General features: G+C 40.6%; 2 protein-coding genes and 2 long non-coding RNA genes across 6 annotated transcripts in view; 2 read left to right on the forward strand and 2 right to left on the reverse strand.

Annotated features, from left to right (window-relative positions):
* Positions 1 to 7092: 7092 nt before the first annotated feature.
* LOC135175093 (uncharacterized) lies at positions 7093 to 18408 on the reverse strand. The gene is made up of 2 exons (XR_010302230.1): positions 18351 to 18408; positions 7093 to 8100 (listed from the first exon to the last, which is right to left on the reverse strand). It is a non-coding gene; the product is annotated as an uncharacterized LOC135175093 (long non-coding RNA).
* A 1922-nt stretch (positions 18409 to 20330) lies between these two features.
* On the forward strand, positions 20331 to 35386 carry LOC135175094 (uncharacterized). 2 transcript variants are annotated; one of them, XR_010302231.1, is made up of 3 exons: positions 20331 to 20415; positions 33447 to 34101; positions 34936 to 35386. It is a non-coding gene; the product is annotated as an uncharacterized LOC135175094 (long non-coding RNA). The 2 variants fall into 2 exon arrangements; XR_010302232.1 differs by lacking the exon at positions 20331 to 20415 and adding an exon at positions 32724 to 32778.
* A 16903-nt stretch (positions 35387 to 52289) lies between these two features.
* Positions 52290 to 71116, reverse strand: RPAP3 (RNA polymerase II associated protein 3). Of its 2 annotated transcripts, none has more exons than XM_064142233.1 (17): positions 70973 to 71116; positions 69503 to 69661; positions 68776 to 68916; positions 67911 to 68033; positions 66651 to 66778; positions 65958 to 66079; positions 65558 to 65628; positions 64516 to 64647; positions 63057 to 63184; positions 61455 to 61576; positions 60736 to 60806; positions 60471 to 60587; positions 58185 to 58396; positions 57469 to 57664; positions 56375 to 56472; positions 53812 to 53912; positions 52290 to 52780 (listed from the first exon to the last, which is right to left on the reverse strand). In XM_064142233.1, exons 2-17 carry the CDS (start codon positions 69653 to 69655, stop codon positions 52686 to 52688), a joined length of 2010 nt encoding a protein of 669 aa, XP_063998303.1. In that variant the 5' UTR covers positions 69656 to 69661; positions 70973 to 71116; the 3' UTR covers positions 52290 to 52685. The 2 variants fall into 2 exon arrangements, with proteins under 2 accessions (XP_063998303.1, XP_063998304.1); XM_064142234.1 differs by having other exon boundaries at positions 70929 to 71116.
* A 63-nt stretch (positions 71117 to 71179) lies between these two features.
* Positions 71180 to 71844, forward strand: part of ATP23 (ATP23 metallopeptidase and ATP synthase assembly factor homolog) — a 6181-nt gene continuing 5516 nt past the window's right edge. Inside the window, exon 1 of the mRNA XM_064142236.1 lies at positions 71180 to 71438. Within this exon, the coding sequence (XP_063998306.1) occupies positions 71258 to 71438 (181 nt within the window). The 5' untranslated portion in view covers positions 71180 to 71257. The remainder of the gene's footprint in view (positions 71439 to 71844) is intronic.

Here is a 71844-nt window from a genome sequence, read left to right on the forward strand (position 1 = left end):
TCAGAAATGTTCACAAATAACCTTTGAGAAGGTGATTTAGGTGTTATTCCTCAGCAGGTATTGTTCTGGACTGCCATACTGTAGCACTGCTAGATATAAGCAAGCTGATGTCCATTTGTAATCACATCAGTTCTCCAGCGGTGGAGACTTGCAATTAAACTGTAACAAACCCTGAAGTCTTCTGAGTAGGTGTCACCAGCTTATTTCAGTAGTATATCTAAGCACGAGTTTAAACATTGAAGCCACTTTTGTTTAATGAACCCCAAGATCTTTTTGCAAGACATATCTGTCTTTTATATATTTTGGTTGGATTACACATTTTAAGTGCATGCTAGGTTGTAACATAATTAATGAACATCAGTGGTAGCACTGATGTCACTTAGCATCACCTGTCATTTGTTTTTTGATAGTCTTTCTGCAAAGATACCACTTTTTTTCATTCTGTAGTCACTGTTATCATGGCAGTCTTTGAACACTACAGATTGTTGATCTGAAAGTAATGAAAAGTTAAATGTCTTTGGTTTCTGTGAGACTATTTTTGGTGAAACACTACCTGGCAGTTAGAAGAACATCTTATTCTCCTCTTGCATAGCTGCAAAGTGCTATCTTGCTGGAATGATGCCATAACACTGACAGACAAAAATCAACAAAGAAAAAATAATAAATTTTAAAAAGCAACTCAGCAATTTGTTTGTGGTTGGGTTTATTTTTTGACTTTTTTTCTTTTCCTTGGCTATGGCTGACTACATCCTAATCTGTTAAATATTCTCTTACATCATATGAAATAAATATTTATTGCTTCCTCAAATTTACAACCTGGCAGTGACTGGTTTTAAAGAGAAATGAGACATCTTGAAGCATGAACAATTTGAAGCATTAAACAACTCAATACAAGCAAGCAGTGTGCCCAGGTGGCAAAGAAGGCCAATGGCATCCTGGCTTGCATTAGAAATGCTGTGTCCAGCAGGGATAAGGAAGTGATTGTCTCTTGTACTCAGCTCTGGTGAGAACACACCTCGAGTGTTGTGGTCAGTTTTGGGCACCTCATTACAGGTGCTGGAGTGAGTGCAGAGGGCAATGAAGCTGGTGAAGGGCCTAGAAAATAAGAGTGACTAAATGAGCTGGGGCTGCTTAGCTTGAAAAACAGGAGACTGAGGGGAGACCTCATCCCTGTCTACAGCTACCTGAAAGGATACTGCAGAGAGGCTGCTGCTGGTCTCTTCTCACAGGTAAATAGTGATAGAACAAGAGGGAATGGCCTCAAGCTGTGACTGGATGGGCTTAGACTGGACATTAGGAAACATTTTTTCACAGAAAGAGTGATCAGACATTGGAATGAGCTGCCCAGAGAGGTTGTTGGGTCACCAACCCTGGATATTTTTAAAGGTCATTTGGATGTGATGCTTGAGGATAGAGTTTAACAGTGAATTTTGTAGAGTAGGGATAATGGTTGGACTAGATGATCCTGGGAGTCTTTCACAACCAGAATGATTCTCTGATGATGCTCATTGAAAAGAAGTGCATTTGGGGTTACCATGGAATTTTTATTATCTTCCTTCTGCACTATGCATCATGATTTCCATGTTTGCAAATCTTTTCATTAATAATAAAATCATCAGAACTTCTTTTACACAACACATTCCTATTAATCCATATATTTTCTTATGTCTTAAACTCTCAGTAGAATTTACAACTGAATCTAACCATATAAAATTATATTTACTCCCACTGATTCTTGCTGTGTGAGTTTTAATGTGTTATGCAGCCTCCTTTCTAGGAGGATTTTGCCAATAGACATGCTAGAAGTAGAAAGATGCATGACTCAGTGCTTGCTGTACTCCTTTTTGACAGACGACCATGTTAAGGAAGTCTGACACTCCTCTCTTGATTATTGAGTACAGGAGAAAACTCTGAAGGACCTTTCAGAAAGTTTTCTGATTGTTCAGTGGCACAAAACTTTCCATGCCACTTGCTGTGTCCGAAGGCAATCAGTATTTAGTTATTTGTACTAAATGCTAGTGCTAGAGAACAGGCACTATAGAACTAGATGGACAAACTGATTTGCACTTGTGAAACTACAACTGAGGTACATTAAAACTGTTGTAAAACCATGGAATTAAACTAAGGCTGATATCAGTTATTTTGCCTCCTTATGGGATTCCATTAGAAAGACAATTTTTTTTGTTAAATTTGAAGGTATAGCTCAAAACCTATTTTCTGATGTAAAGCTATAGAGAGTATTTTCATAATCTTCAGTGACAAATGAAACACACATTCCAGCTCGATGCAGGCATGTTACTGTACAAACATCACAACATATTATGCTTTATGATTGCTTGTCTGGATAAACCACGTATTCAAAGATAACCACTATATAATGAGAATGTGATCTTTTATCACTTAAGATATAAGTGGAAAGCATGAAGTTTTGGGTTGTTGTGTAATCTTTTTTGTAATTACTAATAAAGTGTTGAAGGTTTGCTGGGTTTGGGTTTTTTTTTTGTTGTTCTTTTGTCCTGTTCAGATGTCTGTATTTTCTTGACATAACATACACATGCATAATGCATATGTAGCATACATTCTAATATGTATTTGAGTGGTAGAAATGTCATTATATTAAGATATCTCTTTGCATAAGAAGCTTTTCAATGTATTCTGTGCATAACCAGGCACCTGTTTAATCTGCTGTTGATGTGAAGAGTAATTTAAAAACTTGCCAGTCAGGAGGGTTCCCATCTGCCTCAAATATTTTACCTATCCATGTAGCCAAGCAACAAAGGAAAAGGAATATCTTGTACCACTCCTTGTGTCTCAGCTGTGTCATGGGGTGAGACAGATGGAATGGGACCATTCTTTCTCTACTTGTAAAAAACATCTGGACAGATTTGTGAGACCTCACCTGGAATAATGCATCATGCTCTGGGCTCCTCAATTAAGGAGGGTCAAGGATCTACCTGAGAGCATCCAACAGAGAGCTACAAGGATAGTTAAGGGACTGGACCACTGCCTTATGAAGAAAGGCTGACAGACCTGGAGCTGTTTAGCCTGGGGAGAAGACTGAGAGGGGATTTGATAAATGTATACGAAGAGATGGTGGCTGGGTGTCAAGAATGAAGGGACAGGCTCTGCTCACTTACACCCTTTGATAGGTCAAGGGGCAATGGATGTAAACCACAGCACAAGAAGTTCCACCTCAACGTGAGGAAGTGCTTCTTTACTGTAAGGACAACAGAGCACTGGAAGAGCTTCCCCAGGGAGGCTGTGAAGTCTCCTTCTCTGGACACTATCTGGATGCATCCCTGTGTGATCTGCACTAGATTATATGGTCCTGCTCTAGCAGAGGAGCTGGACTTGTTGATCTCCAGAGATCTCTTCCAACCCCTAACATCCTGCGATCAGGCCAAGAGAGCCATGATCTTGATAGTGCTCTTGAATGGATTACAGTAGCAGGCAATACAAAAATGTTTACATTCCTACCCTTCATCTTTTATTGATAGAGAGATGGTTCATAGCTCTCAAAACTATTCACATGTTGAGGCTTGCAATTCCAGTTAGAAAGGATTAACTATTTTGTTTCTACATTCAGATAATTCCCTAAATCTTGATGGGTTGTGGCTTGCACAAAACTTGTGAACACCAGTCTAAATAATTTGTTTTCAAATATATCTAACTGCACTCTGCCAACCTGAATTTTGCACTGCCCCTCCAACGTGAAGTCACCAGCCCTGTCATCTCTGCAGTCAGCTGTTCTTGCAAAGATCATGAGCCATTTGTGTGCATTAGCAGGTCAAGAACACACATGGACACGGCACACCACTGAGGCATTGCCTCCAGTTTTGCTTGGTCAGATTATGTCATAGTAGTTATACCAGAAGACAATAGCAGTTTCTGCTTCAGAATTCAGAGGATCAGCACATGGCTGGATGAAATTTCTGCCCTGGACACCCACATGCTGATGCGTACCTAAGCATGTCAATGTTTTTTGGTTTGTTTCTTCTTAGTGTGTATTAATCATCATTAAAAAATATTATGAATAAGTGATTTGTCTTTAAACAGAGATCTGACATTTAGGAGCACTGGGAAGCAAATGTACTGGGTGGAAAATGCTTCTGTATATTTTTGATAATTCATATTAATTTGACCTCTAAAACGTTCTTATATTAATAAATACAGCAAAATACATTTGTTTCATGTCAGTGCTTTCACAATGATTGTTTTGCTGAGCATGTTGTTCAGCTTGCACACTAGACCTTTGCTTGCTATTGCGTTCCTTGTCTGTTTTATTATCTAATGTTGAGCTCCATAGACAAATGTGTCCCTTCCTCCAGATAAAAGGAGCTCTAAGAACTTGAATAACAAGCCAAGGTCTGCTTTGAATGTGATTCTTTCCTCATGCTTCATCTTGAATACAGATGTGCAAGGTATAGATTCAGCTCTGGATTGCCCTTGGAATCCCAGTGTGGGTCTAAGTGTCTATTCACGGAGCAGATCATTATAATCAGTTTACAAATGGGGCAAAGCATGCACAGATTTATTCTGGACCATTTATCCCGTGCTAGGGTTTTCCTAAGCCAAATACATCAACTTTTCAGCTGAAAATAAGTCCAAGCAAACAGTATTTAAGCAGTAATAGCTGATGGAAAATATTTGGAAGACAGTGGTCCACTCTCATGCTGCCTTTTTTTTTTTTTTTTTGTACAGATACATCCAATTTATGGGTGTGGTCAGTCCTTCAAAACATGTTTGAGTGCAGAGCTCTTTAGATTCCACATCCCTCCCTCTGTTGTGACAGAGGCAAAGTAGTTTTTGTTTGTCAGTCCTTAGACTCAGAGGTCGACTACCATTCTTCATAAAGCACCCCAAGGTTGAATCATCTGCTTAGAAAGCTCTCATGAGGATTTCACTGACCCCACTGAAAGTAAATAACCCATGAGGATTGTTAAATTAGCCTTTCCTATTAAAAAGATATATGCCGGGGGTGGGGGTGGGGGGGTGTCCGCACCAGTAGTGTTACACTAAGGCTGTTTCTGAGAGGGTGATTATGTAGGTTAGAATAGTGAATCTCACATTCAATGAACATCAGTAATCCAACTGTCTATTGTAGTATGCAAAGCTGGCAAACATTACACCTGTCCCATTATGCAAACATAATAAATAAACTTTGTTTTTTGAAAGATGAAAAGCAAGTCATGATTAATGCCCTTCAAAACGAGCTGCTGAGAAGCTGTCATGACAAAAAGTAGCCTGCCCTTTTTCTCCCAATTATTTTAGCAAGGGGAAAGGCTATGGTTAATGATGTGGAAAGTAGTTTTTAGTATCTCAGCATCATTGCTCTGGCTGTCAAAATAACTACTCATTTCCGTGGCTTGAAACGAACTCTGTACAGCTATTCAATTAAAGCTCTTTGAAAGTCAAGTATTGTTGCCCTGTGAGTTTGTAGAGCTCACATGCTAGTTTCTAAGAAGAATCATGTGAATTTGAACTGCACAAAGTCCTAACAATAGTGAACACTATGATTGACGCAATTCCTGATGGTCTTCTAAAGAAAAATGGACATTGCATACATTATTGTACAACAAAGTCATATGGCTACTTCTATTATTGAAGCATTTATCTGCAATGGAGTGGCTTTTCCTTTATGATACACTACAGCTGGCAATTTGAATGTGTTTGAGTGTACCAATCTTTATAACTGTCATACAGTACTTTGTGGTCCTGTAATAAACCTGCATGGTGCTGGAAGTGAATAGTGACAAAGGAATATCATGGAAACTCAGGGGCCCACCTATGGTATGCTAAATCCTGCTTCTAGGGAAATCAATGGCAGCATTTCCAATTACATCAGTATTTTGCCTGTCTGCGTGGCAAAAGAAATCAAAGGCAAAGGAGGAAGGAGCTGCATGAATTAGATACAAATTAGGTTTCCAGTGTTTGATTTTAATAAAAGGCTGCTGGAAAGAGGAAAGAAAAGAAAGATTAGAAATGTAATTGAACCTTGAATAACTGTTTTTGTCAATATAATTTCATCATGTGAACTTCCTTTTGTAATAAAACAATAGAAACAGTAATGGTTGTCCTATCTGAGGTCCCCCTTCCTCTCCCTCTGGCATGTCTGACTTATCATCTTACTGACTGTGGGCTGTAGTGTCTGGCTTTGTGAGAAGCTACCAAGTACATCTTATGTTCATTGACACTCTTGTGCATGTTGTACGGGCAAACAGATTCCACCCCATCCTGACAAACATTGTCACCTGTCTGTAGTAGCTCCACCTGCAGTCCTCATTATCAAAAATCTGTCTGTTCTGCCTGGCACATGCCCTTTCCTCTTCAAAATAATTCCCTTCACTTCTCTCTCTACAGACTCTCCCTTCAGACTTGCAAATCCAGGTAGTCTTTCACACAGACAATTAATTTCTGTTTTCATAATTCAGTTTGTATCCTGCTGTCTGCTTTTGCCACCTACCTCCCATCTGGACAGACTGTCATTTTTAATGGAGCATCTCTCAGAAATACAGAAGAGCTCCTATGGTACTGAGGGGCTCTTCACACACATCTCCACTCTCCCCTCCACCCCATATGATAAGATGTTTTGGTGTCTGGACAGATATAAGTAAGAGTGAGAAAATGGAGGAACTAGAAAACAGACATTGTGGAGCATTAAACGACACTGGCAGTTTAGAGGACACAGTAAAGCAGATGGGCAGCATGCAGGGTCAGTGGGCTGAGAAGGTTTGGAGAACTAGAAATGGGGGGAAGGGTCTACCTCTGACAGCTCACCTAGGACAGGGAAATATGCAGGAGGCCCCCACAGTAGTGAATGAAGTGGGGGAGCTACTCCAGGCACCTCTGGGAGAGAGAGTATGCATGTTTTACCAAAATGGAAGAAATGGTGAAGGTATTAGAAGACAAGGCTATCAAAGATATCAAAATACCCAGTCCAGACAGAAAGTGAAATTCAAAACAGGCCCATAGTTCTCATCCTGACTGAAGGTTGTGAACAAGTGGTACTTGGCTGTCTTCTGTTGTGAGAGGAAAAAACAAGTGAGGCCAAAGGTGCAATCTGAGATCAACAGAGGCAGATGAGACTTCAGCTCTTTCATACAAGTTACCTTTATTCCAGTGTTGCATCTGAACATAAAACACAACCAAAATTCAAAGTAAGCAGAGTCTCACAAGCCTGCAAGGCTAATCCCATGTTTTGACAAGGCTCAGAGCAAATCCCTCTTGGATGATTCACATGTGTTGCCTTGCTGTCTTCGTGACATGATGGGTTCAGCAGGATCTCCTCTGCTCCAGAATCAAATCTAAACAGCGCAAAGATCATTCCTTCATCCCCTTCAAGAACAAGAGGAATTGGCTGATGTTTACATGCCTTTGAAGCAAGAGTCACAGAAAACTACACCGTGGACAAGTGAAAGTAACCTGCAATGATGCAGCAATACAGCTGACTGTGGCTCTATGAAACAAAATGCAGGCCATCTCCTGACACACTGTGATGAAATCCCAGTACTGTCCACAACAGATGTTTCAAATGTCATAATGCTCTCATGCTTTGCTGATATAGCACTGCCATATAGATGTCCTCTGGCAAGATGCCACATCTGCATCTTTCCTCTCTCCCATGAATACAGCTATCAAGGCACACTTCTTGCATTAACTTTCCCTTTCTACTTTATTATAGTACAACTGTAAAATAATAGAGAGCGTATTCTGTCACTGACAAGTACTTTTCAGCCTTCAATTGGCAAAGGAAAACTTGACATTTATTTCCCATAAAAAGCATTCACAACAGGTGTAGGTAGACTGGGAAATCATGGTTAGCAATTTTTCTTTCAAAGTGCCACGATTTCTGTTGAGACTAGCGGTAGAACTGTAGTATTTCTGAAGCAGAGACCATGTAACACGAGGTATGATGTCTCACACTTACTCTCGTGCGCTGCCGCAGTGCTTTCATGTGGATCAATTTCAGGTGATGGGTAAAAGTGGGTGGCAGCCAGGAGCTTCTGCTTGCTTGGAGTGCTCAGTCTTCAGCTGGTGAGGGAACACTTGTGCATGCAAGGGGAGGTTACAGTGCCTTTTGGTACGTGACTACACTGACAACTGTAATTTAAAGAGAAATATCTAAGTTAGGGTTGCAATTTGAGTTAAATGTTAGACTGTGCAGCTTGCATATCAAGACCTTCATCAGTTAGAGTTCTTTGTGCATGGCACAGACTGTGTAAACCAGTTTAACTGCTCAGCTACAGCATCCTAACACGGCAGCTCTGTTACTTCCAGATCTAAAATAAGTCACAATTGTCTGGCTGTTATTTCTCTGTGCCAGATTTTGGGAAATAACAATCTGACTAAAGATCTTAAAGATTTTTTTATTCCAGATCTTGAAAAACCTGGTATAAAATATATTCTGCAAAGAAAGATTGAGCTAAGATCAGAAAATACCTTGAGGCAACTCACCTACAAACTACACAGAGTTTTTATAATGTTTTGTGAAGAAAGTGTGTGGATTCATTTTTTAGGCCTCTGGTTTTTAGTGCAATAGCTCAGGGAGCCTAGGAACCTCATTTCATGCTCTTCATCCAAAACTTTTCTAGCATCAATTTAATATTCTTTGATTTGCACATGCACACTTTTAATAAATTAGTGATATCACAATAAGCACTATATACTAATAGTACTGCAGCTGATAGGAACTAATTTTCTTCATTTGCTACTCTCTCTTTACCTCCAAGTTAAAGCTGAAAGAATTCCTCCTGCCTTCTTAATATCTAGACTATTTTCTGTAAGGTATGGCTGGGGTAAAAAAAAAAGTTTCCTCTGAGAACAGCACTAATGCAAGAGTTTGATAAGAGTCTTAATGACCTAAATTGACTGAAGTTGCTTCCTGATGAGACATCTCTGCAAACCATTTTATCTTCAGTTTGCAGGAGCTAATTAAACTAATTTCAAGAGAGAGAAGACAGCTCCAAAATGCAAAGACAGACATGATTGTTCCCAGAGGATAAAAGATAACATTCACTATATCTTCAGCCAAATTTTGGTAATATTCAGAGCTAGACTGATTCAAACCCACCTAGAAATAACTAATGTATTACCAGAATATCTCTGCTTGAATACTAATGAAGATGCCACATTGCAAAGAGTGTAACACATTTCATTTAATTGCTTAACAATTGATTAGAACTGTAGAAACTGTACACAGTAACAATTGATTCACAGAAGGGTAAATTCCTTTATTGCTTGTTACTTCCTCTGATCAAATGTTCCAGTTGTGTGGGCCATGTCAGGCTAACAACATCAATTTTCTGAACATTGTACCTTTTATTTACCATAATTGATGCACAAGTAATTGATTTCTGCTAAGAACAGCTGTCATCTTCATAAATACTCTGGTTGTCATTGGTAGCCGTTACCTGAAAGCAGTCATTAGCTTGGTAATATTGATGCTTTCTATTCATGCCCAGAAACTCTGCATCACACCCCTTTATGAGCGATGAACACCATGGATACTATATCAGCTTTTACGTTTCCACAGAACAGTTTTATGGGTTAAGTTGTTCATTGTTAACTGCTTGACAGAGCCCAGAACAGAGCCACAAGAACGATTAAGGGAGTGGAACATCTTTATGATAAGAGACTGAGCTGAGGCTCTTTAGTTTGGAGAAAAAGAGACTGAGGGGTGACCCCATTCATGTTGATCAATATGTAAAGGGTGAGTGCCAAGAGGATTGAGTCAGACGTTGCTCAGTGATTCCAAATAACAGGGCAAGGGGCAATGGGTGGAACTTGAGGCATAGGAAGTTCCAGGGAAACATGAGGGAAAAAAAATACCTTTTCACCGTGAGGGTGACAGAACAGTGGAACAGGCTGCCCAGAGGGGTTGTGGAGTCTCTCTTTCTGGAGGTATTCAAGACCCTCCTGGGTGCATTCCTGTATGATCTGCTATAGGTGGTCCTAGTCTGGCAGGGGGGTTGAACTGGATGATATTTTGAGATCCCTTCCAGCTCCTAACATTTTGTGGTGCTTTCAAGGACATTACCCCATCACAGACGCTCTAGAGCCTCTCTTTTCAACATATATGTGATACCACATGTAACGGCAGCAAGAAATTCCTTTGCTTTCTGTGCTTGTTAAAGATACCAGAAACATTTAAATACTAACTTCATACCAATTTATTTTGTACTCACATGCACAGCGCAGTAAATTTACATGCTGAGTCTTCCACGACTGACAAAGTGCTGTAGTTAGACTCTGAAGGAGAAAACAAGTGTCACCCTCAGTACCTGTATGGTTACAAAACAAGCAGCCACTCTGTATCCAGGGTGACCTGTTTTCCCCTTGAAGATTTCAACAATGCCTTTTAACATTGCCCCTGCAAAAGTGGTCACATGAAAGGGTTATAATGTCAGTTTGGAACAAAAAGACCAACAAAATGTATTAGGAACTGGAAAATGGGGAACCAGTGAAGATCACAGCGCAACTGTGAGATGCTTTCCTAACTTCCAGAGTCAGAGTGATAGCAGAATTGCCTTTATCAAGTTAACTGCTGTTTAGTCTGGCCCAAACTGCACTATAATTTTTATAAGTAAATGTTTACTCTCAGTAACACTCACAACAAATTCAGAGCACAGACATTCTTCCTGTAAGTCATCTTCTAATAAAGCAAGAGATCTTATTCTGTAAAGGAAGACCTTCTGAGTTCTCCATGAGCTTGACACGCTGGAAGAGAAAATTAACCTGCTTGCCTTGTGACTGTCTCCACTGTGATTTTCATCTGTCTCACTATGGCCCAGGCCAATTTCAGAAATGTATAAAGTTGTTTCAGACTTAGAATCATAGAATCAGGTTGGAAGGAACCACAAGAATCATCTAGTTCCAAGCCCCCTGCCATGAGCAGGGACACCCTAGCCTAGATCAGGCCGGTAGTTAAGCTTTAGTGAAGGCCATAGAAAATCTGCAGAGAAAAGCATGCAAAGTGAGAAAGGTAAAACTGCAGATAGAGATAGGGGAGATGCTTTTTGTTGGTAGCTAACATATTCAAAAGGAAAAATACCAACACAAGAAGGAACAAAACCCTGAAGGAAAAAAGGTGGAGTCAGTAAATGACAATTCACCAGCACGAAGGATTCAGTGCAGGGCCAGAGACCAGCTCCTGTACAGAGTTCTAAAGTTAAAACCCACCAATACTAATCCAATCAGTATTGCTTATGGAAAAATTACTTGCATACTACAAAAAATCCAACCTAGAATAAATATTTTCATGTGGCAAATGAGCTGGAAATCAATAAAAAAATAATTGCCTGTAAAACATGCCACAGAAACAGTATTTACAGCATAGAGGAGTAATTAAAAAACAAACAATCTTTCACATGGCTCCCACTAATGGCAATGGTTCATTGTAATCAGCAAGTCAAACATTTATTTAGCATCACTGCTGCTGACAATTAGCCTTTTGTCTTTTTCACATCTGGTGCTTTCAGCAGGATTCATTTAATCAAGAAGTTTATCCAGATACTGGTTTATTTACTGATACCCCTGTGGTTTATTTTGTAACTTCCATTCATTACGAGAACTCTTTCCCTTTTGAGAAACTCTAGTTCTAACTGTATGATTTTAAAAATCAAATGCACAGATATAGTGAATGCATATATAAACAAAATGTAAAATGTTGTTTAGGCTCACTTTAAAATATGTGATATTAGGAATATACTCCAGGATGTGTTTTTCAATTATTTTTGTCACACATCAGAACAAAACACAATCGAGATTTGCAGGAACAATACAAAGTACATCTTTGGTAAAGAACCAGATGTTGCTCTCCAAAATATGAGTGATACACTTAGGCTCATAGAATCAACCAGGTTGGAAGAGACCTCCAAGATCCTCCAGTCCAACCTATCCCCCAGCGCTATCCAGTCATCTAGACCATGGCACTAAATGTCTCATCCAGTCTTTTCTTGAACACCTCCAGGGATGATGACTGCACCATCTCCCTGGGCAGCGCATTCCAATGGCAAATCACTCTCTCTGGGAAGAACTTCCTCCTAAGTTCCAGCCTATATTTCCCCTGATACAACTTGAAACTGTCCCTTCATTCTGTTGCTGGTTGCCTGAGAGAAGAGACCAATCCTGACCTGGCTACAGCCTTCCTTCTGCATTAGTGCTAGTACTGTGATTTTTTTTAATAAATAACAAAACAGGAAAAAAAGATAATCTGAGATTTATTCCTCCCCCCCCTTTTTTTTTTCTTATAGAAACGTCTTATCTCTTTTCCCTGTTTCCTGGAAAATAATGATTAGGTTTAAAGTAAACTGTCCACAGTGAAATAATCGAAATATATTTTGATTTTTTTATATCTGCATTTAACTAAAGAGGCTGAGAGGAGACCTTATTGCCCTCTACAACTACCTAAAAACTGGTAGTAGTGAGGCTGGAGCTGGTCTCTTATCCCAAATTACTAATGATTGGACAAGAGGAAATGGCCTCAAGTTGCCTCAGGGGAGGTTTTGGTTCAGAGGTAGTTATTTTCTGAGCAAGTGATCAGGCTCCAGAACAGCCTGCCCAGGGAGGTGGTGGAGTCACCATCCTTGGAGATGGTCAAAAGAGTGGATGTGGTGTTTGAGGCTATGGTTTAGTGACGAAAGATGCTAGGGTGAGGGTTGGACTGCATGATCCTGGCGGTCCTTTCCAACCATAGCAATTCATAGTGATTAGATGTAGTGCTGAGGGATTTGGTTTAGTCAAGGCCTTGTCAGTGTGAAACTAATGATTGGACTCAATCTTGAAAGTCTTTTCTAATCTAAGAAATTCTGTGATTCTGTAATTAAACAGCTTTTTAAATGAAGCATCAAAAATATTGATTAAAACATTTTGACTTGAGTATTTTTCCCTATCCATGAATAGAATGCAACTCAAATCAGTGGAATTTTGCTATAGTCTATAGTACCAAGAAAGATGTTTTTCTGATGCATACTGCCAGTTCATAATCTGCCACACTTGTCAAAACACCTACTTATCATGTTTGTCAGCCTCTTAACAGTACCCCGTCAGAACATCATGCAACTTTCCCTCACCAGTAAGCATGTAGAAACATTTCTGCACTTACCCAGGTTTGGAAATGCTGTACTTTATAAACTCCCTGGACATGCAGGAAAGTAGATAGAAGATAGGTTTCTTTCCATTTGAGTGGTGCAAGTCCCTAATGGGAACTCTAACAACAGAAATATTATTGAAAAGCCAGCTCATACAACAGCTGCTATTTGTAAGGGTCCAAAAAGCAAAAGAGAGTAGTTAGACTTGTCTCTTCTCTTAAAGGAAAGACAGTGCAATAATGTTAGCTTTGCACTAACTTGCATCTGTCAACACAAGGGCAGCTTTCAGTTGGTGACTAAGTCTTTTGAAACAGTAATGCAGCAATTATTTTGAGGTCTGTAAGTTTACAAGTAGTGTTTTGTGGCATTCATTTCTCGGGTATACTGCTCTTGTCAAAGAGGAAACACCTGTTGTATTTTGTGGCTGCATAAGTGTGCACTATTTCTTAGTCAGGTTTCAACTAGACGCATTAAAAATTTTATTCCACTGGCACAAACAGAATGTGGGTTGTCATGGGTTAAGTTGAATATTTACTGCTGTTCTTCAAAACCATGCTGCCTCACACCACCTTCAAATAGGAAGTGCTGGGTGGAGCAAAGTGCTGAGGAGCTTGAGGTTCGGATTCTAACATGAGAGGCTTTCTGTTCCAATTGCTACTTTAGGGTTCTGGGGTTTTTTGGTTGTTTGCTTTCTTCTGATGAGATGCCAGTGGGACAGGGAGGAATGGGGAAGCAACTCCTCTCTTGGGCTTTTAGCTGGTTTGCTTATGCTTGTTGCTGCTTTCTGCTGTGCTTTTCCTGCAAATAGGATAATAATAATATGAACAATTACCTTATCTCATTCATCCAGTAAGCTCTTATCTTATTTCACCTTTTCATCTCAACCCAGAGGTTTTTTTTGTGTGTTACTTCCTCCTCACTTTGGTGTTGTAAGGGAAAAGGCTATGTAAACTAGCACGGCAGGAAATAAATGCTGGGTACTACAAAGAGATACTCCTACCAAGGTGGTTCTCTTAAGAAGATGGCAGATCTTACATGAGACAGAAGAGTGTATGAAATAGCTCCTTTTCTTGGTTCTTTAGGTTTTTAAAAACCATGCCTTGGTATCCACATGCTTCATGAATAAAGACAAATAAGCTGTAAATTAGGAAAGTTTCAGAGAAGCATCTCTGTTAAGTTAAAGATTTCAGTGTAGTGTAATCAATCTGCTTTCTTCACAGTAAACAGAACTTGTAAATTGCACCCTCAGAAGTGGCCTGTAAAAGCTAGAGGAAGAATTTAAAAGTCACATAGAAAAGTAGTGTCTATATTGTGGCATCTTAAATTGTATAAAAGCAATAACACATTTACAGTTATTTAGGTAATGTCAGCTTGTTAGGGGAAAACTGCCATTCTCTTTATCACATCTTCACTTGCTTCAGAAGTGTTAAGAAGCTTGTTTAATATTGACACAAAACAGTAAAATTAAATCACAGCAGAAGAGATGAACCTATCTGTGGCTGAACAAGGCTGGAATTTTGAATGAAGACACATCTTGTAGAGCAGCTGCACATAACGGGAGTACAAGAACAAATAATCCAATCCTTTTTAGGACAAATATCTTTCATTAGATTAATCTCTATTAAATAATGACTCTCCACTGATTTTTTTTCCCCCATCTGGAAGCTTGTGTTACAATCTTAGAACTGTCAGGGTTGGAAGGGACCCTATGGATCTTCTAGTTCTCAATGCCCTGCCATATGCAGTAACACTGTCCACTAGATCAGGTTGTCCACAGCCACATCCTGCCTGGACTTAAAAACATACTGGGATGGGGCTTTCACTACCCCTTGGGCAACCTGTTTCAGAGTCTGACCACACTTATAGCAAAGAACTTCTTCCTAAGATGTATTATAGAATCAACCAGGTTAGAAGAAACCTCCAAGATCATCCAGTTCGACCTATCCCCCAGCCCTGTCCAATCAACTAGACCATGGCACCAAGTGCCTCATCCAGGCTTTTCTTGAACACCTCCAGGGACGGTGACTCCACCACCTCCCTGGGCAGCCCATTCCAATGGCAAATCATTTTCTCTGGGAAGAACTTCCTCCGAACATCCAACCTATACCTCCTCAGAACAGCTTGAGACTGTGTCCCCTTGTTCTGTTGCCTGGGAGAAGAGACCAACCTCCACCTGGCTACAACCTCCCTTCAGGTAGTTGTAGACAGCAATGAGATCATCCCTGAGCCTCTTCTCCCATCTGAATGGAAGTAGTTTGGTGTCACATATAAAGTTTTCTGCTCCAATTTCTCACATTTTACAGGAGCAATATCCAAATATATTTTGTGTTGACACAGCTACATATTACTTGAGAGCAAACCAATTCCCCTAAGACCATTACAAGTTCTGAAATGCAGGGAATAGCTCAGAATTGACATTTACTCCTTCAGCAACATGTTAAAGAAATCACAAGGAGAACAAAAATAACTTTTACAAAGTCAAAGAAACGGCTACAGCTCAGTGGTTTCTGGCCAATGTTGCAGATCATGTCTAGAAAACAGAATATTTTAAAAGCCTTGCAGATAGCTTGAGAAGTTATATAACAAGACTTCATTTTCCACTCAGAATAATTTCTGTAAGGTTCCCCTTGCAACTTATGTTCACAAGAATTAATTTTGCGTTGAAAAGATTATACAGAGGAGGTGTCTCTGATATGTTTTGTGAGCTGTTTATCCCACTGTGCAATGTGAAAACTGCTCATGAAGTGATCTTGATATCATTGCACATCACAGTAATGCAAAAACACTTAAAATGGGTAAACATGACTGGTGAAGGAGAAGAGATAAGAATCAGACTTCATAACAGATAAGAGCTTAATCTCTTTTTTTTCTGATCTGCCTTTTTTTATATGCCATTTATTTCTTCACATGTGTCTGCTATTCCAAGGTATGTTAGTTTAATTAAGTAGAGCTATTCTGCCAGCAAGGAGAGAGTTTTCAGCCTCTCACAAACATCAGACCTAAAATAGTTGAAAATAGTCTAAGGATGTTATATTTTGTTTGTTTTTTAGAATCGTCTCCTTCAACCTGCTGACTGCCAGAAGCGGGAGGCTGGGGAGAGGTGAGATCCGGGGTACTGATGAGTCGACTCCACAGCTTGCTATGCAGCAGTACACTTTATGAGGGCAGAGCAGCATCTTAAATAATGCTCAGAGAAGGTGTGGACAATCAGTTTGGGGCTGGCACAAGTGGATAGTATAGATTGGCTCAGAGTCACGTGCAAGGTGCAGATAGGTCACCCTGTGTCGAAACAACCCTTGGTGTCCACCCCCCTGCAGGTGTGCGTGGGTTGCTCACTGTCCACAGCTCAGCTTCCAGCTCAAGGACACTTCCCAGCATGAGTTCTCATGTTTACCAGCTCACATCCTGCTGTGGGAGAATTCTCCCACAGCTGGCCACACTTCTTGTGATGCAACCCAGGATAGGATTGGCTTTCTGGGCTGTAAGTGCACACTGGTGGCTCATCTTGAGCTTCCCACCTACTGACACCCCCAATTCCCTTTCCCCAGGGCTGCTCTCATACCACTCACTGCTCAGGATTGCCCTGACCCAGGTGCAAGACTTTGGACTTGGTCTTATTGAATGTTCTGAGGTTGGCTTAGGCCCACCTCTCCACTATCAAGGTCCCCAGTATCAATCCCTTCCATCCAGTGTGTCAGCTGAACCATACAGTTTGGTGTCTCCAGCAGCTTTGCTGAGGGTTCACTCAATGCCACTGTCCATGTCACTAAGGAAGATGTTGACTAAGATTGGTCTCAGTACTGATCCTTGAGAAACTCCACTCATCACTGGCCTCCACCTGGATATGTACTTATTGACAGACACTTTTTGGATGCAGCTGTTAAGCCAGCTTTTGATCCACTGAGCTGTCCAACTGAACCCATGTTTTACCAGCTTGGAGATGTCACATACAACAGCATAAAAGGCTTTGTTTAGGTCTAGGAAGATAATAGACCAGGGACAAGCAACTGACATTAATATTGTGACACTTTCACAGAGAGCTGCCAGTTTGTCAGGAACAATTTACCCTTGGTGAAGCTATATTGGTTATACCAAATCAACTCCTTGTTATTCCTCTCTCTCAGCTGTGCTTCCAGAAAGATCTGCTGCTGATCTTACCAAGTGCAGAGATAAAAGAGTAAGAAAGAACACCGAGGTACCTATAGACCAGTCAGCCTCAGCTCCAACCCCAGAAAAGTGGTGGAGCAGCTTATCCTCAGCACTGTTCTTAAGCATATCTAGGACAAAAGGTTATTCGGAGCAGCCAACATGGTAGAGATTGTTTCACGAAGCATATAAATGCAACTGTAAGCAAGCAAGTTTTTTTTTTCCTATCTATTAATTTGTTACCTTCAAAAAAAAATACAAAAAACATGCCACAGTCCTTACCTTATGTGATGGTTTGGGTGTTTCCCCCCCCACCCCAACTTTAGAAATCACCCAGACTAGACTCAGCCAGCTCTGGAAATATGAATGAAGCTTATATTTACAGCTAGCACAATATACAAGCAGATATTTACAGTATATACAGTTATAGACAGCAATATACAAGGTAAAACAGAAACACAACTCCCCTCCCAGAAACCTCAGTCCCCAGAAGGGGCTCTCAACCACCCATTCACCTTCCCCCTGCCCCTCTCAACCTTACCCTAGTCCCAAGGAAGAATAGAGGTTCGGCCAAGAGATTATGAAGCAAAGTGGGTTAGGCCAAATGGAAGGTGAGGTTAGGGAGTAAGATGTTGCTCAGTCAACAGCCCAAGTGCAAGCGAGAGAAAATGGTGAGAGTGTTATCTAATGTTTTTGTTTCTTCTTCAGCAAACTCCTCAGCAAGACTTCTGAGAGAAGTACTCATCACCATTGTTTTCCTTTCACAGCCTATAATCTAGCTCTTCTTACCAAAACATTCTGCTGTGCTTCAAACTGGCACATCTTACACTTCATTATACATTGCTCAACACAGCAAAGGAATTACTCCAGACTTCACTGAACACCAGGCTAGAAGGAACTCCAAGGATCATCTGGTCCTTACAGTTTTATAGATGAGCAGAAACAAGCAGTTCAACAGAGAGGCACTCAGCCTAAATAAAGAGACCCAGCCAGTGCCTGTGGGTGATGTTAGAGCAATTGTCAAACCTAACCCTACATAGCCGGGGGGCCAACCAGGCCCCCCGGCCTTTAGAAATCCCTTCACCATTCACCCAGTGCAGCACCATGGGTACTCACCAGTGAGGAGATGAGGAGGATCCCTCTGCCCAAATGGGCAAGCTTAGGGCTTCTGCCTTTCCTGGGGCTGATTATAAAGGGGAGTGAGCAGGGAGGGCAAAGTGGTCCCACCTGGGATGGGAGGAGACTGCAACAGAACCCAGGTGCTCTGGGATTTGGGGAAAAAAGAGACAGTGTAGTCTGGGTGATTGGGTAGTGAGGTGTATGTGAACCTCCTTCCTGCCCTTCTTGTAGATGGGTGTCACACTAGCAAGTTTCCAGTCATCTGGGACTTCCCCCATTAACCAGAACTGCTGATAGATGATGGAGGACAGTCTGGACAATTTCTCTGCCAGCTTCCTCAGAACTCTTGTGTGGATCCCGTCTGACCCCATAAACTAATAGGTGTCCAATTCCCTTAGCAAGTCCTTTGCTTCTATTTCCTGGATTATAAGGGGATTACTTTGATCTTCAACCTCATCTTTCAGCTCAGGGATCTGAATACCATGAATATGGCTGGTTTGGCTACCAAGGACTGAGGCATTGCCCTCTGTGTTTTGGGTGGTGTGGCTCAACTGGTTATCAGTAAAGACTGAAGCAAAAAAATCATTGAGTGTTTCTGCCTTCCCCATATCCCCAGTAACCAGGTCACCTGGATCCCTCTGGAGGGCTCCCACATTCTCCCTAGTTCTTCCTCTTCCTCTAATGTACCTGTAAAAACTTTTTTTTTTGTTATCTTTGAGGTGTCTAGCCAGATTTATTTCCATCAAGGTTTTAGTCTTTCTAACTTTGTCCCTGGTTTCCTGAGCAATTTCCTTGAAATCATCCCAGGCCATCTGACCCTGCTTCCACTCCCTGTTGAGTCTCCTTTTGTGCTTGATTTTGGCCAGGAGTTCTTTGGTCATCCATGCAGGCCTGCTGGTGTTTTTACCTGATTTCTTCCTTTTAGGAATGCAGAGACTTTGAGCCTGGAGATGATCCTTGAAAGTCAGCTAGCTGTCCTGGACTCTCAGTCCCTCCATGGCCTTGTCCCATGGTATCCAACCAAGGAGATCCCCAAGGAGGCCAGAGTCAGCTCTTGTGAAGTTGAGGTTTCAAGCTTGCTGAGCACCACCTTCTTCTCTGTTCTTAGGATCTCAAACTACACCATCTCATGGTCACTGCAGCCAAGGCTGCCCATGAGCTTAGCATTCTACACCAATCTATCTGTTGGTGAAAACAAGGTCCAGCATGGCACCACTTCTTGTTGGCTCCTCTATCACTTGGAGGAGGAAGTTATCATTGATTCATTCCAGTAGTCTCCTGGATTGCCTATGGCCTGCTGCATTATTTTTCTAACAGATGTTGGGGTGGTTAAAGTCCCCCAAGAATGAAGTCCTCCTCAAGAATGGCTGAGGGAACTTATAAATAAGTAAAGGGTGAGTGCCGAGAGGATAGAGTCAGGTTCTGCTTGGCAATGCCCAGCAACAGCACAAGGGGCAATGGGTGGAAGTTGAGGCATAGGAAGTTCTGTGTAAATGCAAGAAAATATTTCGTTGTGAGGGTGACAGAACAGTGGAACAGGCTGCCCAAGGGGGTTGTGGAGTCTGCCTCTCTGGAGGTATTCAGGACCTGCCTGGATGTGATCCAGTGTGATGTGCTATAGGTGATCCTTCTCTGCAACGAGTGTTTGCCTAGATGATCTTTTAAGGTCTCTTCCACCCCCAAATATTCTATGATTCTGTGAATCCTCTGCATCTCCTATTTCCCCCCATCTTCAACCTTTTCTTTTCATCTACTTCCTTTCCCCCCATCTTCCCCTTTCTACCTTATTTACTTCCACTCCATCTCCCTCCTTTCAGCACCACTTCCCCTTTCCCACCATATTTCCCCCTTTTTTTTTCCCCCAAATCTCAGAGGACCTGGGTTCTGTTGCAGTCTCCTCCCATCCCAGGTGTGACCACTTGGGTTCTGTTGCAGTCTCCTCCCATCCCAGGTGGGACCACTTTGCCCTCCCTGCCCACTGCCCTATTTAATCGGCCCCAGGAAAGGCAGAAGCCCTAAGCTTGCCCATTTGGGCAGAGGGATCCTCCTCATCTCCTCACTGGTGAGTACCCATGGTGCTGCACTGGGTGAATGGTGAAGGGATTTCTAAAGGCCGGGGGGCCTGGTTGGCCCCCCGGCTATGTAGGGTTAGGTTTGACAATTGCTCTAACATCACCCACAGGCACTGGCTGGGTCTCTTTATTTAGGCTGAGTGCCTCTCTGTTGAACTGCTTCTTTCTGCTCACTTGTGAAACTGTAGAAATTACAGGAATAAACCTGTGAAATGTTCTGAGAAGCATTGAATTAGCATGGAGGAAATGTCTAAGAATCCCTAACAAGGAAAATGGAATCAACCTCAAAACTCATTGACACTCTTTTATGTCAGAGTGGCTAAAACCCTGTCTTCTTTTGTAGCTAAGTTAAAACTAGCTTTATTCAGTGGGAGGTGAAATCCTGACTCCGTTAGGCCAGGTCAGGGCACTAGAAGACTATGATGGGGGTCCAGGATTCTACTTGATTGAACTGCTTGGCAGCCAGAAGTTTTTACAAATTCTTACCTGAGCTCATGTATGTTTCTGCTTCAAACTGTACTCATTTGCACTTGAGCTAAGCTCTTTTTATGCTATTATGACTGAAAGCTGCAGTTCTTCAGTTGCTCGGAAAATATATTGATTTGTTCCCAAGTGAATAAAGGTGTAAAGCTACTACACAGGTCATACTCCTAAGTCTGTTTTTCACTTCTCATATGCACCTTAACATTCAGAGGTTTATAACTTAAAATTCCAAAGGAGTAACAGCAACTCAAGTTAGGTGCCTAATGAAGACAGCTGGACAAGATCTTCTCTTGGCTGTATCCTGGGTAAAGCCTGTTGTGTAAATTCAGGTTGGCATATGAAATGCCTTGCTCCTTTTCTACAGGGTGAGGCTTGTTCTGAGAGGCCTGGTAACATCAATTTGAATTTCTGTAGGGGATCTTCTGGTGGTTCATTCAACTGTCTTCAAATCAGCATTTTTGCAGTGAAAATGTCATGTTGCCGGTAGACAAATCCAGTTTAGTTTGCAACTGATGTGTTCACCACACACTGTCCCAGACACCATGTGTCCAGGGAGATCAATCCATGAAGGGAACCCAGCCTGTAAAAGAACATAATAAACTTGCTGCCATCTTCAAACACTTTGAAAGTAGCTGCTATGTTGGCTATGGTGAAATATCAGATTTGGAGCACCTAGAGTGGAGAAAGTTAATAGTAAAAGGAAGAATTAATAGATATGCATGTGACTTTTATAAAGTTCCACCAAGTTTAGCCTCCTCTCATTGGGCAATAATACTTTATTTGAAACTGGAATCTGCAAAGCAAGGTAATTCTTGCCTTAGGTTGCTCTGAAAACCTTAAGACAGCTGCTGGGAGTAATTGCACCTGAAATTGTGTCTAACACAATACAGCTGTAATTTCCAGCTAGACTGAAGGGTCCCGGTGATGAAAGGGAGAATTTAAGAATGGTGGTTTTAATGGGTTTGCTAAGATAATCTAGCATGCTGTTAAATGGCAAAATATAGGATGTAATATGTTTTGGTTTGGATTTTTTCTTTTTGGTGGATTTTTTTGTGGGGTTTTTTTCAGTATTACAAACCCAAGGTATTATCCTGGGTGGTTATATCAACATTTAACCGTGAAAATACACTTTATCCTGACATCTCAGTTTTCCTAGAGCACAATTTGATACTTTGTGCTGTGGTGGTTTGTATGTTGCACCCCTTCCCCCTCTACACACACACTTTGGAAATCACCCAAACTAGACTCAGCTTTATATTTACAGCTTAGCACACTATACAAGCAGGTATTTACAGTGTATATATATGTGTATGCAGAAATATACAAGTTAAAAGGTAATACAGAAACCTGAGTCCCCAGGACGTGCTCACAACTGCCCTTCCACCTTTTCACAACCCTCTCTACCCTACTACAGACATTGCCTTGTGGCCAAGGAAGATTGGAGGGCTGGTCGGGGGGGTTAGAAAGCAGGTAGATGAGTCACAAAGACAATAGGTTAGGTTAGAGAGAGAAGTTCAGCCCAAACACCAGGCAGTGACTTTGTTATCTATATTTACATTCTTGTCCTTATACATCTCAGTAAGCCTATAATGAAGTAGACATTGCCATTGTTTCCTTTTTCACAGCATGTAATCTAATTCTTCTCACCAAAACGTTCTAGACAGCTTCAAACTAGCACATGTACAAAAAACAACTTATTTGTTTCCTAAGGAAGTTCATGTTTATTAAGGAATAGAAGTATAGCAGGGAGGAAAAAAGTCTAAATTTAATGGTGGTATTTGTGCAGATTAAGAAACTGGGAAATATTCCTGAGGCATCCTTATTTCTTGGTTTAGATCTAGCCAGTGTTGATTTGAGAAGGGAAATGACAAGAACTTACAAGATGAAAATTGTTCCCTTGTAATTACACAATTTCCATTTCAAATTGAAGAAACTCAAGGGTGTATCACTTCATTATCTAAATTACTCTCCAATTCCAAAGCCAGAGAATTCACAAAGGATACACCCAATGTACATTCAGGGACTATTTTTACTGAAGGATTGATACACCTAAATATCTGAGAGTCCTCCAGCATCTCAGACAAATTTCTAATAGATGAGCTTATTATTAGTAATACTAACAATTCAGGAAGAAACTATAGTAAGACAAGCAATGGAGTCAGACTGTATGTCAAGAAGAAGAAAAGGGAGGCAGATTTGACTAATAAATATTTATTGAGGAGATTGATTTTCATAAATCATATTTCAGAGCAATCTCTGTATTTGCAAAGCCTGTTCTTTAGATAATGTAGGGGCACAAACTTCACTTGGGGAAGATGACTCCACCCTGTGAATTGATACTTGGAACCTAGTCAGTCCTTTTTTTATTTTGATTGCCATTATTTCTTTCCATTGGAACTGGATTAAAATCAGGAGGAACAATATGGCAGGGATGCTCTCAAATATCCTGAACAGAATTGTTTCTACAGATCTAAGTTCTGTCTCACTGCCTCTTCACAGAGAGCACACACACAAATACGTTTCTGACTGAAGAGCAAGAGAGGGACATCATCATCCAAAGGCCTGAACATTGCTAAAGGGAAACTAACACTGCACATCTGCAGCAGATACCTAAGCCTAAAACTATAGTCCTCTGACTGGGGAACAGAAAACTTAGCATTCATCTTGTGTCTAATAGCTCTCCACCAGAACCCTTACCCTTCTCCATCCTGGTTTATTTTACTTCCAATGGATTCCATGACCATAAGGGCAGGCCCATGGGAACCCAGGAGCCCAGCGACACTCACATGTTGCTGTTCCATGGTAGTGCTGAATTTGCGATGTAGTTTGAGGTGAAGAAGACAGATAAAAGGGACTAAATGAAAGAGCAAGGTTAGCTTTGTTTATGAGAAACAGTTGAGTGTTTCATACCAAAGCACAGATAGTGCAAGATTCATTTTTCAAGCTTATGATCTCCAGAAATCTCCACTGAAGCCTTTCAGTTTCCTGATGGCAATTTCCCATCACAACAGGGTCTCCTGGTTTGCAGAACTGTTGTCATGATAATAAGCTCTATTTCAACGAGCAGCAGTTCTGTTCAGGTACAAAATAGTTCTTACAAAACACAAACCCCACCAGTAAGGATATTCTCAAAATACTTTCCAAATATATGAAAATCTCTCTAAAGAAAATACTTTCCAGTACCACAGACAGCTGAAGGCAACATTTTTAAAGGGACTCTTAGAAGCATTTTTAGAAGGAGTTTTTGTATTAAAGGCATTTTCCTAAGAGCAAAATGTATTTTTTTCTTTATAAAAGCCAAATATCAGAGTTCAGATTTTTTTGAGGAAGAGGCAAGAAGTCCATCCTGAGCTGCCAATTAAAGTTACTCAGTTTCATAAGACTCTGAGATGTTCCATCAGACATCTCTTAATGATCTCACCAGGCACCACATATAATTACCTTTGTCTGTCATTTTTGGACGACTGTACCAAACACTCCTCTATTTCTCCTCAAAGCTTCTGTGCTGGCTGCAGATATGTGAGGCAGGAACGAGCAAAGAAGGCTGGAGAGAAGCTGCTCCTGCTTCTGGCTCATTGTGGCATGGGTAGTGTCCAGAGGCTGATGCTCTGGTAATGCTGAAAGAAAGAAGTTTCCTCCATGTCCTCCACAGTGGAAATGATGCTTTTATCTCAGTACTTTGCAGATGGTCTATTAACATCATTTCTGAGTTCAGCAAAGCATCTGGGCATAGCCCCTGCTTAAATTTGTAAGGGAACTGAAGTGATCAGAGGGCTGGAGCCTCTCCAGACAAAAGAGGCTGAGGGAGTGGAGGTTATTCAGTCTGGAGAAGAGAAGGCTCTGGAGAGATCTTACAGAGACCTTGCAACACCTGAAGGGCACCTCCAAGAAAGCTGGGGAGGGACTGTTGGCAAGGGCATGCAGCACTTGGACAAGGGGCAATGAGTTTACACTGGAGAAGGGTAGGTTCAGAGCAGAAATTCTGTAGCCATATTGATGTCACTCATGCAGACAGCTGCTATTGTTTCATGTGGAATGCTATTCCCTAGCTCCTCTGTCATCTGGTTACAGAGGCTTTTTAAAAGTTTATGAGCTAGTAGAAGGAAAACAGATGATAAAATGAAGTCCTCTAAGGCCTCTAAACTGTTATGCATCATCCATTTATCTTTAACAAAAGGGTACCCATCTAAATTATGCACACAGATAAGGTTTAGATTAATGCTTATCTTCTGGCTTTGGGGTTTTGGTTTCTCTGTTCTTATGAGCACTGCAAACACAAACCATGGCTCTTTTTAAGCCAGAATATTGCCACTAACTTCATTTGGGCTACTGTGACAAAAACAGGCGCAAGTGAAGATGGGAACTGAGCATGAAATTGCTTTAGAGAAATGGAAGCCTGTTTAGGCCTGATTGAGAACCGTTCCATACAATGTTGGTGGAAAATTCTGATGATGCATCTAAGATGAAATGTTCCTGTCCAAGATTCTCAGTCTGAAGCAAAGGAAGACTTCCACGTGGAGACAAGGATATCATTGGAGAGAAGTTCACCCCTGAACCATCAGAGCATGTATCTGAGCCACAGGAGATGAATATTTACATCTCTTTTCTTCCCAATTTAAACTAAGGGGCACTTGCTGGACCCACTCCCTCACTGGATCTTGTGAGAGATTTTTATAGACTCACAAACTTACCTACATTTATTCCTACACCTAACCTTTGTTCACAAATACTGTAATGGATTCCAGGCTACTTGTGCTCACTGATGGTTATGTATATCAGTAGTTTCAGGATAAAGTATTGTAGGTTGAAATCAGTTTCTTTAGCCAAGAAAGCTAATGGCACAGTGCAAGTCAGAGCTTAATCATTTCACAGCTTACCTCTCTCGATCCTGCAGCAAAAGTGTTTTGTCTATGGCAGCCCTTCTTTTCCTGTCTTGCTCAGCAAGTGTTCCCACTACTATAATTTCCTGAGATTTGCACTTACTCTGTCAAAATAACACATGACATGCCACTCTGAACCCTTTTCCATCAGCACGGTTGCCTCTGTTCTCCCTCCTGAGGAACTTTTGTAGTAGGATGCAAAACAATCTCTTGGTAAAATACCACAAACTCTGGTTTAGCATTAGCTTTCCAGCCTTTCTCTTGAAGCTGCAGGCTGACAGAGGGGGAATATACGCTCCTTGATGTCCAAAGAGAACTAAACAAAGAGTTGATTTTTCTTCCTCTGCTCAGATCAGCTGAAGCACAAGACCCTGAATGGAAGTACATCAGATTCAAGACCAACATGAAATGAAAACAGTAAAAAACATAGGGTTTGGGTTTTGTTGTTATTTTCTCCTCAGGATAATCTACATATTTTCCACTCAAAGCATAGAAGCAATAAGAATCTACTTCTCCCAACTGTTTGTTTTAAGTATTAAAGCTTTTCCTTCCCTTTTCAGGAATCACAAACTGTTTCTGCATGGAAGCACAAAATCAGTACTCAAGAGATGGTGAAGGAAAGAGGAGGGGAAGCAGTGTCCCCTCAGGTCAAACCAGGCTAAATATGGTCATAAGGCAATTTTTCTGTAGTTACAGCTAAGGGCAGTGCATAGGTGCTTTTAATTTCCTGGGCAAGAGGTGGGATGAGAAGGTAGGAGATACAAAAGATGGGATATGTAGTGACTTCTCTATTGTTCCCTAAATTTAAAAGCTAAGCTCACTTCTTTCAGTTGCAGCACCTTTCTGAAAGACAAAGGTCCTGGATAGAAAACCTAATTAAGGAGAAAGGCCTGAGTATGAAATAGAGTTTACAGTATCTTTTTATTTCCTTTTTTAATAAGTAAAGCCTTAAAGACATTTGTCTGCCTAAAATTAATTTTCCAAACTCAAGAGAGTCACAAAGACCATTTGTCTTTTTATATGTCCTTCATGTGTCATTTATTTTTATGTGCTGTCTGCAACTACCTGAAGGGAGGTTGTAGCCAGGTGGGGATTGGTCTCTTCTTCCAGACAACCAGCATCAGAACAAGGAGACACAGTCTCAAGCTCTGCTAGGGGTGATATAGTCTGGATGTTAGGAGGAAGTTCTTCCCAGAGAGTGATTTGCCACTGGAATGGGCTGCCCAGGGAGGTGGTGGAGGCACCATCCCTGGAGGTGTTCAAGAAAAGCCTGGCTGAGGCACTTAGTGCCATGGTCTAGTTGACTGGCTAGGGCTGGGTGCTAGGTTGGACTGGATGCTCTTGGAGGTCTCTTCTGACCTGGTTGATTCTATATCTTAAAAATATTGCAGTATTTCCATGAATGGAATTATTAAAAAATACAAAAGCAATGAAACTACTTTGTTTGCTTGTCAAAACAGAAAATGGAGGGAATCACAATGGGAGAGAGTCCTGCTGTGTCCCAGGTTTGGAGTTCGAGGGTTAAAAAATCCTCTAGGCACTAGAAAACTGTCATTCAATCCCATAATTCTGCTATCTCTCCATAAACTCTCATCAAAGCTAGCTCATTCTCCTCTCCTTCTCCTCCATCCCTGTGTTGGGTGAGAACTGCTCTTTTAAGGACAAATATGTAAGCAGCAGGCCTGTTCTGGGGCCTCCAGGGGCTCATGTTTAGGCCTATGAATGGCAGAGGCATTGAGGGGGGAGGATCTGAGCACTGGGGATTATAGATTTAGTTTTGGGTTGGGGAGAGTTCAAAGGGGTCACTATGGATTTTTTTATGTGCTTTGTAATTCCTTTCTGTGTCTCTTTGTAGATGTAGTTCTGTTTTCTCTCCAATTCATTTGAGAGCTTTGTTCTGATGGCCCTCTGGAAAAAACATGACGTAGTGTTTAAATAGCAGGAAAATTTTCACTTCTTGCTTCTAGTTTTGGATCATGAAGGAATAGATTATTGAACATAGGCAGAAGCTCCTAGGAAGTTTATTTCCAAGGAGAATAGAGATAGGAGTGGGTAAGGCTTATCTTTAGTTTGTTCCTGTAGTTAACTATCATCTAATTAATAAACTGCTTAGGAATATGGGGATTATTTTCTTCACTGCATTAAATAAGACTAAATATGATCAAAATCTGGCCCTTAGTGTGTAACTTCTTTGAGAATTCTATGACTCTATGTTCCTTGATAATCTAATGTACTCTGCATTCATATCTGGTGAAGGTATAGTTAACATCTGACTGGAGGAATGCTACAAGGTTTGGAACTAAATAAAAACAAGTTTTATCTTTTCTGTTATTATTGAATAGCTCTCTAATGAGAGGAGTCACCCAGCACACAATCTCAAGACTATTCCCTCTTTTCTCTGCAGAAATTCTCGCTTGACCACCCTGATCAATCAGGCAGAGAAAGATTCATGTTTTCTTCTATTCACTACATCCCATTTCAAATAGACTAACTGAAGCTTTTATACATAAGAAAGCAGATCAGTTACACAACAGCTAGGGAATAACAAGAAATATGAAGTAAAACTTTCAATCTCTGTCTCTGAGGTCAAAGAAAAGATTTGAACTCCTGTACTTCTTGTCAAGTTGCTCCCAGCATTAAAATATTGTGTGTTTGCCTTTAGTGTGACTTACAGGAGAACTATAGGTCTGAAAGAGGCTCAGGGTCATGAACCCAAATCTTCAGTTGTAAGGGAAGGGTTCATAAGAGAAGCTTTTCTTGGTCTTTGCTGAGGTTCATAAGACTCCCTACCAACCCTGTCTGTCCCATCAATCTTTTTTCCAGGCACTGCACAATAAGGCCTGATTAGAAATAGGTTTTTTTCTGATGCTAGCACCAGTGAAGTGCTATCTTTTTCTGAGTTGCTTCATGGTATCTGAATATTATTTAATTGATAGAGAATGGTGTATGCCTTTCTGGTACTACTTTCAAAAAGAGAGGCTGAAGGCAAAACTGCCACTTGCTATACTGCTTGTTTTAAGATAAGGTTACTAGAAATGTGCTGGCAGCATTCAGTTTTGTCTCGCTGAGTTTCCAAAAGGATAAGGGCATTGCCAAGAAGGAACAACCATATGTAAATGCAACTTGCAGTGCTTGTAAGATAGAGAAGCCAAGGAAGACAATGGATTGCATTTCCACTTGTCAAGAGCACTTCAAATGGAGCTCTTGACTGAGCACAGCTGCTCTTTATTGGACCATCTCCTAAAACAAACCCAGAAAGACCCTAGCCAGCACTAGTCTAGGCTCAACACATTCACATCCATGTGGCACTGTGCAGTCAGATTTCAGCTGGAAAGCTGTGTCTGTTCCAGCTGGCCATTCTTGCCAGTGAAGATGATGGTTCAGGATGCAGTTAGTGCTACATAGCTTTATGGTTTGCTTAGTCTTGGCTAATACAAGGCTACACTAATGTGTATGTTGTCTAGACAGAAAGGCATATAAAGGGCGACATTCATGCCAGTTCTGAGGCTTTTAATACTGAACTCAAAGGTGCTTTAAACTTTACACTTTACTTTGATTCTTATCTATTGTTTATGCTTGGATTTGATAATCTTAAAGATCTTTTCCAATTTAAATGATTCTATGTTCCTTGATAATTAAATCTATATGTTTGTGGTGGTTTGACCCATTCACATTTTTAGATGGACAGGAGAGAGGGGGAAATACAACAGAAGGCTGGTAATAAGATATAAGTAGTAATGTGAAGCAAAGCAAAGACCATGCATGGAAGTGGAAACAAAGAGGTTCTCTACTTCACATCAGCACACAGTGGCTCATCTCTTATGGGAAACAGAGTTCTGCATTTAGTGGTTGCTCTGGAAGACAGACACCATGAATGAATATCGCCACACTTTCTTCATTCACTTAATATATATGTATGAGCTGATGTCATATGGCATGAAGTACACCTTTGGTCAGTTTGTGTTAAGTGGTCCAGCTGTGTTCCCTCTCAAGACCTTTCTGACCCCTCAGCATATTCTTGGGGTGAGAAAATAGTGGCAAAGCACAGCCTGGGCGATCATCCAGCAGTAGCCAAAACGCAGAACTAGAAAGATACTCTGAGGAGAACTAACTCCAGTTCAGCCAAATCCAATACTACATTAAATATCATAAGGTTGTGGGGGAGAGGATTTTATACCAGGAAACACCATGTAAATCTGTCAAGATCATAAGACTTACTAAGACAGCTTAAATATTACCAATGAGCATTCTGGGGAGAAGAAAATGATTGGTACTTAAGTATTCATTATGCCACCAGAACAAAAACTTATGCCTGGAAGTTAAGTCCAAATCCAGCTAGAGCTTAGGTGCTGTCCATTTCAGTGATAAACTAGGATCTAGAAACCACGATCAAAGGCCAGACAGTTCTACTTCTCTTGCTCTCTCCAGATCACATCCAGATGCCTTCCTGTGATCTGCTCTGTCTAAATAGAATTACTGGTCTTGATATAGAGCAGGAAAGGGAAACCTGGTTTGTTATAGCTCGGATATCTCTCAGGATGATGGGAAAAACCCAGTAGTCCTCAGCCATACAGTTGCAGCCTCAGTGGCTTCAGGTGTCTGGAGTGCGGTGCAGACTTGCGCAGAACTGCAACAGCCTAATTCTAGTCATGTATGATGATGTGCATGGCTATGTAGTGATGCACAAAGAGATGCTAGAGCCAACACAGAGAAAGATGACACCCATCTCTGGCTACTTGGGTAATAGTGCCATACTCTCGTGGCTTCAGATCTCAAGGTAGTATATTTAGGCTGCGCTGCACTCGTGTACTTCATGATTGGCTTCTTTAGAAGGGTCTTAAAATTCCCCTTATACCTTTAATGGTAAAACAGCTTAATTTTATGTTCTTTATGACATGTAAATAAAAACTGGAAAACTAATTTATGCAGCAAAAATAAGTTTGTTTTTTCATTCACTTAATAGATTGGATTTCACTCACAGCTGTGTATTTTTAGAGGCAGAACAAATAACTATGGACAAAGGGAGAGAAGAGGCTGCTGTTGAAGCTCAGAACCATTCTCCTTCTCTCAACAAGGTGACACAGGCAAGGGATGCACACAAAACATGCATTTAAACCAGGAGAGGGCTGTATTCTTGGCTTGGTAAATTCATACTGAATTTTCTTTTTAATGCACGCTGCAGTGTATGCTGAAGAGATTAATAAAAATGATTAATTAGTTTGGGTTTTTAAAGTAGTTTTTAGTATCTATTCAGGAAATGCTACATTAATAATAGGTTTTTTTCATTTACATTACAAAAAGAAATTATCTGAGAGGCCTGACTTCAGACACTCACAAATCTTTTTATTCATTGCTAACAGTCAAGTAAAAGGTTAAAAAGTTGCTTCTTTTGTTTTGATGCTGTCCCACCCCAGTTGATTTCTTCAAGGTACACCTGGTTGATATTCATAAGACTTCATATTTAAGCATTTCCACTTCTTTTTAGCTTTTGAAATCAAATATTCAGAGTGGTGACCTGTTCTTCTGGACAAAATTACTGCTTCAGAAGTCTCTATTAAAATACTAATGCAAATTGGAGATTTTATTATAACTATGACTTTAGTGTGCATTTATGATTCTAATTAAAAGCAGTTAATCTGTCAGAAAAAAAATCTAATTTTATACCTTTAGAATTATCATAAGAAGGAGCACTTCATCACACAACAGTGTTTTCCAGTAATTCAGCTTTAAAATAGGAAGGGAAGGGGTTTGGGTTGGTGCTTTTTAATGTTAAGAATTTATGCTAGTGTTCTGTTCTTAGGACTTCATGAATAATAGCTTCTCATATTAAAACATCAATAGGCTTTATTGGAAATGAAGTCTTCCATTAAGGCTGTCTAGCCTGTATTCCACTGAACTGAGGCAATGTGGGAGGGGGAAAGGGGGCAAGCACCCCCCTGTGTCCACAGTAGCCATACTTAGAGTGGTTTTATATAACATTTTCTCCAGAACTTGATGCTGACCATATTAAACAGCTTCTCCTACAATGTGTAAGAGGAGGGGTGATAGGAGAGATTAAATGATAGTTACTTCTCCTGATGCCTTATTTTGCATTCACAGTAATTGTTGTTGCTGTGTGTTTATTAATTCCTTTACCCACCAATTTTCTGTGACTCTTGAGAGCTGTGACAAAGCTGGAGGGGTAGGTGTGGAGCAGTATCATCCAGAAACTTGATGTGATGTTTATAGTAAATAACTCAGAGAAGCAAACATTGTGAAATGGTCTGTGAAAATCTCTCCAATAAAAAGAGGATTAAACATTTTAACATATCTTTATAATTTTAACATCTTTATATATCTGATAAGAAGAGGATAACTGTGAGTCACCTTCATGTGTACCCAAAGACTTTCCTAGCAGCTATTTCCAGAAACAACATCCACAGTTGTGAGATTTTCATGGGCAGATTTTAATTCTGAGGCTGACAACAGGAACTATCTCTGTATATGTGAAGATGATGCCAAGTTCCTGAGGCACACACACAGACCCTCCTGCCATCAGGTTTGGACACCAAGGCTCACTGCTTCCCTCAGTGAAAGTTGTCAGCATTAAATTAAGAATTCAGGTGTTCTGATGCCCACTGTCTCTTCTATCAGTTACAAAATCATTTAAAAACAATCAGGCTTTAAGGGAGCTCTGAAGCTCTCAATGCTGGGCCAGCTTTTAAGCTAGGTCAGACTGCTTACGGCTGTGTCTGGTCAGCTTTTGAGTATGTCTTAGGATGGAGCTTTCACAGCTTCAACTGGATTTGGTGTTTAGCCATCTTCTTTGTGAACATGTCTTTCACCACATGCAGTTGAAGTTTCTCTGGTTAAAACCTGTGTCCATTTGCCCTTAGCCTATTACAAAAGAGATCTTCCCTTTCCTACAGATAACTTTCAGACAGATGAAGGAGCAGTTAAGTGCTTCTCCCCTAGGCTGACCAGTGCTGGGCCTTCAGCCTCTCCCCACAGGTCAGAAGCTCCAGTCCAAATCAGCTGGGGGGACTTCTGTTGAACTTGCTTCATAGTGTTGATGTTTCTTGCACTTTGCGGCCCACAAATGAACCCAGTAGCTCAGAGAGCAACCCCATAATGGCTAAACAGAAATCAAAAGCCATTCCCCTTATCTGCTAGCTGTATTATTTGCTAATACTTGTACAGGTTTTGGCTGAGATTGTATTCTTCATAGTAGCTGATATGGGGTCATGTTTTGGATTTGTGCTGAAAACAGTATTTGTAGTACAGTGATGTTTTCATTATTGCTGAGCAGTGCTTACAGAGTCAAGGCATTCTCTGTTTCTTACACCACCCCATCAGACAGCATGCTGGGAGGCACAGAGAGTTGAGAGCAGACACAGCAGGAGCAGCTGACCCCAGCTGATCAAAGAAATATTTCATATTGTGTGATGTTGTGCTCAACTGATAAAGCTGGGGGAAGGAGGAAGCAGAGGGACATTTGGCTTTGTGTTGGAGCCCTGCTTTCCTGGAGATGGCTGAACACCTGCCTTCTGATGGGAAGTGGTGAATAAATTCCTTGGCTTACTTTGCTTCTGTGTAAGGGTTTTGCTTTACCTATTAAATTCTGCTTATCTCAATCCATGAGTTTTCTCACTTTCACTCTTCTGATTCTCTTTTTCCAGCCCATCACAGCAGGAGGGAGATTGCTGGCTGAGGTTAAACCACAATAATATCTTATGAATCTGGCCTTCACCCCAAGGATACATTGCTGACTGAAGAAGGGTCACAGGTCCTTTGCTACAAAGTGCTTTCTAGACAGCCATTGCAGACTTTGTGCTGTTGCACAGGCTTGTTCTGTTCCAGGAGCCTTACATTTGTCATTGCTGAACACCATGAGTTTCCTGGCAGTTCATTATTCTTTCAGCTTGTCAAATAGTAGCTTTGCCCTTTGGTATATTAATGGCTATTCCCATTTTGAGCCATTCATTACCAATGCATTCCACTGCATTGACCAGGTGAAGACACAGAACAGTATTGAGTCCAGTATCATTCACTGAGGAACATCACTCATTACTAGCCACTTAGCAGACCTCAAGTGAGTTCTCACTAACTTTGAAAACAAAAGTGCATACAGTTACTCACTCATCTTGTAGCCTTCTTATTCAGTCTATACTTCCTAAGTTTGACTGCAATACATTTTTCATCCTTCCACATATGGAAGCCTGACTTCAGGAGGAAGAATAGAAATTGTTTTCTTCCACCTTTAATTTCTCCTGTTTGTTTCTGTCCTTACTGCAGATCTCTTGCTGTGAGTGGCCTGCAGCACTTAAATAAAAGGTGAGTGGAAATATAGAGGTTTTGCTTTAATTTTTGAATGAAAGAGACTGTAATTCTATCACGTTACTGTGAATCCATGGAGGTCTCTGTATGCCTACTGTAGTAAAGACATCTGCTCACTGTGCTATGTTTGAGCTGACACTGAGGTTCTCCCACACACTGAGAGTGGATTTGATGCTGAGGCATTTTCTCTCTGATAATTTTGGATTCCTACTGTTCCTAAAAGCACATTGGGCAACACAAACTCTTGTCCCCAACATACTGCCAGTTTTCCCAACTACCCTCTTCCTTCTGTATTGTCAGAGATAAATGTAGGAATCTGCCCTGGGAATGTGGGCTTTGTACTGCAACATAAGTGGAGAGCTCAGAGATTTCCTTAAGGAAGTTATTTATTCTGCCAGGTTCTCCCACAGAGGACCACCACAGCCTGGTAGTTTGGGATTTGACCATTCAGGTTGGGTATCTGCCTGGAAGATGCTCTGTGTTTTTCTTCAAAAGCTGGGTTTTATTTCCACAAGAGGAGGAAAAAGTGAGGTTGGAGGGAGGGATACACCCAAGCCAGCACACGTTGAGAGCAGTTGATGCAGGCACAGCTAATATTGGGCAAGTTGATTATTTTGCAGATAATATGCTTTGTTTTGTCAGCAGCTGCCTCAGTTTTAACAAAAGGGTTTGCACATGATACATGGTCCAGGTGCTGGAGACTGCTGATCTAGTATTCGATGCAGTGTTTATGCAATTATGAACTAGTTATGAAACTTGTTCTCAGCAGCTGGAGAGAAATCAGGTGTTTTACCTTTTCATTCTGTGTTCTTCCACACCTTTTCCAAATAGGCAATAATTATCTGCATCCTACTTGAGGTGACTTGAAAGACCCATCTGAAAGAATCCTCTCTTGAGCATGTAACTCACCTGGTGATGTGATGATTACATTAGAACTGAGAAGTGCCTCAACAAAGACGATCGTGAAGAATCTGCCTGAAGCTCTGCCCACTGAGATAGCACACCTGGCAGTCACATGCATTACAATGGGACTAGCGTGTGGGCCAGGTGGAGCTATGGTGAATGAACCAGGAAGCCCTGAGCTATACCAGTTTACTGGGAGAAACATCACTGAGGATATCTCAGGCTAGAGGCATCAGGCCAGATAATCTCTCCTATCTACCCCCCCCAATGAAGGACTGTGAGGTGGCAATTATCAGGCCTGCTCTCTCTTTCCATTTGCTCCCCCATTTCCCCTGTTGTGTTTGCTCCATTTTCTCTAATAAATAGTTATGTCTTGATACATGATCTTGTTTGTGCCATTTCATTCATGGGCATGTTCAAAGAAGGGCTGCATCTCCTTTCCAGCCTTCGGACTGAGACACCATCTTCTTGTAACTCTTGCTTGGCATGCAATCCCAGGCACAGATACAGGCTGGGTGACAAATGGTGGGAGGGCAGCCCTGACAGAAAGGACTTGGGGGTTGGGGTTGATGAAGAGCTCAGCATGAGCTGACAGTGTGCACATGCAGCCCAGGACACAGCTAGCTCTCTGGGTTGCATCATGAGAAGTGTGGCCAGCAGGGCAAGGGAGGGGATTCTCCCCCTTTATTCTGCTCTCAGCAGACCCCACCTGGAGTATTGTGTACAGTTCTGGAGCCCCCAACACAAGAGGGACATGGAACTGTTGAAGTGAGTCCAGAGGAGGGCCACAAAGATGATCAGAGAGATGGAGCAGCTCTGCTATGAGGACAGGCTATGAGAGTTGGGGCTGTTCAGTGTGGAGAAGTGGAGAATTTGAGGAGACCTTATAGTGGCCTTCCAGTATCTGAAGGGGGCCTACAGGAAGGCTGGAGAGGGACTATTGACAAGGTCTTGTAATGACAGGACGAGGGTTAATGGGTTTAAACTAGAGGAGAGGAGATTTAGGGTAGATATTAGGAGAAAGTTCTTTACTGTGAGGGTAGTGAGACACTGGAATGAGTTGCCTGGGGACACTGCAGGTGCTTCCTCCCTGGGTGTGTTGAAGGCCAGGTTGGATGAGGCCTTGAGCAGCTTGCTCTAGTGGGAGGTGTCCCTGCCTATGATGGGTCATTGGAGCTGGATGATCCTTGAGGTCCCTTCCAACCTAGACCATTCTATGCACGTGTTCCCAAGCAGACATTATTTTCTGTGTTGTCTATTAGAGTAGTGTACACCAAGTTTTGTCCTGTCTGGCCAGCAAGAGAAGAGAAACTTCTCAAACAATCATTCAAATGTGTAGAAAGGTGCACATCTGAAGCTCCACCTCCTTGAAGACATCACCCCCTAACACATCACTTGGTTGAGGTTCCTGTTTCTGCATGGGTTTTACAATCATTTGTTTTCTGCTTAAACTCAGTGCTTTTAAAGTAACTTTATCAAGGTTCTTTTGATATTTTCCATTTGGCACTGCAAATAAGGCAACAGTCAAGGTAGACATACCTGGGATGGTATGAAGCCCAGACACGTTTTCAAATGCTTAAATTTATACTTTCTGCTGTAACCCACCAGGCTTGACAGCAATCTTCAGGTGGCAACAAATGGCAAAAAGGATATTTGGGACATTAATATTCTATTTTGATGTAAATCAGGGAGTTTATCACACAGCATGACCTCTTATTAGAGTAATAGAATCAATTAGGTTGGAAGAGACCTCCAACCTATCCCCCAGCCCTATCCAGTCAACTAGACCATGGCACTAAATGCCTCATCCACTCTTTTCTTGAACACCTCCAGGGACAGTGACTCCACCACCTCCATGGGCAGCCCATTCCAATGCCAATCACTCTCTCTGTGAGGAACTGTGTCCCCTTGTTCTGTTGCTGGATGCCAGGCAGAAGAGGCCAACCCCCACCTGGCTACAATGTCCCTTCAGGTAGCTGTAGACAGCAGTGAGGTCACCCCTGAGCCTCCTCTTCTCCAGGCTAAACACTCCTATGCTCCCTCAGCCTCTCCTCATAGGGTTTGTGTTCCAGGCCCCTCACCAGCTTTGTTGACCTTCTCTGGACACTTTCCAGCACCTCAACATCTCTTTTGAATTGAGTGGCCCAGAACTGGACACAACACTCAAGGTGTGGCCTGACCAGTGCTGAGTACAGGGGAAGAATAACCTCCCTCGTCCTACTGGCCACACTGTTCCTGATCCAGGCCAGGATGCCATTGGCTCTCTTGGCCACCTGGGCACACTTCTGACTCATCTTCAGCTTACTATCTATCAGTACCCCCAGGTCCCTTTCTTCCTGACTGTTCTCTGTCACTGTCCCCAGCCTGTAGCGCTGCTTGGGGTTGTTGTGGCCAAAGTGTAGAAGCCTGCATTTGGCCTTGTTAAATCTCATCCCATCTCTGCTCACCCATCCAGCCTGTCTAGGTCCCTCTGCAGGGCTCTCCTACCTAGCTTGGTGTCATCTGCAAACTTAATAATACTAGACTCAATCCCCTGGTTCAGATCATCAATAAAGATGTTGAACAGGACTAGGCCCAGAACTGAAAATGGCTTGCATGTACCCATTATGATTAACTGAAGATGACACTGAAAATTCAGTAGCAGAAATTGATGTGCCTTGTAGAGGGGAAGATAAAAGAATCTGGTACAGTAATTTGGGTCCCAAATCCTCTTTTGATTTTTAGACCTCCAAAAAGAATCTCTTTCATCATTGCTTTATGTGGAGAAGCCAACATAACTGATGACTGCTTATGGTTCTTCTACCACTGAGAATATGCATATATTACACCTTTTAAATCCCCAACATGTAGCCATACTTTCTGAATGCAGATAGCAATCATTTCAATAATTAAACTACAGAATTACTAAATTACTTGAGAGACTCCAGCAGGAATGCTGGAATTTTAATGCCTTATGATCAAAAGCCTCCTTAAATAAGAACAGCAAACAGCGATAGTTGTGCTCACAAGTGCAAGCTGTGCAAGTAAGGAGACCTGAGTGTAGACCAGTTTGAAAAGGAAAAGGCCAAGCTTTATTTTTCTCCTAATTGACTTTGAAAGCCTGGGCTTTTGGGCACACTGCACTGTGCTCAGCCTGATTGACTGTTACATTTGTGCTGCTGGTTTTAGTGCCTCGGTTTTAATGTGGGCACTTTCCCCCTCCCCCAGCCACTTTTTTTTTCCTTCTGTTTTTTAATAATACTTCTTGTATATTTCCTATTCTTCAAAGTTATTTGGAAAAAAAAAATACAGGGAAAAAAATGTAATCATAAGGCTGGCAGTCAGATTATTCTGACTAGATATTCATCATTTTGTGTTTCTTTTCTAAATCAGGTTAAATTCTGGCTTTTGCAGCACAGTCTACCAATCAAAGAGAAAGTCACAGTGTCCATTTCTTTGTGACCACACCTTCTTAACCTCATTGTTCTTTTTTTCACTTTTGTCATAAAGACCACTTTGGTGGAAGCTGTTCTGTAAAGCTGTTTATTGCTTTGCTTTTTTATATTCACAGATAAGAGAGCATTATGAGAAAAAAATCAGTGTTGCACTAATCTTGTTTTGCTTTGTGTTGTGAACATGACTGTAAAGTCCAAACAAGCACTGAAGAATTATGGAAGATTCATATTTGCCATGTTTTCACAAGGTAGATTTAACTGAGGAAAAGTGGCTTTGAAACCACAGAAAGGAAATATCTGCTTTGCATACGCTATTGCATGCTCTCAGCTGGTGGGGTGACTGCGTAACAAACAGCTCTGTGCCTGAAAGCAGTGCTTTTCGTTCTTTGTCTTCAGCAAACTTGCCTTCCCACAGGAAAAAAACTGTTGTGATTTTGAGAAATGTGTGGGTACAAAAAGTCAGGCACTGTTCTGAGAACGAAAGAGGGGGTTCTGGTGCTGCTTTATATCCCAGCAGATCTCCTTTTCCCTTATTGCTGCTGTGTGGCACACCTGCTGCTTTCCATACAGAAGTGAGCTCAGCCTGAGTGATTGCCATTTCAGGGTTTCTTCCAGGTCCTTTTCTGTGGGCAAACTGGAAGAAATGGAGACATTTAGAAAAGGCATTTTCCAGCCCCATGATACTCTATTCTTGCAGCCTTCCCTCAACTTATGCTTATTTTACATAACATTCATACTTTCTGTATGTTTCAGTTAGCCTCTGGGCTAAATGGAGTGCACAGCAGTTCAAATCAGTTAAAGATTGTTCCTTCGTGCAATAAAACTGCATTTGCTTCATTTGCCATGAAAGATAAGCAGCAGCTTCTGCAAATCAAATATTCTTCCCCCCTCCCTCCCTTTGTTACACAATGATTCATAACAGCAATTTCATTTGTTATCATATTAAAGGATTTTAATTCATCCAAATGGAAGCCCTTTTCTATTCTCTCTCATTACTTGTATTTATGCTAACACTGTAAAGACAGTCCAACATGGGGCCTTTCATCAAAAACACATAAAAAACAAGGAAGCAGCATGAAGTAGATGACTTCTTCCCAATTTTTGGCTATTATGTTGCAGAATGTAAAAGCTCTGGAGAGATCTTATGGTTTTGACTCTGCCTGTAAAACAAAAGATGGAAATGCAGACTCGCCCTATGTGTTAGTGTGAAGGTAGTGAATCAACTCATTTCTCCTGTTTTGCTTTTTCCCAGAAAGGATTAATTTTATCTCTCCTTCACTTGAGGGCACTCCCATGCACCTCTGCTTACACTAACTCCATATATTCTTGCTGAGCTAGGTCTTCCTTGTAACCTTTTCTTTTCACTCTGTTATCAGATGGGTTTTGCTTGGTTGGGGTTTTTTTATGCAGTGTATTTTCATGCAAAATTGGAGGGTGATGTTCGAGGCTGTAACTGCTGCATCTTTGTTAGGCTTCTGGGAAGTACCTCTCCTCCTGGCACACCCTGTGTAGCTCAAAGGAAGGTGTTCATCCCTGCTGCCATGGCTAAGCACTGATGCTCTTGCTGCTCGCAGGCTTTCATTTCATTGCACAGTATCAGAGGCTCTTGAGAAGTCTGTTAAATGGAGCTCTCTGCCCATCTGGCTGACACAAGTTGATGTGCTGGATCTGGCTCAGCTGGAAGTGGTCCTTTCCATGTCTTCTGAGGTGCTTTCACAAAGCACATGGCTTGCTCATTAGGAAAGTGTTACAGCTTGTAGGCACAGTTAATTAGCACTTATGAATAAAAGAAAAATAGAAAGGAAAATGAGAAGAGTAAGAACAACAAAATGAACCTGAAGTAAAAAGCACATAGCTCTGGAAGAGCAGAAATTTAATACAAAAATATATGTTGATACTGTAGCTTTTCAAGTTATTTTGTCATTCCCAGTCTGACATAAAGCAAATACTCTGTGGTGTGCAGTGTGGCTGAACTAGCACATAAGCACACACAGGTAGAGTCTGCCTGTCAGAGAGGTGCTTCTCTGGTGTCAAACAGCCACGAAACTGAACACTTCAATAGGGGGAACAAAGTAACCGTCATGAAACTTTTAACAACCATCTGAATACAGGTCACTAGTATCACTTTACCTTCCTCCCTGTGACTGCAATTCGTTGTTAGATTTTTTTCACATCTGTATTATGAAAAGCTCAAAAGCAAGAACTGCACTGCAGAAGTGACAAGCTGCCCTCTATATGGCTAAATACAAGCACTAAAAATCTTCCTGGGAAAAAACTAGAGCGTAGGAGGATAAATACATTTTGAGCCTTCCTTCTAGACTGTAAAAAATTTAGTGCAACATGTAATTAAAGATTATAGTGTGGTATAGAAAATACACTAATGAGCTACATAAAGGCTAAGTTGCCTGACATTTTGAGTCATTTGAGTTTGCAACTCCACTTGTACAGTGTTGTGGGTGAGCAGTACTTTCATGACTATACAAAGACAGTCCCTTAGGCTCAGCACAGCCAATACATTCTATTTATCCATTAATCAATGCACACACTTTACATTGGCTAAGAGGGCAAATCAGAAATTTCTACACCAGCTATTGGGACATCTCAATTACTCTGGAATAAAGCAGGGCAGAAATAAGAAGGAGTCCCTGTCAGATTTGGAGGCTGTAGCTTTCTTCTAACTATTTTTATTTCCTTTGTCTCTGAATAGTGCCAGTTACTCATTTCAGGGAAGAAAAGCTGCCCATGAGCCATGGGTTGGCCCCTGCTGTCTCTTTCTATCAATCTGTTTATGGTAGGTGTTCACACCCTCCCTGTGTGTTGTACTATCTTGTCCTACATTTTAATAGCAACGGCAATGTCTCAAGACGTGTTAGCCTGGAAGACCTATTTCCAGTTTATGTCCTAGCTGTCAAGGATGATCATTTCCCTCTGATACTGGATTTCATGGTGATTCTATGGAGTTCCAGCATTTCCTGTCAAAACCCACATTGTTGGCAGGCAGGTGAATAAGGAGGGGACTTGAGATTCTAATTATTTTAGAATTAGTTTGAAGAGGAAAAATCAGCCATGATCCTGTATGACAAGATCATTCAGGTCTGTGTGTTAGGAAGCAGCCATCAGGCTGAGACTGAAATAATTGAAGAGTCAAAGGTTGTCTTTGTGGGCAGAAGTAATTCAGTGAAGATAAAGGCCTCGTGTTCTATTTCCCTGCTACCATTTCTTTGCCCCCAGAGCTGGGTCATGATCAAAGCTTGTCAAATAAATTTAATCAGACCTAGCTCATAGCTTTCCCTTCACAAAATCCACTTTGTGAATATTCTTGAATTGTTAAGCCAGCTCTGTAATTAGATAATTAAATCAGTATTTGATGCAAATATGGTATTTAATGAGTAGCACTTCTAGCTATAACATGATCCCAGATGTTGCTTTGAGGTTTTCCCCTCCTAATTCTCAGTTTTCATCTGGTTCCTGTGAGAATCTTCTAACAAGAAGTTCAGTGCACCTCCATCCACTCCACCTCTTCCACAGACTAGAGCTGCTTTCTCTACCACCAGAGAACATTTTTGCCTTCTCCTGCCAATCAAGACATCTTCACACCTGGGCAACATTCTTCTAATTATCTCCAAAAACCTCAGAAGCTCCACCTCCTGTGTGCAGCAGACTCCAGCTGCACCACTGCATTGCAGTTTTGCATGGTGATGATTTGTTTCTTAGGCAGCAGTGACAGCATGTGAGGTATGGTGACATGACAGAAGCTTCACGACAACTTGATGTCTCTCCTGAAGTCTTCATGTTGGGAAAGTTTTGCCATCTTTTTCTAAGTGCCAGCAGCTATAGACACAAGCAAGGAACTCAACCTGGAGAAAGACTCAACTCCAGGTTTGTAGCTAAAGAGACACATGATGTCTGTGAAAGGGGTCTAATTTTTTATTTCTTTTTTTTAAACCAAGCCTGATGTCAAATTTGACAAGCTTAAGAAAGGTCAATGTGAAAGGTGACATCAGGACATCAGGAAGGGAGTGCGAGGAGGCATCGTTCACCTAGCACTCAAGCGCATGTATGTGCACAGCTTGGGAAACAATCTGGAAGGACTAACACTCTAGTGGGGTCACGGGGCTGTGATGTTGCAGGACTGGATTGCTGCTGGAACTACCTGCTTGGATGGGCACTGGCTCTACAGGTAAGACAGGCAGTGAAAGGAGAGGAGACACCTTCTCTGTGAAGATGCAGCTCAGAGGTGCAGAGCATTTCCATGGGACAGATGGTGGGTTGGGTATGGAGTCATGGATCATGACTGGAGAAGAAACTAGAAAGGGTGGTGTTACAGTGGGAAGATACCATGTCATGCAGTCAGGGTGAGGGCAAACACAGACTTCTTTAAACAGTTCAAGCCTCTGTATCACACATTTTCTACAGGTGTATTAATGGTAAAAAGAAGACTAGGGAAGGTGTGGCCCCACTCAGAAAGGAAACAGATTGAAATGGTGACAAGTGACATGGTAAAGGCTGAGGTTCTCAACAGCTTCTTCACCTCAATCTTCACTCCAAAGGCCTCCAGCCACACTCCTGGACTCATGGAAAATAATGGCAAGGACTGGAAGGAAAAGCTGCCCATCATAAGTGAAGATCAGGCTCATGATCACCTGAAGAACCTGAAAGTGTTCAAGTTCAAGGGACCCGATGGGATACACTCATGGGTGTTGAGGGAACTGGCAGATGAGGTTGCTAAACCACTCTCTATTATATTCCAAAAGTCATGGCAGTCTGGTGAAGTCTCCACTGACTGGAAAAGGGGAAACATAACTCCCATTTTCAAAAAGGGTAGGAAGGAGGAGCTGGGGAACTCCAAGCCAGTCAGTCTCACCTCTGTGCTTGGTAAGATCATGGAAGAGATCCTCCTGGAGGCACTACTGAGACAGGAGAATAGTGAAGAGGTGATTAGGTACAATCAGCATGGCTTTAAATGAAATGAAGCTTTATATTTACAGCTTAGCATAATATACAAGCAGATATTTACTATACAGCTATATGCAGAAATACACAAGTTAAAGGTAATACAGAAACACAACAGCCCTCCCAGAAATCAGAGCCCCCAGGAGGGGCTCCCAACTGCCCTTCTGCCTTCTTTCCACCTCTCTACTTTATCCCAGAGTTTGCTTTATGTGCAAGGTGAGTTTGGAGGATTTGCAATGGGGGTTAGAAAGCAGAAGGATTAGTTTCACAGAAGCAGACCAGGAGAAAGAGATACACATTCTGACAGATAGAGACACTGGGTCTTATCTATGTTTGTGTTCTTGTTTACATACGTCTCAGCAAGCCTATGAGTGAAGTAGACATCACCATTGTTTCCTTTCCAAGGCCTATAATCTAATTTCTCTCATTAAATTATTCCAATTTGCCTCAAACTAGCACACTCATAGCAGACTTCCAGCACAGAGAGGCAATGTACAAGAAAAGAGCAGTTATGGACTCCTATGCCCAGCAGGAATAGGGAGGTGATTGTCTCCTTGTACTCAGCTCTGGTGAGGACACACCTTGAGTGGAGTGTTCAGTTTTGGGCACCTCCATACAAGAGGGATGTTTAGGTGCTGGAGAGAGTGCAGAGGAGGGCAATGATGCTGGTGAAGGGCCTGGAAAATAAATCTTACGAAGAGCGACTGAAGGAGCTGGAGCTGTTTGGTTTGAAGAAAAGGAGGCTGAGACCTCATTGCTATCTACAGCTACCTGAAAGGATGTTGTGGAGAGATTGGCTCTGGTCTCTTCCCACTGGTCATTAGTAATAGAACAAGAGGGAATAGACTCAAGTTGCAGCTCAGTAGGTTTAGACTGCAGATTTGGAAAAAAAAATTCGCAGAAAGAGGTCAGACATTGGAATGTGCTGCCCAGGGAGCTGGTTGAGTCACCAATCTTGGATGTGTTTAAAAGTCATTTGGATGTGGTGCTTGGGTATATGGTTCAGGGTGAACCTTATAGAGCAGGGATATCAGTTGGATTTGGTGATCCTGATGGTCTTTTCCAACCTGAATGTTTCTGTGATTTTGTGAATATTTACTGGAAATAGTCTATTTTTGCCATGGAAGAGAGTATTTACAAGAACCTAGGAAAAAAAAGCACAAAGAAATCACACACCAGTCTGTCCTCAGGCAGAATTACCTGAAAAACATTTCCTGAGAGAAATCAAGCTCTCTGTAAATGTCTCAAGTCATAGATGACAAATAGAAGCTCCTCTGGACTGTAATACTGGAGTGGCAAATCCAGAATGGTTTCAATAATAAGAATAAAAAACTCCTAATTACAAACACTTGCAAATTAACTCTTTGAAAAAGGTTTTATAGTTAGCAGGGTGACACAGCCAATTTCTGTTCAAAGACAGACCTTCTGTGATGGTGTCTTTTCAATTTTCCACATGACTTTCAAACTAATCAAACCTGCTTTGGTCCTTCATGAGCCTAACAGTTAGAGGAGCAAAGGCCTAAGCAGAAGGGTAAAACAGCACAGGCATGTCTTACCAAGAAAGTGGAAAACAGGGAAAATTTCCAAATCTTGAACTTCAGTGGAGAATAACTTGTCTGAGGCATGGGATTATACACAGAATTGGGGCAGCTCTCAACACTGCACAACTCACTGGGTAGATTCAGATTGGATGTTAGGAAGAAGTTCTTCACTATAAAGGTGTGAGACACTGGAACAGGCTGCTGAGGGAGGTGGTGGAAGCCCCATTCTTGGAGGTCTTCAAGGCCAGGCTGGATGTGGCTCAGAGCAGCCTGATCTCCTGTGAGGTGTCATTACCCACGACATGGGGGCTGGAACTAGATGATCCTTGAGGTCCCTTCCAGCCCTGACAATTCTGGTTCTATTATAAACATGGAAGATAATGATGGATCTTGCCGCTCACTTCATCACCTGGCTTCCCTTCTTTTACCAAGCATTCTCTACTCCAGGTGTAAACCTGGACCTAGCACTGCTTCTGTAGCCTGTGTAATGCAATTGTTTTTTTCTTTCTGAAATTCAGAAATGGGCATCTGTTATTTTCAGCTTCACTGACCTCCCAACAGATGCTCATCAGTTCAGAAATAGTCATCTTGTTAAGTGTTGAAGTGTGTAGGTGTGCACTACTATACCTGGGGGAGCCCTGTACACAGTTTGAAGGCACTGAAGCACCTGAAACTGCTGCTTTAGTCTATCGTTCTGATTTAATCTGACGCATTCCAAATGCTGCATCTTGCTCTGATAAACACAAGGACTCTATTCAGCCATGAACTGGCAATGAGAGAGACCACAGTCAGGCTGACAAACAGCAAGTGTCCGCCCACAGGGAATCAGCAGGGAAAGAAGGGAATGAAGATTAGAACAGGCTCTGGTTTACACATCAGGCAACTGAGAATGTTAAAACAACTTCCTTTATCAAGCTCTATCTTAAGATGAAGATCCTCATATTGTTACCTGAGGTAGCTGAATGGGAACAAAGACCTCTAGTCAGTCCGAACACAGCAGCTGATCCCTGTAATGCTATTTTGCATTGTCATTACTGTAGCTGAAGCCTTATAAAATGAGTGTGGAACTCTGGTGGTGTGGCACTGCAGCTTCCTGTTTCTGTCAACATAAAGCAGGTAGGAATAGAGCTGAAGACTCTCCAGGTGTTTTTATGCAGTACATGGGTATCCTCGTCAACCCAAATTTATTCTTGGCTTACAAACCAGCAGAGTTATTCTGAAAAATTATGATAATGGGAACACTGGCCACAGGAATCTGTCCTTAACACAGCTAGCTTCACATAAACCCAGTATGCAACAGGCAAAAGCATGAGAGGACAAAGACAAGGACAAAATGGAACTTTGAGAGGAAAGCCAGCTGAAGTTACTAAAACAAACTGTGGCTCAAAAAGGGCTAGCAGGGTTTGTTCACTTCTTAGCTTCTCCGAACCTCATGTAGAAAATTTCCATTGCTTAGATTTTACTGAAAGAGAAATGTTGAAAGCACTCAGTAGTTACACTGCAATATTGAAAGCTTTAAAAAATATGCTGATTTTGAGTCCTGTGAAACAGAAATTCACATCTCCTATTCTTCACCCTCAATCAGTAAGTTCCTGTGTTACACTGGGAACAAGCTGGCATTCACACTGGTAAAATACATCCTCTTCTGCATCACAGATGCTACAATGCATCAGCTGATGGCCCTGTCTCCATCACAGCCCAGAGAGGTGTATTATCTCTTGCCTCTCTCAGCAGGGTAGCCAAGTCGTTGCCACTTCAAGAAACAATGATCCTCTTCACTCACAGAAAGGGTTTTAGTGCCAAATGAAGTTTCTCCTTGTCCTCTTCAGGCATTCAATCCTGCATCTCTAACAGTGGCAAGAGTATGCGCTGTGCTGTCTGGATTGCAAGCCCCTAAAGGAAGGATGTCATATGCCACAGACCACAAGCTGCTGGTATAAATCTTTGTACAGGGCCCAAAAGGCATCTGCCTCACCCAGGACTCTGTGAAGATCAGTAAGATAAGCAGAAAGCAGAGTCCCAGAGATGACCCAGGCTCTGTATTTCCAAGTGCACAACATGGTTACAGTCTGAACAAAGCAGGCAATTGCCCACGCTGCAAGGCATTCGCTTTGTCCAGATACCATCTCTGGAATATTAGACAGAAATTAGGTAGAGGTAGCTCCTCAAAAAGGCTCCGGGCATGCAAGACCCCACTTGCTGTGGTCCATACCCATTTTCAGACAGCACTGTGTCACTTGCAGCAGCATTTCAAGTGCAGCTGGAGGCAGCACACAAGACAAGGGCTCTCCCGAGGTCAGAACAAGCCAAAGCTTGACAGCTGCAAATCAGTGAAAGAAGCGAATCTAGTTCTGTCTTGCTTTAATTTTAGCATCTAGAGATGATAAAACTTTAAACGAAGATGATGTTCTCAAGCTCAATTAGTTGTTGCAAATTTTTGGGTGAGAGATGCCAGCTTTACCAGTCAATCAGACAAGCCTGTCCATAGAAGAATGACACATGAAGTGGAAGAAAATCTCAAAGATCTGCCACACTCTTAGGCACTTATTTTGTGCCCTTTCTTTGTCGCAGATTGTACAGAAACTATTCCCTACAATGTATTTATCCATCTGTTAAACACACACACACACACTTTCACTTTATTGCTCCATAATATGTAACTCTGTAACAGCCTTGCTAATTTTTCACAGCCATCAGAATCCGATCACAAAATGTATAGAAATCTAAAAACCAAGGGCAGAACTGAAGTCTTCAGGCTCATGTGCTGCATGGTGTTATGCACAGGCTTCAGCACACAGCAGTAGCTCATTATTTCTTATTTCAATCTGAGCTTAAGACTATTTTTAAAAAAGCTGGCAGCATTTCCACTCTCCAGTGAGGATGTTGGAGTGCACTTACCTGAAGTCAGCAAAGTGCTCCTGATTTTTCCAAAAGTGGTAGCAAATTATTATGAACCAACTTTAAGCTCCACTTAAGCCAGGTGTTGCCAGAAAGACACCAGATTTTGACTTAAGGAGACAGATACTATTATCCCATCACAATCACAGCTGTGCAAATCAACCATTTAATTCTTCTCTCCTTTTTGGTGATATTCTTATAGACAAATGACACTTTCAGGAGGAATCTGCCTCTGAGGGTATGCCCCTGTGACAAACAGTCATTCCTGTAATATACATAAGAGTGTAAAATGTGAGTGGTTTTGTTTTGGTTGGTAGAGTTTGGGTTCTGGGTTGTTTTTTTTTGGCTTTTTTTTTTTTTCCTCTGGTTTTGTTTTTTTTTTTGTTTGTTTGGTTGGTTGATTTGACATTTTTTGTGGGTTTCCTTGCTTAGACTCATCTGCTGCTCAGCTCATTGTGGCAGACGTATCCAAGTACATGGCCACAAACCAAGGCTTTAACAGTTTATATAGAACATTAATCTCTTCCATCTTCTCAGGCATCAGGACAAGAAAGACTTTGCACACTCTGCTGTTGGTTAATGTAATCAGTAATGTAATCAGATCAGTAATTGTGCCCAACAGTACGTTCTTTGCTTTACAATCCACATAGACTTACTTGGCATGAAGGAACAAAGAATCAAATTTGTATTTTATGCCATCACCTGTCCAAAGAGAAACTGGAAGGTCTGGAGTATGATGATGAAGTCTGGAAAGCAAACACTAATTTCTGCTACTATTAACCAAGATTCCAGTGTATCCAATCACAATTTAATTCAGCAACCACTTGAATAGAAAGCAAGGAAAAAAAAGATTTTCTAAAAGAAACCCAAGGAATTCCTTTGGTTTCAATACTATTTTTTGCTTCAGTTTATATAGCCAGACATGAGATTGGAATATGGATACAACAGAGCCTGAGAAGTACACCTTAAGGAAGTTACTAAAGCATCTTGCCAAGTCATCACTGTTACAATGCAGTTCAGAATAACTTTGTCTCTTTAAGATCTGAGAAAGAAAATGATTGTGTGATTGACAGCTACCATGATAGTTACAAGGTGAATCTTACCTGAGAAGCAAGAGTCAACAAATGCACTGCCCCATGCTTTTATTAAGGCCTTTCTTGCTATTCCTAGAAAAGCACTAACTTGCTGAATAACAAAACCAACCAACAAATCAAACATAAAAGCCCTACAACTAGTAACAGAAGACTGATAGCTTCTTTGGCTATCAGATTGTTGCCACCAGTTGGGACATAGGTGTAGGGAAAAGAGTTGCATTTAATGTCCCAAATTCTTAGTTTCTACTGACAGCAGAACAATCTCAAGCTGCATAGACATTAGAGCATGTGAACACAACTTTGAAAGCTTCATCCACTTAGTCGTCTCTACTTCCTTCTCTATTCTAACACTGTATGGTTTCATGGGAGGAAAAATCTAAGGGCAGAAAAGGCTACAAGAGATCTCAGCAACTCCCAAACAAAGGATATCAAGGTAACAAGATCAGATTGTGCCAGTAGAAAGAAAGGATAGCAAGTGTAAAAAAGGGATCAGCCTGACCAATAAAGACCTCTTCCATGATTTCAGAAATGAAAAGCATATAAGTAATGGAAACAAGGGCAGATTATTTAATTATTAAGTAGGAGCAACAAGAGTAAAAAGGGACCATATCATAACCAAAAGAAGAAAACTAAATAAAGTAGCAGTTGAGAAGAAGAAATTCCTGCAATAAAAAACCAAAACAAACAAAATACACCAAAAGCCAAGAAAGAAAAAACCCAAAACCACCCACCATAAAAAAAAAAAAACCCACACATATAGGAAGTAATTATGCAAGATGGAAGAACATCATCTGACAACTGATGACATCAGTTATACAAGTAAACAACTGCATTCACACCACTAAGAAAGAAAGATCTGCCTAGTGAAAGAATAGTTTAAACCACATTTCCTGAAGTTAGACTCATTTATACTTTCCACAGAAACTGACACAAGAACAAACTTTCTTCCACAGCAGTGTAATGAAAAAAAGCAGTAGATGAAGTATCTTGACATCTGACTGTGACAGGACATTCTTAACAGCAGGACAAACACAGCTCAGATGAAACTATTATGATATGAATGCAGAGCTAGAGTTGAGAGAGGAAAAAAAAACAACCAACTGAAAAAAAAAAAAACCAACCAACCAAAATCACAGTCTACTGTCAGAACAAAAAGCTGTTAAGGATGTTCTGCAGAAGTGTGTCCTAGAATCAGCTCCATCAATATTCTAACAATTTGGATGATGAAATCAATAGACAATAATGGCATCTGAAGTTCTCCTAAATCTAACGGAGGACAATGCTCAAACTTTAAAATGATCTTGAGGGGTTAAAAAATGTTGAATGGAAAAATATTAAATTTATTGTGAGAAATAAATGAATTATTTCAACCTGAAGTGGTCACTGCAGTAAATATGACCTCAGATTTCTGATCCCTTGAACGCCATAATTTAGCAAAGGGTTTTTCAACACAGTTTGATTGCCCCACACTATTTACCTGAGACATTTTTCTCCCAGTAGTGACACAACCATTGAGAGGGTGTTGGATTTGGGGGAAAAAAAAGTTCCTGCTTCCCTCGAAATAATTTTGACTTCAGATCTACGAATCGTCTCCTTGTTCTGCCCAACTCTTACGGATGTCAATCTCACTATTTAGAAGGGAGAAAACACTGCCATCTCCTGGAGCAAGTGAAGCTAGCAGCTCTGTGAATGCCTGCGTTCTGCTCTTTCTCCCATTGCTTTCTATGCACTCAGAATAAACCTCAGGGACTCGGCAAGTCACCGTCATATGTTTTATTTAGAAATGCCAGCAAAAGATTACAGTAGCATACCATTCCCAGGACAAATCTTGGTGGCCTATGTTCAGTCACAATATGAATCAGGTCCACCAAAGTCTCTATGCTTGAAAAGCTCTTTTGCATCAGCCTTACTCACTCAATCCTGAACAGGTATCTCACTAAAAACAGGAATGGGATCAGAAACCACATATATCAGCTTACTCTCACCAAAAGTATAGCATACTGGATGGAGTTGTAGGTGACTCCTGGCCTACAGTGTCTGAGTCTTCCTGCTATCATTTGCTTTTATTGTCAAGGATCTACACTACACTCCCAGTTTTCATCCAACAGCCTTTGAGAAGCAGCATCTGAGATTGTACTAAATACTCTATAACACAGTCAACTGCACAGCTCTGCTCTACGCTGCACAACTCATATCAGTCTATAAGAAGATACACCTTACCTACAAAGACACACAAAATTACTTTCATAACTACTCCTCCCTCACTTCTATTAGTTACAGCAGCATTCCCAATACACTATCAGATAAGGAGAAGAAATAGTCAACAGTCAACCAAGTCATTTGGGACACACCCAGTATTAACAACTCATATTGTGGGTATATAAAGGCCCTTCCATTCCCCCAGTGACAGTGAGTGCTCTCCTATGGCTGTTTCAAGCTAATTGGACGTTACCCTAGAGATTTGGTGTTCCATTCATGTCAATCGCTACCCAGCCCAAGGATATAGCTCAGTTCCATTTTTTTTATCTTGGATGATATCTGAACTAGGATATTGCACACCTGCAAATGGGTTTTAATTAGATTTCTACTTGTGGCTACATAGGAAAAGGTATTAATATTATCTTTTATTAAGCCATGTTGGAAACCTGAAGTCTTTTTGGCTGCTAAAGCTGTGTAGTCATTCCTATGAAGAAAAGTTCACTACCAAAACAAAAATACTACTGTCAGAAGGCTTCCCAATTCAGTATGGAGAAAGAAACAGCAGTAAAGCACAAGGACTGAACCAGGATATTAAGTAGCATGAAAGAGGTAGCAGTCCAGCCTAGAGACACATCCAACTACTGTAGACACCACTGCTAGGATAGCAGTTAAATCTTCCAGTATACTTAACAAGCACTGTTCTTTCTTTGTTCTGGCCATGGGAACAGTATTAACAGTTTATTATGCCTAACACCATTTCTTATCTAAGTATTTCAGGTGATTTCATGCCTTTGTCTTCCTTCTACTGGAAAGGTATCTAACTGATTAGCTTTTTGAGTTTGCTTAAAGCCTTTATTTGGTTAGGAACAATTGAGCCAAAAGGTAAATGTCACCATCAGGCCACAAAAAAGTGTTTTCTTTTCTCGACTTCAAGTCTACAGTATTTGGTTTCCTTCTACTCTGCAATTACAGGTGAAGTTCACAGCAACATCTCAGCTGTCAATACTAAAATTCAGCCTTAAGGTAAAAAGCAACATAAATCTGGAAATTTTTGTCCATCATACCTCAGGCTCACTTTGCACACAACATGGGCCGATGTGGTGTACTCTTGGAAAAGAATGACTCAGGCAGCTTAAAAAAAACATCCTTACAAATTTAGGATATTCGATTCAACGTTCAGTTTATTTCCTAAAATAAAAACTGTGCACATCTGTAATATACACCATTTGATTCTTAGCAAAGACATGTTTATAAATATTTATTCCTTTTAATAAAGACCTCTATCTACAATCCAAATTCTGAACGCTTAACCTGCCCAGGTGTTTTTTTAGGCAAGCAGATTCCACTGAAGACAACGCAGACTTCTACTGTTTCAGGTGCTGGAAAGCAAATTGTACCTTCAGAACTAGGTAATTTTGTCTTTGGGCACTTGCCATTTGGCTAAACCAAGTTTAAGAGTTACATTACTTAAACAAAAGCAACAAAATTCCAGTCTTCATAGCCTTCTTCAGATGACTTCCACATTAAGGAGGTGTGGAAACAGAAACCTGTCAGTCATTTCACCAAGAGAAAATGCCATACTTCCTCTCCAATTCTTCAACAGATGTATCTTTCAATCCCATGCGGTTCACATGATTGAACAATGCTTGTGTAACTGTAAAAGAAAATCAGAGCACATTGTTAATTTTGTTATTCACGCTCTTCAGGTGAATTAGTCCAGTTCTACCTTCAGTGAGTGTAAGAGATGGATTATATAGCTGAAATATGAATAAGTTTTTAGAACTACCGAGAGGATGAAAAGAAGGAGCATAAGGGAGGCTCCCATTTTGTTTTGATGCCCACAAGCTGCCTAACAATATTTCTTTGAACATTTATAATCCTGACAACGTAAACAGGCAGCTTTTACTTTGTTTATTATCCTGGCACTATGAAATTAAATGCAGAAAATAAAAGGTAGTGCCATATGGCAGATAAAGCTGACATCAGGTTAATGGTGTGAATGCAATTCATGAGAGGAATTTACTTGCACTTCAGTAAGTCAAACAAGTCATTTATTTTAAGGAGAGTAGCTGTAGATAGTAAATTTGACATTATTTGGTCCCCAATAAATGTTTTGCTTGTGTCTCACTGTTACATATTCTGTGTAGTGTGCTAAATAGAGACAATGTTTGAAACAAAAACCACTAGTACATGATAAGCTCAAGCCAATGTCAACCTGAGTTGTAAACTCTTGAGGTGATGGCTCAAGAACAGGACAGATGACAGGCTGAGTGGTTTAGAGGTGTTGCCTACAGAACAACAATCCTGAAAGTCAGGATTGCCAGGAAACGGTTGCAAATTGTGGAAACTGTGTAATCTGGATATCTTACATCTCATATCCATAACACTACCAGCTACAAACTGAAATGCTAGAGGAGCCTACTTTGGACTAAAATGTAGTGGTATTACTGATTAAAAGAAGACGATTTACCCATCTTTTTCAAGTCTTAACAATTAATAAAGCATCAAAAGATTGAGAAAAAAATATGATATCCATATTAACTTTTAAAACAACCAAAAGCTAGACAACTAGTCTTAAGTGACTGTTACCTGGAATAAACAAAAGTAGCACCACATTTTACATATTTTTACTAGATTCTACAGTACCACAAAGGAAGTATAAAGAGACTCTATTGAATTACTTACTTTTTTTCTCTGAGCCTGACATAAACATTACTGCCATATCAAATCTTTTTAATTCAGATAGCCTCTGGAGGATTTCAAGGATGAGTGCTGGTTCCTCTTTCCTGCAGATTATTAGAAATATAAAAATAACTATGGTTGATTAGAAAGATTCAGTAGCTCTGAGAAACATCAAAGACTGCAGGAACAATAGATTAAAATGACCAATGGAATTCCCTTCTCTGTCTCTCTTGTATTCCCTGCCTTTCTCATTGTTCCTGTTCATTCTTCCACACACAAAGTAAAAAGTCAACATCCAGAAATCTGTATCATAGAATCAACCAGATTGGAAGAGATCTCCAAGATCATCCAGTCCAACCTAGCACCCAGCCCTAGCCAGTCACCTAGACCACGGCACTAAGTGTCTCATCCAGTCTTGTCTTGAACACCTGCAGGGACGGTGACTCCACCATCTCCCTGGGCAGCCCATTCCAATGGCAAATCACTCTCTCTGTGAAGAACTTCCTCCTAATATCCAGCCTATACTTCCCTTGGCACAGTTTGAGAGTGTGTCCCCTTGTTCTATTGCTGGTTGCCTGGCAGAGGAAACCCTGACCTGGCTACAACTTCCCTTCAGGTAGTTGTAGACAGCAATGAGGTCAGAGCAAGAATCAAGAAATATAAAACTCTAGACTGATGCAAACTGATTGCTGCACATGTACAGAACAGTAGCTATATGATTTAATGCTTACAATTTGCCATAATGTCACTGTTTTTACACATACCAGGGTGTGTGAGAGGAAGTATCATCATTTTGATCCATACAGACTATTCCGAGATGGTATTCATTTTACATTTTTCTGGTCAAGAGTAAACAAGTTTCATCTTTGTTAAAAACACTACCTGCTATTAGCATTTGCATTTCATAACTTGTCCTGTCTTCCCCTGAAATAAATGTCTTGTACTTTACTGCAAACAATTTAAACATCTTAGCCTTTATATGTCTTACAACCAAAATGTATTACTGTGTTTCTTAAGATGTCATGTTTCACAGGATCACAGGATGTTAGGGGTTGGAAGAGACCTCTGGAAATCGAGTACCATGCCCCTTTCAGAGAAGGACCATGGAATCTAGTGTGAGTCACACAGAAACACATCCAGATGGATCCTTGAAGTCTCCACAACCTCCCTAGGGAGCCTGTATTGTGCTCTCTGACCTTACAGTAAAGAAGCTCTTTCTCATGTTGAGGTGGAACCTCCTGTGCTGTAGTTTACATTCACTGCCCCTTGCAATATCACAAGGTGCAAGTAAGCAGAGGATGTCCCTTCCTTCTTGACACTCAGCCTTTAAACATTTATATACCTTCATTAGATCCCCTCTCAGGCTTTGCCTCTCAGCCTTTTCTTGTAAGGCAGCACTCCAATCCCTTAATCATCACTGTATCACTCTGTTGGACTCTCTCAAGTAGATCCCTGCCCCTCTTGAACTGAGGAGTCCAGAACTGGATGCAGTACTCCAGGTGGGGTCCCACCACAGCAGAGTAGAGGGGAAGGAGAACCTCACTCAATCTGCTGGACACACTCTTAATGATGCACCCCAGGATACCACTGGCCATGTTGGCCATGAGGGCACATTGTTGTCCCATAAATAACTTCTCACCCACCATCACTCCCAGGTTTCACCCACGTGAGGGATATTTATGTATAAAGAAATGGAGGGAAAGTTTAACCTTGACTTATGTTTGCTTTTCTCCACAAAACACCACTCCACAAACATTCCAAGCATGCACTTTCAGAAAAACACAGAGCAGCAGTGCAGTGTCTTACAGGCAAAATGAACTTCAAGGCTCAAATGGATAGAAATTCCAAAAATAATTGTCAGGTTCTTTAGCTCCAATGCACATTTTCTACAGGCTACTGTGTAATGTTAATAAGTAATTAAAAATAAAAGTCAGAATGCATCACACTAAGCAGTGCACAAAAATGAAACTGTAGCCCAGCTTCAGGAAGTTAATACAGAAAGCTAGTATTGTGCACTTATATGGGGCAACAAAACACACACAGTAATACAAACAACACCTACTTTATATAGTCTAATATTCCATTTCCAATTCTATTTATCAAAACTGATTTCAACAAGATAAAGTAAAAGCTATTTCTTTGTTTACATATTTTAGGAGGAGAGGAAATGAGATTAAGCTGTACCAAGGTATTTAGGGAAAAAAAATTCACTGAAAGACTGGTGAGGCATTGCAACAGGGTGCCCAGGGAGGTAGTGAAGTCACCACCCCTGGAGGTGTTCAAGAAGGATGTAGATGTGGCACTTCAGACCGTTTAGTGGTCATGACAGTTGGGTTACATTTGGACTCAATGATCTGATCTTCAAGGTCTTTTCCAACCTTGGTGATTTATGATTCTAAGATTTTTCAAGATGTGCTTCATTTCTTAAGGAGGAACAAATGAATCCTTCCAGTTACTGCATCATACTGCATGCTGGAAATAATTTTATAAACTTAAGTTTGTTGCTGGGGAAGGGAAGAAAGCCACAGAATAGACATAAGCAATATAAAAAAAAAGTTAAACTTACTCAATGTAGAAATCATGCAGAATTTTCAGTATCTGGTTAAACAAGTCTGGATCTAAGGATTTCTGGAACAGTTTTTGATAAAGTGAAGGCTCTATTTGCTTTGGAAACATCAGAAAAAAAAATATCTTTAGACAAATACATTTGAGTCGTAAGAATTACAAATGAGTTTTTAGATCCCTTGGATGATACTTAAGTGCATGAGAACAAAACCAAATCACTTGCACTATTTGATGTTTGGTTTGGGGTTTTTTTTCTGTGATGATATTTGCTGACTTCTTTTAAAAGAATGCTAAGCAATATTTTTTGAAAAACATATATAAGAAAAAGTACAAAGTAAATACATGTTTCAAGCATTTTTTTTCAGTTTGAAGAGCTAGGAATGTTGCTATGTCTAATTACCCTAGACCCACCCATTTCAGAAATCAGTTACTAATACATATTTAAGTTTTTACAGAATCAAGGCCTATGTTTGAAAGACCTGATTATGCAGAGGCTGTATTCAAAGGGAGCTAAGTGAAAAATCACGCACAAGAGAAGAAAACATTTACGTGTGGATGTTACAGTTTAGGACTAGGATTCTAACTGTAAATAAAGTATTCTAGAGGAGGGACAGACACTACTCTCAAGAAGCTGAACAAAAATGTAAGAGATATGTTTATCCCATTCCATTGGTCTAAAAATGCCACATAGTTTGAGGCACAGCTTGTTCTGGGCTCTTTCTTGCTGGTTTTGTCCTGTCTCTCCTTCTGGCCTTGCTTGCTTCTTTGCTTTGATTGTTGTTTGGGTTATATTGCAGTAGAAGGGTAAGGCAAGGTGGCCTTGCAAGCTGTGGTGTCCAGGGAGGTAGATGGGCTACTGTTTAGTTGCATATGTGTATATATAGTGTACGTTTATTACCTTCTATATTTAGCCTACTTTTGTAAACAATAATTTCATTTTACTTCCAAATTCTGAGTAGTGTGATAATTTATGCTTTGGGGGGTAAATCCTAAATTCTAAGTGGTGTAAAACCAGCAGTGTTATCTAAAGCAATGTTAACACATTTTAAATATTCAAGAAACTGTCCAAGCATTGTCAATCAACATATTTCATACCTTCAGGTACAAGTACATATTTTCCAGACAATCTTTCAACTTTCTGAAGTCAGATTCAAGCTGGAAAGAATTTGCAGGAATGGGAGGGATTGAAGAAACAGAGCTACATGACCTTTCGATTTCTTTTTCTCTCTGTTTGTTCACAGGGAATGAAGGATGCAACACTGGTGAAATTCCTTTCACACTAGCAGGAAGCCTGCAGAAAGATTTTAAAACACAGTTAAGAAACTGACAGAATCACAGAATTGTCAGTTGGAAGGACCCCAAGGATTGTCCAGTTCCAACCCCCTTGCCATGGACAGGGATACTTTCCACTAGATCAGGTTGCCCAGAGCCATATCCAGCCTGGCCTTAAAAATATCCAGGGATGGAACTTCCCTGGGCAACCTGTTTCAGAGTCTCACTACCCTTACAGTGAAGGAACTTCTTTCCAACATCTAATCTAAGTCTACCCTCCTTCAGCTTGGATCCATTCTCCCGAGTCCTATCACTACCTGAGATCCTAAAAAGTCCCTCACCAGCTTTCCTGTAGGTCCCCATCAGATATCACTACCAAACAGGCAGATGTGCAGGAACTGCAGTTTCTTTTGATATGTTGTTTTCAATTCAAGCTCTCCAAATTATATTCAATAGCTGATTAGAAATCTGAAATTGTCAACAACATTTCTACTACATTTACCTTTAAAAAACCAAAAATCATCATTTTTTATACTTACTGCAATGGTGACATATCACTGATTTCTTCTATTTTCAAGTGCTTTGCTTTTGGAATGTCCACGGCAGTCAAATGATCATCCTGATTCTCTGTTGTTTCAATGCTCACTGAATTCCTCCAGTTATTGAGTGAAGTAGTAGTGCTGGGCATTGCTGATGACATAGATGGTGTGTCATCATCAATATCTTCAATGGGTATTCTTTGCAAAGGCTTCTAAACAGAACACATACCTCATGTCATGCACACAGCCTCAACAGCACTGTATATACATGCCCCACAAAACTAGCTGTGATTCATTTTATAGTATCATGTTATGATAATCAGTTTCCTCTGTAGGGGTACACACAGAATATACATGAAGGAAACCTCACGACAAGTCCGTGAGAAGCCTTATGTGATCATTTTATGGCTTTACCCTCACAAACCAGTGAATTCTTACTCTGGATGACTTCATAATATGCATTCTGTTATATATATATATATAAATAAATAAAATACAGGAAATAAAAAGTGACCTTTTTTTTCACTCAATAAAGTTGAACAGGCAAGGACTAGCATATATTTTGACAACTATCAAGCAACACAGGCCTTGACCCTCAATTTAATATGTTAAGATTATACATATTTGTAGTCCTGCTGGCCGATCAAGTTACATACATCATAAAGCAGTTACTGCCACCATTAGGGAACATGATAACTAAAATGCTTCATCTTGTCTAATCTCTGAATCATCACCATTATTTTTCACTATTAGGTAGTGCCACCTTCAGAGGTCTTACTGGGAAGCAACAAGAACTGAACATGAACATAGGGTATACTGGACTAGAAATACATACAATTCAACACACTCAATAACTCTAACACAATCCTTAAGTCTTCACTACAGCTTGGAAACCATTTAAAAATCACAACAAACCCCCCCTAATCTTCTTGGTGTATTGACAGAAAACATACGGTTAGCTTTGAAAATATACCATCTCATCTCTGAGCAAAAGTACAGAAGGCTGCCTGCTAAATATGAAGTACATCACAGCTCTTTACAATCCCTGGACAGTACTAAAAGCACAGGTGCTTCATCTATACTTGCTCTACCTTAACAGAATTACAAGTGTAAAAAACAATTAACCTACTACCTTCACTTAATTTATCAGCCAGATTGAAAACTTAATATAATTGTCTATAGTCTGCCAGTTCACAAATTCATTTAGGTTTCTAAAAATACTCTCTCTGCTTACAGAGAATACACAATTCTTCCCTCTCCATTAAGAGTCTCAAAACAATCACACATTTTCCACTAAAACTAACATCTGAATTATTTAATGGAAGTAAACATTTTGAAATCAAAGGCAGAACACTACAGTACTCCCTACAAAGTGTGAGTATGTTTTGCATTTACGCCAACTCACTGCTGAATGTCTAAAGGTTAAATATTCCAAGAGAACTCAAGCACAAAGAAAGCTGCTATTACTCTCTGTATTGTATTTTGTCATATGTTAAAGCAGAGCTGGATTGGACTTTAGGAAGAAGCTTCTTACTATGAGGGTGGTGGAACACTGGCCCAAGGAGGTCATAGAGACCATATTCCTGAAGACATTCATGGTCAGGCTTGATGGGGCTCTGAGCAGCCTGATCTAGTGAGGGGCTGCCCCTGCTTACTGCAGAGGGGGTTGGACTACACGACTTCTAAAGGTCCCTTCCAAGCTGGCACATTTTATGATTCTATTATCTGACTACGACTACTGATAATTCATATTCCAAATCATTAAAACCTATACCCAGATATTTTAGTCCATGTGGATGAAAACACAGCTCAGGTGTTTTCAGGTGTTTGCCCTAGGTGACACCAGCATATGACATGGGTAGGCAACATGTCCTGCTACTACTGCAGCAGAAACTCTGAAGAGCAAATGCAAAGAAGGGAAGTTTATCCAAAACTTTCTCAAGTCCGCCATCAAAACCAGAGTCTGAACTGCACCCCCTTTTCCCCGAAGCACAGTGTCACCTATGGACCCAGGATAGGGCTGTGGATTTGTCTTCCCATTTCATATTACATATAAAGTCATACACCATATTTCCAGAGTGTGGTACTGTAGACTGAATGCTCACATCAACGCTACTGACACGGCACATGGAAATGCTGAAGTTATGTTCTTGTGTAAGTTTCAGACTTTACTGTGGCAAGAGGTATCTAACAGGCATTAGCCTACATAAATAAGCAAGAAGTAGATTTCTAATTTAAGTTCTGATTTTCCCATCGTTATAGAATCTAACTCATAAACCAACTTACTGTTGATTTCAGGTATAATGGATTATCAATCGCTTTCACTATATTTTTTTTCTCCTCTTCTTTTATCAGTACTGCAGGATAATCTTGATGAGTCCACCTCTCTTTCTCAGCTAATTCCTGAAAAATTGGGAAATTGTGCAAAAGATCAAAGTTTGAGGAAAAATTAAAATGATAAACATGATAAACATGTAAGAAAGAATTAAAACATTTGCTTAGTAGAAGCTTATAAAAAGATAAATGAGAAATAGAGAACAAGTATACATACATTCCTTATTTTAGTTAGTTCATTTATAGCTTGTTTATTTCCAGGTTCCAGCTTCAGAACAGCTTCAAAATCTGAATGAAGAAATGATATACACAAACTGTAGACATGAGAAGTTATAAAGTGTTCCTGGCAAATTTTTCAACCTTTTGTTTTCCTTTCATAGCTCTTAAATAAAGGCAGGTAAATCATCCCGTCATAACCTAGATTTTAAATGCAGTTTTCAAACTTTCTTACTACTTTTCAGAAGTAACAGTGCCTCAAGATCACCTGCCCTTGTTCTGGTGGGCGACTTTAACCTACCAGACATCTGCTGGGACTTAAACACTGCAGAGAAGAAGCAGTCTAGAAGGTTTCTGCAATGTGTGGAAGACAACTTCCTATCCCAGCTGTTACGTGAGCCTACCAGGGGGGCAGCCCTGCTTGACCTGCTGCTCACAAATAGAGAGGGGCTGGTAGGGGATGTGGTGATTGGAGGCTGCCTGGGGTCCAGTGACCATGAAATTATAGAGTTTTCAATACATGGAGAAACCAGGAGGGGCATCTTCCGATGATGTGGATACCAATACAAAAGTTCTTCATAAATATTTAATGAAATCCTTAAATTGTACATTGACAATTTCAATTAGTCAGCAGTTGATTTAATAGTAACCAGAAGATTAAAAAGCCAGGATATCCTTACACTCATCTCTTACCTACCACCAACTCATTCAAAGTCATACCTTGCACAGCTTCTTCTAGCTTTCCAAGAGCAACTCTGGCAGCTCCTCTTCTGGCAAAGGCTTTAGAATAGGATGCATCTAGGAGCAGAGCTTGTGTACAGTCATTTTCTGCCTCTTCATATCTCAGCAAAAGATTAGTACAAAATTAATAATCAGTTTCCAGAGGCAATTTCAAATGGAAAGCAAAGATACTCAATACAAGTAAAATATGAAAATACATCTTAAATACCTATATACATATCACTGGGCTAAAATGTATCATTTCTCAGCACCTTGAAATTTCAGCCATATCTTTTGCTACTCAACACATTGCTGACTCTGTTTTTATAATCACAAAAAACTGCAAGCATATAAGCTTAAATTTCTCTAGATCTGAATTTCTGTGTCTTGTCCATAGCTATTTCAGAAAGAAAAATCAGTGTATCACTACATTAAAGCAATTTGTTTCACTTTAGATATAAATGTAACTGGGATGGGGAAATTCAATCTTAATCATGATTTCACTATGTGTACATTAAAGTATTTTCATTCATTTCTCCTCCCCACCTTCAAACTATCATTACATTTATGGAAGCAGTTGTTTTCCTGGTTTGTTTTTCTGTTTGGTTGGGTGGGTTTTTTTTGCAGTTATTATCAGTTCTAGGGATTTATAAGAATACCAATGAATTTCTGTTGCATTGTATATTTGGGTCCTCTTAGAAATGTGTAGACCCATGCATGACTCACTGATTTACCCTAGAGAACTGATTTTCTTTCAAGGTCAATCAATTCAAGCATTACTTCCTTGGACTCGGAGAACATTGCTTATATTATAATGTCCTGTATGGCTTCAGTGCTAAATCACAAATGTTGTGTTATAAATATTGTGCAAGCTACTTTATAATCTCATCATTTGAGACCAGTATTTTGTTTCTACATAGAATCATAGAACGGTCTGGAAGACGCCTCCAAAGGTCATCTAGTACAACCCCTTCTGCAGTCAGCAGGGGCATCATCAGGCTGTCCAGAACCCTGCTGAGCCTCACTGGAATACCTCCAGGGATGGGGCCCTAACCACCTCCCCATATACCCAATCACACCATGTTAAAATAGATGACCAACATAACGCTAAGCTCCCTGCTTCTCATGTTACTAGTTTAAAAGTTTTGAACTACCTTACCACCAGAGAGTCAGCAACATTTCAGACTTCAAAAATGGTCATATGGAATCTGCCACATTTCTTAGAAAGCATGTATTTTCTGTTGTTTCTGGATTATTTGAATAAAGCTGGATTCAAGTACACATACATGTCTCCACTGGTGGAGTCAAAGAAAAATATTTTAAGGGATGACAACATGTGGAAAAAGCTCCTATCCATTCACTTTGCAGTCAGAAGTTATAATCCACTTCCTTTTACAGTGCAATACTTAGCTGACTGGGTTTCATAGACAAAGACGACAAAGCTTTGATGCTGTTTTATTCTCTCAGAACTTCTTAAAACGCATTTCATGTGGAAGATCACACATACTGATTCTTTCTCTCTTACTCAGTGAAAATTTACAAGATCTTTATTCCATCTAGTTCAAAACAAAGAAACGATATAGCATATGCAATCCTACTTACTTTTCAATCTTCAGGTAGGCCATTGCTCTGTTAGCTGGCAGAAGAGCATTGGTGCCATCTGCTGCTATACCACGGGTGTAACATTCTATTGCAGCCTCATATTTCCCTTCTTTGAAATAACCATTACCCTGTAATATTTAGGTTAGAAAAAACAGCGTTCAGAAAGGTCTAGTGAAATGGCCTTTCCTTAACCTTTTTAGCAGACAGGGTCATGGTATCAAGAACAGGAATCACAAAGAACACTCTCGTCACGGCAGATTCAGGGCATATTTCTAAGTATCTAAGCTTGCAGGAAGAACATTAAAAAATAAAATCTGTTTTTTTTTTTTCTAGTACTTCAGGAAAAAAAAAACACCACATTCCAGCTACATGCATAGTTTAAGTGCAGACCGTAAGTCTGCAACTTCTGATTTATCCTTGCTTTTGCTGTGCAGGGTAAGGCACCTTGTACCTCCTGAATTGAAATGCAATCTGAACAAAGCTGAGCCTCTGCAGTTTCCCTTTCAAAACAACTTTCTGAGCTGCACAAATTGGTCTTTATCCTGTTACATCCAGGAAAGTCATCCTCAAATGTTATTTGGGCATAAATGTTGCTGTTATTTTTCTAATTAATGCTCCATATAAGAAAATTACATCCTTTTTTTTTGTTTCTTTCTCAAAGACTAAAATTATCTTTTGCTTCTTAGTAGTAAAATGAAGCCATATACTTCTCTTCTTTACAACTCACTGGTAAAAAACTGAAGGCCACAGTTCAGACTTGACAGGAAAGCTACTGGGAAGAGACCACAGCATATGAACTGCCACCAATTAAGTATTGCATTACTTAAATTTCTTTTCTGTGGCTTCTTCAAACTTTTAGGAAACATGAATATCAATTTAAAAAATCACAAGTTAAATAGCTAGACAGAATAAGGAGAAAACTGTTTTAGCTGGTACTATTATTTTTTAATTGCACCAGTGGAGTGACCAAGAAATCCACAAGCCAGCTATTAGTCAAGATCATGTATTTAGAAATACATTTTTTATGTCACTGTTGCCTGTACTCCCTGAGCTCTTTTTCATAACTACCTTTCATTACGTAATCAGAGGTTTGAATATAGAAGAAAGAGTACAGAACTGTACTTGGGCAAGAGGAGGTCAAGATGCACAAAATACTATAGAAATAGGACCTTTGTAAAATGATGTTCAAGTTCTACTTATTGTATATTTTAAATTTATCACACATAATTTGGGCTGTAAAAGCTACTTTGTGTAACTATTCCTCCAGAAGAATCCAAACAGAACTAATTATCGCCCTCCCTACAGAGCTGAAAACAGGAAACAAGGTTAAATCAAGGACACCATTTTTATGAAATTTAAGAAACTATCAGGTTTAATTTACACATTTGCATTGCTAATAGGAAAACACAACATTTTACTTAGCTAGTTCTCTCCTATTCCAACAGAACCAGTGACTTACCAAATCTTTTTCTGCAATAGCCTTCTGCTTGAGCTGCTGGTCCTCAATGCGCTGTTTCTCAGTGTCTGTTAATTCTGGTCTGACAGCATCTTCAAGCTCTTTCTGTTCTGGAGGTTCTTTTGATGATAGAGCCTGCAAAGATGTAAATTTTTTTTTTCCTCAATAAGCATTTCCCCCAAGTGCACACTTTCAGAAAATAAATTGCAACAAATTCTAAAATTGCTAAGATGCAAAAATCTGTCAAGCATTTTGTAAGAGTGGCTGTGTTGTAAGCAGAGAGCAAATTGAAGAGACCATTCTAGTTATTGAAAATGTATTTCTATGAGGCACTGCGAGTCAAAATGTTACTTAGTAAATAAAAAGGGCTAAAGCACAATGTAAAATGAACCAGGAATCCTGTCTATATATATTTCCATTGACAAATCATTTATTTCTTTAATTGCTGAAGACTCTTGGGTCTTCACATTTTTTCAAGTGCTTGCAAAACTACAGTTGAAGAGGTGTAGGCATATTCACACAGAAATGACAGGTGAGCTTGCTTACTAATGTCATAATCAAAATTCTCTGTCATGAAAGGGATTAGTATTGTGGTACAGTACTATGTTATGCTGGACTTAAAACCACTTTCTGGTTTCACAGGCAATCACTGGGACTAAAGGGAGCCTAGCAGTACAGCTTTATGGCCAAAGGAATGGAGGTTCTCTCATACGTAGTGCTACCATGCACCAAAATGCTAAGCACAACTGAAAAAAACTCAAACACTAACACAGGAGGTAGAAAACACACTTGGGTAAACAACCAAAACACCCCAACAAAACCCAGACACTGGTGCAAACATTCAGTCTTAAATCTACCAATCCATTATTACACTGATGTTTGCACACATTAGTTAATCTAGAAGGAACTAAATTTTGACATCAGTGAACTCCAAATACCAGGAAAATCATAAGATTTTGTTGAATTCAATTCTCACTATAAATTCACACAGAAACAAACTGACCAGAACATATCAGTTTATGGTAAGGCCTATTAATCTTATTACCTGATATATTTTCTTCAGTTCATTTTTTGCTTCAAAGTTGTTTGCATCCAGTTCTAAAACTTTCTCATAATCTACCAAAGGTGAAAAAATAATGTTTCAGGTAGAGAATACAGGCTACCAACCAGCATATAAAATAAAAGCCTTCTTTTCAGACTACCCTTTAAGCAGCTATCCAAGAAGTCTGGAATTATTGCAAGCAACACGTTATTCTAAGACATTTAGAGCTCAATTATTCTAGAACAAGTAACACCTACAGACACCATTTGGACTTGCTGCTTTTACCTTACCAGAAGAATATGCAAATCTGGATTCCTACACCAAATAAGCAAACCACACAAACTTTAATCAAGCAGATAAATAGTTAACATGTATTTTAGAAAAGAATTCTAAAAAGACACACCTTCTTTAGCACCTTGAAGATTTTTCAAAGCAAAGCGAGCAGCCCCTCTTCTGGCATAAGCCTTTGTGTAATTTTTATCTAAAGCCAGTGCTAAATTGCAGTCAGATTCTGCAACAGAAAACCTATCAAAAGGAAGGAGGCATTATTTTAGACACATTCAGGTAACAAAATCATAAACTTCAGTGATTTATCTTACTTTGAAGCTTTACAGGTGGATATTCTGAGGTACAGAACAAGTATTTAAACAATTCTCACTTCAGAATACATCAAAATATGAAAGGAAAACAGAGGTCAAGGATCTGTACTGTGACAGAAAGAATAACCAACTCTCCTGTACCCTTTCTTCTGCCAAAAGAAATCAAAGCCTTAGAAATAGAGCTTACTGAATCTGAAAGGCAAATTAGATGATGAACTTTCTCTTTTTTCTGTTTTTGAACTCTTACAGTGTAATACAGAAGACAGTGAAGATAGCATGAAAGCTGAGATGAAAAAAAAGAAGATAAAATCTCCCGGATTTCTTTATCCTGGTCATTTCTATTTTACTTTGAAAACGAAAAAGCAGGCTGCAGAATAAATCTCAGACCGTACCAGAGAATGATAAATAATACACATTTAAAACCAGACAAAAATTCTGCAGGTAGCATCTCAAAAAAACCCACAAAAAACCCAGGGATTTAACAACAAAAGTCTTACTTTTTCATTCTATAAAAAGCTGACGCTCTGTTTGTGGGCAATACTGGATTGTATGGATCAGAGTGCATCCCTCTAGTATAGCACTTTATAGCTTCATCAAAGTTCCCTTGTTTAAAGTAGTTATTGCCCTGTGAATAGAAAAAAAGTCTTTTTAGCAAGTTACTATACACTGACAGACACATTGCTAACTTTTGGTGAAAAATCATCAAAACTTATATTTTAGAGTGCTCACACATTTGTGTCTCACGTTTCTCACTAACCACTGCTTTACTGTTCAATATTTATTTAAAAAAACATTCTAAGCATCCCATATGAACTACTTTTCATGATTTATGCAGTAACATGTTTATTATGTACTTATTTTCAGTATGTACATGTAATTTTTAAAGAAATCTACAAGCACACGTGTAACTGCTTAGGGAATTTGTGAAGTTTGAATTTTTACTAATTGAATTTCATATCTTTGTTCTCCAACATAAATATTCTAAATTATGTTCTGAAGCAGTCGAATTTTTATCTTGTGTGACCTCTGCTGCCTCCCTGAAGCCAACATAATGGTCAAAGACTTCTCAATTTCTCAGTGTAGACTGCAGGTTATAAATCAAAGAATTTCCAGAGAAGCAGGGAAAGAGCACAGATGTCACCCATGCAGGCAAGACAAAAAAAAAAGTAACAAACTCCACCAACGCATGGACTGAAAAATGGTGCTAGGTGATTGCTTGTAAACAAAGGAGTTTCTCATAACCACACAAGTTGCTATAAAACTTAGCTTCTATGAATTTCATATGAGACAAAGCATTAGGTAGGTCTCACTGCATTCTACTTGCAAATTCAGGCAAAAACTGTATGGTACAAACTTACCATTACCAAAGCAAGGATGACATGCAGGCTCAACCATCATTCCCAGATATACTGGCCTCATAAAGGGACTAATCTTATATTCTTGGGGAGTTTGGGGTATTCAGACTGTGTTCAGGCAAATACCAGTCTGATCTATACAGCAACTCTATACATCAGTCCAACTTCTCAAAGCAAAAACATGGCCAATACATTAGCCATCATAAGACTACATTAACCAGAGTCTGACAGAGTTTGCTGCAATCAGTGATGAGATGAAAAAGAAATGCAGCAAAAATTCTCAATCAAATGGGCACCACATCACAAATATGATACATGTGGACAATCTTTCATGAAAAACTATGAATGTTCTTATATCTAAATTGTTGCTCTACAAATAACAAAGACTTATAATAATACAACCTTTTCCTTCTCTGCAAGAGCCTTTTCTGTATCTATACGAATTCCATCTTCTTCAGAGTCCGATTCCGGAGATACAGAATCATGAGTGCTATCTTCTTTATCAAGTTCTTCAAGTATTTTATCCTGAAATCAGGTAAAATAAACCATTACTTCATTGTAATTTAAAAATGCAGAATAACATAAGTACAATTTTAAGAGTTACTAGCACATTTTTAAAAATCTCTCCTAGTAAGCCATCTTTAATAAGAGGACTTCAAAAGTGTAATAATTATCCTCTAATACTACCAGCTGTAGTTAGTCTTAAATCATAGAATCACAGAATCAGTCAGGGTAGGAAGGGATCACAAAGATCATCTAGTTCCAACCTCCCTGCCAAGGGTAGGGACACCCTACCCTAGACCAGGCTGGCCAGAGCCCCATCCAGCCTGGCCTTAAACATCTCCAGGGATGGGGCCTGAACCACCTCCCTGGGCAACCCATTCCAGGCTCTCACCACTCTCACAGTGAAGAACTTCCTCCTCACGTCCAGTCTGAACCTACCTACCTCCAGCTTTGCTCCATTAATAACCTTATAAGATCAGAATTATGACCTTTTAAGAGACTTATCACTACATCAATTTTTTTTCCCTTAAAGTCAAATTCAATCTGCTGGAAGATAGCACCATCAACAGAAAACTCAAGCACTTCTCAATATTACAAAATTTAAACATATAACCTTTTGGGGAGAAAGCTATTATCCATGTTAAAACAGTACCCAACACAGTAAGATACTGTGGACTGACCTCTCAACACTGAAACAAAATCTTATATAAAACAGAGTCGGCTGGGGACAAAACTCAGTTAACAAGCAAGTATTCTGACTCACCACATCAAGTTTTCCCCAAGCTTCATAATCGTAAGACTTGATCTTGTTTTTCTTGTTTTCCTCAGTGGTTATCTTTGAAGGGACTTTACTTTTGCTTTTCTTCTTTTTCTTGAAAGCCTTGCTTCGAATTGGTGGCAAGTTCTAAATTGAAAGAAGTCATTTATTATAAAATCAAAGTGTGAAAGTCACTTCCACTATAGAAACTGCAGTACCTATATCTAGATATAGTATTTATCTATAGGCTACTTTTATTCAGAAGTCCATACAAGAAGCCATTCTCAGGATCTCTAAGAAAAACTCTTAGAATAGCAAGTATAAGTCTTTCAGTTCAAATAACAGCAAGTATTACAGATACCATGCAAAGTTAAGTTTCAGAAGAGACTGCAGAATATCATTGAAGTACCCCATCAATATATTAAAAGTCAGTAAGTAATACTGATGATGCAAACCAAAATATTCTCCTGGCTCTATCTGGAACTGCTTAAATTTTACTGGCTCTATCACCTCCAGAGGCTACTGCCCCACAGCTCTGCTGCTCTAACAGTCTGCAGAAGTAATTTTTGTTATGCTTCAGTCCGAGAAACAAGACAGGTGAATTAGCTCATACCTTCTATTCAGGTATCTTAAGTCAACATACATATTTTGCAAATGCAAAAAGCAACTATGATAAACACCATCACATTATGAATAGCTGAGTTAATACTGACACTGGATTTGTGATTTTTACCTCTTCTGGGACACCACTTTGTTTCCTTAGTTCAGAATCTACTTCTTTAATATCTTTTTCCCAGCTCTCCAGTTCTCTCATAAAATCCTGCAGCTCTTCAGCATTTTGCTTGATTTGCAGCTGTAGTTCCAGTGCTTTATTTGGTGCACTCATTGCAATCTGCCAAATTTCAAGGAAAAAGCTTTCTAAAGAAACCTTGACAGTATGGACTGAGAAAAATTAGTTATTTCAAAATGATGAAGTCTGATTTACATGCAAGACAGGCTTCCCAACAGCACAGAAGCAACATTAAATACTAAGAGTCTAAGAAGAAACACAATTTAAGTCTCTGAAATAAAGTGAAGGGAACCCATACTACTCAGATGAGACAAAATAGATAACAGCAAAGAGCCTGTGTGTACGGTGAAGTATCCAATAAGCCAGTGAAAATCCTGAAAGATATAACATGGTGATCTTTGAAGGAATTTCTGCAGTGTTTCCTAGATGATAGAATGTAGCAAACTGACATGCTAACATCTAAGTTTCAACATGAAAAAAAAAAATTATATATTCTGCCTTGCATCTGAACAAAGCATCTGACAAACCAACCACCACAATCACTTTCAACCCCTACAAGTAAGTATACTTAAATATGCACCAATATTTAGCACCAGAATGAGTAACCACGTAAGGGGTTTTATTAAAGAATATACTAAGTGACAAGTCATAGAATCATAGAATCAACCAGGTTAGAAGAGACCTCCAAGATCATCCAGTCCAACCTAGCACCCAACCCTAGCCAATCAACTAGACCATGGCACTAAGTGCCTCATCCAGGCTTTTCCTGAACACCTCCAGGGATGGCGACTCCACCACCTCCCTGGGCAGCCCATTCCAATGACAAGTCACTCATCTCTGTAAATAACTTCCTCTTAACATCCAGCCTATACCTCCCCCGGCACAACTTGAGACTGTGTCCCCTTGTTCTGTATATTCTTTGTGCTTTTTATATACCTTTGTGTGTCAGTCACAATCCACACACAAGTGTTCACTCTTGTTGCCAGCCCAACACTGCTAGTGGCATCAAGCGTAGCAACGACCTTAGTCCACACTTGTTCTGAGAGCTGGCTTCTTTCCCTTCTGCTACACCCCTTCAGGCGGCGGTTTTGAGTCTTAACATCAGGTCCTTCTACAGCTTTGCCCAGCATTCAAGGATCTCGTCTCAGCGACTCCATAGGGGAGCATCTGCATTACCCGAGGCCTGGCCAGCAGCCAGGCAGTAAGAACGCCCCAGGAGTCAACTCCTCGCCAACCCCACGGCCGCGCCGCACGAGGCCTGGGCTGCCACCTAAGAAGCTCCTGAGTCCAAGCCTGAGCGTCCGACTTCCCACGCCTGCCTCTCTGTTAGAAACGAGGCCCTGCAGGCTGGACTCCCCCCTCTCCTCACCGGATCACGGAGAAGCGGCACTGGATCGGATCCTGTAGTCTCACCTGCAGCAGATCGCACTTCTTTCTGCTGCCGGACGCCCTCGCCGTGCAGCCGAGACTTCCTCCAGGATGCAGCGCGGGTACACACCGGGACAGCCCCCACGCACCGGCGACAGACGGCGAAGGGGCAATCAGCGCATGCGCATATCTCACGGCCGCAGCTCGGCGCTGTCTGGCGACGCCTCCTGCGCGTAGCGGGAAGCTGGCTCAGCGATTGGCGCTGCCGCGCCTCTTGCCCTTTGCCCCGCCGCTGCTGCGGACGGTGGCCGACAGGCGGAGGGGCTCGGCATGGAGCAAGGAGAGGCTGGTTCGTCACCGCTGGCCGGGGAGAAAGCAGGGGAGGAGGAGGATGACTTCGGTTACCGACTCTTCCCGGACCGGAAGAAGCCGCCGCAGAGTTTCTTAGTCCGCAGCTTATTCACTTTTCACAACAAGTGCCAGCTCATGCTGAGGATGACCCTAGAAACAAGTAAGCTTCCCCGTACCCTAGAGGGCCTGAGCCAGGCCCTGGCGCAGCGGAGAGCGCCCCGGGTGGAGCCGTGACCCTTGCTTGTGCAGCCTGCTGCGGCTTGCGGTGGTGGTGTTGGGCCGCAGGGTCTCAGCCGCTCTTCTCCCGCTGTCGTCGTTCCCTCGGGGCAGGTGGACGGGACCCGAGTAGTTGTCAGAATGGGACTGCTGCACGTTCATTTTGCTTACGACAAAGGAAATAGCACGAAAAGTTTATTATTAATTTTATCTCACTACTCTCTTTTATGGAAAATTTGAGATTCGTTGTTTTCTGGTTTGTTTCTGCCCTTCTCACGAAATAAAGTTGCATTGCACTAAAGTTAAGTACTGAAAAGTATAAATGTGCATGTGTAGCGCTTTTTCTGTTT

The sequence above is a fragment of the Pogoniulus pusillus genome, chromosome 4 (assembly GCF_015220805.1).
Source record: "Pogoniulus pusillus isolate bPogPus1 chromosome 4, bPogPus1.pri, whole genome shotgun sequence".
Taxonomy (NCBI): domain Eukaryota; kingdom Metazoa; phylum Chordata; class Aves; order Piciformes; family Lybiidae; genus Pogoniulus; species Pogoniulus pusillus.

What these genes read in the sequence shown, in the direction of transcription:
- RPAP3 (XM_064142233.1), bottom strand. Translation starts at nt 69,655, where the DNA reads ATGAGTGCACCAAATAAAGCACTGGAACTACAGCTGCAAATCAAGCAA. An exon ending in GCCTACCTGAAGATTGAAAA is followed by an intron (nt 61,577 to 63,056) that starts GTAAGTAGGATT and finishes TCTTTTGCTGAG; the next exon opens with ATATGAAGAGGCAGAAAATG. An exon ending in CTGCATGATTTCTACATTGA is followed by an intron (nt 53,913 to 56,374) that starts GTAAGTTTAACT and finishes AATAATCTGCAG; the next exon opens with GAAAGAGGAACCAGCACTCA.